This window comes from Pipistrellus hanaki, assembly GCF_964339955.1.
Source record: "Pipistrellus hanaki genome assembly, chromosome: 4".
Taxonomy (NCBI): domain Eukaryota; kingdom Metazoa; phylum Chordata; class Mammalia; order Chiroptera; family Vespertilionidae; genus Pipistrellus; species Pipistrellus hanaki.
This window is the reverse complement of record NC_140506.1, coordinates 22,629,582-22,701,670: the sequence shown is the minus strand read 5'-3', so window position 1 is coordinate 22,701,670 and position 72,089 is coordinate 22,629,582. Positions and strand designations below refer to the sequence as shown.

The 72,089-nt window shown below is 44.7% G+C and overlaps 1 protein-coding gene across 2 annotated transcripts; it reads left to right on the top strand.

Moving 5' to 3' along the window:
• The first annotated feature begins 36,746 nt into the window (after window positions 1–36,746).
• Window positions 36,747–69,367, top strand: UBE2QL1 (ubiquitin conjugating enzyme E2 QL1). Of its 2 annotated transcripts, XR_014794846.1 has the most exons (3): window positions 36,747–37,654; window positions 64,334–64,387; window positions 68,016–68,127. XR_014794846.1 is itself a non-coding variant. In XM_084881660.1 (2 exons), exons 1-2 carry the CDS (start codon window positions 36,884–36,886, stop codon window positions 68,145–68,147), a joined length of 903 nt encoding a protein of 300 aa, XP_084737786.1. In that variant the 5' UTR covers window positions 36,747–36,883; the 3' UTR covers window positions 68,148–69,367. The 2 variants fall into 2 exon arrangements, 1 of the variants encoding a protein (XP_084737786.1); XM_084881660.1 differs by lacking the exon at window positions 64,334–64,387 and having other exon boundaries at window positions 68,016–69,367.
• The last annotated feature ends 2,722 nt before the right edge of the window (window positions 69,368–72,089 follow it).

The following is a 72,089-nucleotide window of genomic DNA, read 5'->3' as shown; positions in this document are numbered from 1 at the left end:
AAAGAGTACTATGTTAATTAGACTGGGAGACCTTCTGTAGACCTTCCAGACATCCTTCTGGACAAAGCCGGGGGGTTGGCCAGCCTGCAAACTGCCCCCAAATGGCTCTCACCCAGGCTGGCCACACTCCCCAGTGGGGACCCTCAACCTGATGGGGGCATGGCCAGCCTGCAAACAGCCATCAGCACCTCGCCCATGCCAGCCATGCCCCCCAGCAGGGACCCTTTCCCAAAGGGGGTGTGGTCAGACTGCAAACTGCCCCAGGCCCCTCACCCAGGCTGGCCCCACTCTCAAGGAAACTTCCACTCTGTTCTGGACCCGCTTCAGGGCAAACCAGCTGGCTCCCACCTGTGTACCAGGCTTCTATCTATACTAATAAAAGGTAATTAGACTGGGAGACCTTCCTGGACATCCTTCCAGACAAAGCCATGGTGGTGGGGCTGAGGCAGAGGTGGTTAGGGGCAATCAGGACAAGAGGGGAGGGCAGTTGGGGGTGATCAGGCTGGCAAGAGGGAAAGTTGGCAAGAAGGTTGGTGGGGGCAGGGGGGCAGTTGGAGGTGAGAAGGATGACAGGCAGAATGGTTAGGGGCAATCAGGCAGGCAAGTAGTTAGGAGCCAGCTGTCCCAGATTGCAAGAGAGTACAGGCCAGGTTGAGGTACATTCACCCCATCTGCACCCCCATGCACCAATTTTGTGCACCGGCCATTAGTATATATTATATATAAAAAGTTTATATGCAAATTGTCCCCACAAAAGTTCAACTGGGATACTGGGAGTTTGATCACTCGCTATGACATGCACTGACCACCAGGGTGTGATGTGGAACAAAGGAAGGCCCCAATCAGCCATGATCACCCACCAGGCCTAGGGACCCTATCCATGCATAATTTTGTGTACTGGGCCTCTAGTTTTTGATAAGTCCACAAAACTAGTGAAATTCAAACCCACACTGAAAACTCATCTGGCCATCTCTGGTCATGATAAAGCTGAAATTTCTATGACATCCCTGATGAATATAAAACTACAGTGCTTTTTGACTTATAAAGTTTGAACCGAAATGAAAAAGAACTCTTAAGTCTTATCAAGATGGGAGTATGGTCCGCATGTTTCTACTACCCATGGCTTTCTTTGGGCTCTTTATATCAACTCCTCCAATTACATATGAAACCAGATACTTCACTTTCTAGTGTGCAATGTTAAAAGTAAACTGCCTTAGTAATCACCTGGGTTGTGTTCTAATTTTAGAGATGAAGAAACTGAAGCCTAAGGAATTTTTAAAAGTGTAACATCAAAGGTCACACAACCAGCTGGTGAGATAATAAAAGAAGGAACATGGCATTGGGGTGAGAAGGTCTGGGTCTCGCAACAATTTTACTGTTTGGATTGGCCAACATATTGGCTGGGATATGTTTCTGGTAGATTAATATGTGAACATGAGTTCTGCTTGCAGAAATACAGGGTGTTCTAAATCCCAACAGATCCTGCAAGATAGCAAAATTATGAGAAATGTAAGCTTAGGGTTGTGGTCGGCACAGAAAACACTCCTGAACATATTTGCCTAAATCCATTCTAACTATCATTGCCTGAACATATACGAGGAGGTGAGTTTGGGGAAGCCAGGTGGTTCTCTCACACCCCCCACAAGGCTCTCAGAACCAATAGCAAAGGACCTAAAGAGGGTCAGAGAGTTAAAAACTAATTAAGCTTTTAGGATTCCTAAAAGGCTTTGAGATAATCCATTCTGATGCCTTCATTTTACAGAACACATAAGTAGCTTGACCAAATAGATACAGCAAGTTAAATGACAGAGGTCACAAGGACCATGTACAGTCTGGTACTTTTCCACTAACTGCTGTGTCACCAGCAGAACTCTATCCACAAGCCAGTCTTGTGGGTTTCAAACCATGAGAAACAAGATGTGTGAACAATTACTGGCTGACACATTTTCCAAGACTATTTATTCCAGGTGCACATGGACCATTTAAAAAAAATAGAACCATTAATGGCAAGAATATCTCTGTGTGATTAACATGCTTTGTAAAACATGTGGCTATATCCTAATTAATGATTTTTAGTAGAATTCTGGAGTGATAAGCTTCTTCAAGTACATCTTAAGGTCTTAAAGATGACAATTTCTTCAAATAGCTGTTTTGAGAAATTATTTTCAAAAAATTTTCTCAGAAATCTCCAGACTCCAAAGCTTTACCTGTTCTTAAAAAAATATTTCCATTCTGCTATTAACTTTCCTCAATTTGGTTTGCTTTTAACTTTGGTCTGCTATTAACTTTTCTCTACTTCAGTAGGGAAAGAAAAGAGGTGTTTCCAAGCTTTAACTTAATTTTGGGAGAACATCTTTTCTTTAAAGAGTTTTTTGTGTTTTTGTTTGTTGGTTTGTTTTTAAATATATTTTTATTGATTTGTGTGTGTGTGTGTGTGAGAGAGAGAGAGAGAGAGAGAGAGAGAGAGAGAGAGAGAGAGAGAAATAGAAATACCAATGATGAGAGAGAATCACTGATCAGCTTCTTCCTGCATATCCCATACTGGGAATCGAGCCCACAACTTGGGCATGTGCCCTGACCAAGAATTGAACCGTGACCTTCTGGTTCATCGGTCAATGCTCAACTACTGAGCCACGCTGGCTGGACAAGAATTTTAATTGAATGATTTACATGGGGCATTTTTGTCACTGATAACTTTAAAATTTTGTTAGGCCCTAACCGGTTTGGCTCAGTGGATAGAGTGTCAGCCTGCGGACTGAAGGGTCCCGGGTTCAATTCTGGTCAAGGGCATGTTCCTTGGTTGTGGACATATTCCCAGTAGCAGGTGTGCAGGAGGCAGCTGATCAATGTTTCTCTTTCATTGATGTTTCTAACTCTCTATCCCTCTCCCTTCCTCTTTGTTAAAAATCAGTAAAATATATTTTTAGAAAATAAAAAATAAAATTTTGTTAGATTTTAATAAGTGCTCCTCAAGAGACAGAAACTCAATGGTAAATATTTGTTTACCAGACCAACTGAACAAATAAGTTCCTGTTTCCATGGACCTGGCACCTTCCTGTTGTCCTGTTTGATACAGGTGGTTTCGGACAGGACAGTACTAACTGGCTGTCATGACAAAAGCTGCTCATGATAACAGATCTTTTGACTATCCTGTCTGAATTATTTCTGCCCAGCATTCTTAGGCAGTAACTGGATATTGATAAATTATGGAAATTTCAAGATCTAAAAGAGGATCTTTGAGAATAACAAGGTTTTGGGGTATAGGTGGAGCGTCCGGACCATCCAGATGTTATTTCTGAGGCCAACAAAGGCCTGAATCCTCACCACAGTTAGTGACAGCCTCAGTGGCCACTTGCCCTCCTCTGGCTTCCAGATAACTCATTTTTGAGATGAGGAATTCGGGCCGAGACTCCTGGGGATTGTTCCAGTAAATAAAAAATGTATTTTCTATAGAATGTGATTCAAGAACAAGCCACTTAAAATCCGCTCTCTGACTCTCGCAGCAGAGTTCTTAACTGAAAACCACAGTTCTGATGCATTTCGGGTCACACAAAAATTGAAAATGCAACACTCCTGGTGGGAGTCTTTCTATGGCCCAGAATCATATTTTATCTTGAGTTATGATGTTGACATTGAATTGAAAATACTAGAAGCGCAAATAGATATGTCCAGTTACATAATACAGACAGACAATCTTGCTTCAATAAGTTTAATTAAAACCTCATGTGCGACCCATGGACATTCATATCAGCACTTTGAAATTGATACGGTGACTTATTTTTGCGTCACAAGCAGTGTGAGTGAAAAATTTTTATAATAAACCCAATTCCTCCTTCACCAAGACCCAGTCAATAGATGGTCCATCTGTCTTCCTTATTAGAGTTGGTCATGTGGCAGCTGACTTACAGAAATGCAGGATATAACTTGTAGACCAAGTTCAGCTCCCTGGGGGCTCGGAGCCATTCCTCAAGGTCACATAGCTGTGGTCACCTCAGAGACATTCTGGCCCCTGGCCTCCTGCCCCTCACAATTCCAGCAACTCTAGGAATGTCCATTCTATGCCAAAAGCTTCCCTGGAAAAACACAGGTTAAACCAAAGCCAGCTGCTATGTGGGCAGTGACCTGCTTCACCATGACAACACAGGCACAGTCAGGCAAGAGCTGGTGCTGAGGACAGAAAGAGCGATGGTCTCTGTTCCTTCTTTACCTTTTTTAAGATTCCCTGGGCCCTAGTTTACTTGTGTTCATAGGGTTCTGTTTTAAAGAAGAATGTGAGGTCTAAAATGAGAAGCATATTTACTTGAACACCAGTCCAGAAAACTCTAGGGCATGAGCCAGTGGGCATTAGGAAGAAGGTGTGTGTTTTCAGGTAAAGAAAGAAATAAAATTCCAAGCATAGATTTCTGAGCCTCATGGCCCTGTACCCTCCAACCTCACAGCTCCCACAGGGTCCAGGACCATTTTGCTTAACCAGCTCCTAGGACAAAGCGGTAACGCTGGTGGGGAGGGGGACAGGGGAACACATCAACTCACTGATGAAACTGGACAAGAGAGTGATGAAGAGACCATGGAGATGAAATAAATAACTCCTCAGACTCCGGAACTTCAGATATTTGGCAGGGCTTACCAAAAACTTAATTTCTTATCTCCCATCAGAGTGACCCCTTTGAGAATTTCACATACTCCTATCTAAGATGAATTCTCAATATTCTAAGTCCAGAGCCACCCGACTTGAGAAAAAGAAATTGGCCTAGACCCTCAGTACTAACCAGGCAGGACTGAATGGAGTCACCACACTGGTTTCTTGATGATCATGAGTGACGGTGCTCCTCTGGCCCACAGGTAGCTCGTTTTCAAGATGAGGAGTTGGGGCCAAGACTCCTAGGGATTGTGCCAGCAAATACAATAAAAAAGTATTTTCTGTAGAATATGGGCAAGTGCCCCCAATGCCGTCAGCCCTGAGCATATCAAGACAGATCCTGCCTCTTACCTTTGGGACAGCACCATCTTACTGTGAGAGGAAATGCCAGCTCAGTCCTGGGCTGACCCTTCCAAGTGAGAACAGGCCTTGTTTCCTTTTGCCTTCAAGATTCATGGGCCCAGATCTGGCCACATGGATCCCATAGAGATGAAAAGTACTGCCTCTCCTATGAGATTCAACAAAAAACAAGTACTATGAATAATGCTGCTGCATCAGAGATTTTAAATTAGAGAAACAAAATCCTAGGCTTCCTGGTCAGAGCTCACTGAATAATTTCCAGACTCCAGTCCATTTTTCTGATAACAGTGTTGATTATTCCCATTTTAAAAAAAAAAATCTAATGGAAAAAAAATCCATCCAAAAAGGTTAGGTTTTCAATGAGATGGTCCCCAGCTTGGTAACTGAAATAATTGTTAAAGACATACAGTGGATTTGCTTTTTGTTGAACTATCAGACTCCATCCCATCTTCCCAGATCTAGATAGCCCTTTAAAGATGTAAACTCTGCTAGCAAAAGCACTCCAGGTAAAGGCATAAGAAATTATCTGTGCAAGCAGGTGTCTGAAAGTGACAACCGAGACCTAAGGGGGAGTTTAACAATATGTTTGTGACAGATAAGTTTGCACATGCAGAATGAGAAAGATAACATTTCTCAACTGCTTCTTTAATTATAGCTTTGGAAGAGGAGGTTGTCAGTTCCACCTCCATTCAAGAAACTGACTTGTGATGTCTCTGCTAATTATTGCTATCTATGTATTCTCGAGAAAGTTCCCAGTTCCCTGGCCTTGTGGTAGGTCTCAGTTGGGGCAGAAAATTACCCACGGGTGGTCAGTGCAGTTCTCCAAAGGGGGCAAGATCAATGGACCATCCACTCAGACTCAGCTGCAAGCCCCAACTGCCTTTGACAAAAAGCCCATCAGCACAAGTGCCACACCACCTATATAACATTGGTCCCTGGACTCCAGACACCAACATCATTCATGGTCATTATCATTACTGACCAGAGCGGTCTGAGTCACTGATTGTTTCTGGCATCTGTCGCTTGCAAAGAGTTAAGTTCAGGGAACACCTGGACCCACCTCTCAAAGCAGCTCACTTCCAAATTATACATGCAAATACTTAGCACCACCGCTGACCCCTTGAGTATGGATTACACTGTGCGACTTGCTTCCAAAGGATAGAGTACAGAAAGGGGAGAGGGAAGTGTTATGGTGGGGAAATCTGGCAGACTCCACCAGAACCAAATAGTCAAGTTTATTCATGCCCAGCAATGTCACATCACATTATGTGCCCTAATATGATGAGATGCAAACGGACCTTCACCTTCGCAGTATTCTTTCCAAAAAGTCCCAGGACTACAGAATAAATATAAGAAAGACATCAGAGAAGCCCAATTGGGGGACATTCTTCAAAATACTGGATCAGCATTCCTCGAACTGTCAAGGTCATCAAAAACAACAATGATAGACCAGAGGAGCCTAAGGACACACCAATTGCAAAGTGTGACCTGGCACCAAAGCATAACATGAGTGAGAAAACTAGAAAAATCCAAACAAAGACCAAGGAAGCTCCTGTGTGGTTAACAGTATTGCAGCAAAATAGTAATGCAGCAAAATTAATCTCTTAGCCTGACAATTGCACTACAGTAATGGCGGAAGTTGGCATCTAGGGAAACTAGGTGGGAGGTACATGGGAATGGGACTAAGACTAGATGTATGTGAATAAGGCACCTAGGATACAAATTTACAGAGTTTCTCATTCTCATCACCATGTGTGGGAGCTCTGTGCTATCTTTGCAATTTTTCTGTAAATCTAAAATTATTCCAAAACAAAAATTTTGGAATTTTTATAAAAGAAAAAAGTATTGGTTGAAATCTTGCCATATGCTCATTAGGATATTCCTGGAATAGTGATATTAATGGCAAGGAAGAGGGAGAATTTGGAACAATGACGAGATGAGACAGGGCCCACTCTGTTCCAAGCTTGTGACTGCTGAAGTCAGCAGGTAGACCGGCAACATAATGAGAGACAGTGACATCAGACAGTCCCAGCAGCCCAACTTGGGCATAATACCCAAGCAGGAGGTCCCCAAGTGAGGTATTCATGTTTAACAATACCCAAAGAGACTCCTTAACTTGGAGCTTTATAAATGAAATCAAAGTATCTATTGAGTATATGTTGACCCACATGCCATTGAAAGTATATTAATAGACTATACTTTTGTTCTCAGGGATGATAAAGTGTGGATTCTGATAAGAATCCTTAAAGTACCAACTATAGACCCAAATAAAGATAAACCACATCCAATTGGGTCCTGACTTGTGAGGCTCATGTTATTCTGGTCACATATGGTCTGGATTGGTTGAAATGGAGCTGTTGTCCAGAGGCCCCATGGCCTTCACTTATGAACCATGATAAGGAACCACAGTGTTACAACTCTTTTCTCTTACCCTGGACATTCCATGTCATTGGTAGCATCTGAAGGATCAACGTTTCATTGTATTTGTCCTTGATACAGGGCAATCAGGCATGAGACAGGATGAAGGAAGTGGGTAGGAGATTTAAAATTTGGGGAGAAGAGTCACCTCCTACTTGAATTGAGAGCTAAAAAACGGTTTTCCCATTTGTGCAGAGCCACATAACTTCCGCTGTCATGCCACAAAACACCCACTGAGAGAACACTGGTGCCAGATCTTCCTCCTCCACTGCCTGCTGCCAGGGGAGTTCTAAAGGGCCAACCACAGCTGGAAGCAGCTGATGTTGGTGTGGCTACAACGATTAACAAATAAGCATTGTTTAAAATTGACATAGTGAAGGGGGAGGGGGAAGATTTAGGATTGGAGAATCTTGCCTGAGGAATATAGAAATGTCATTGAGGAGAAAGAGCACTGAATTAAACCCCAAAATATGTTTTAAGGGATCCTAAAAATGCATAATATTATCTCCCTCTGCTAGAACTGCCAATTTTTAGTTTCTCACTATTTTTATTTTCTTGTGAAATAATCACTTTTATAAATAGCTTTTTAAATGTCAAACTAACTGGTTGAAAAATGTATCTCTACTTCTAATCCTGAATAACTTAACCCTTGCTTAGCTTTCTTGGTTATATCTAAAGGGTTAAGAGAAAGGGGTTAGCTGGAAAGTGGTCATCTTCTTAATGTCCCATTGGCTCTGGCCACTCAACAGTCACAACCAAGGTCAGTTAAGACAGGTTGAAACCCCTGAGAAGCCACTAACCAGAGGTCATGGGAGAGCTTCCCTGTAGCCACAGCAAGACTTTGAGGACAAGCAGCAGGAGGCACTGCCTATACATCCCCCCAGGCTTGGGCACTGTGGACACCTGTTCTCTAGGATAGCTCTGGGCTATTTTGTTGGGGCCAGCCAATCTGAAAAGACCAGGAGGTTTCTCTTGGCCTAGAATATTGTTCTCCAATGCCATGCCAGCAGTATTGGGGTCATCTAGGAATATGTTAGAAATGCACAGGGTAAAGAATCAGGAGCTAGGGGTGAGGAGGGGGTAATGACCTGTGATTTAACATGCCCATTGGGTCACTCTGATGCACTCGAAACTGTTAGGACTCGTAATCTACAACCCTGGTTCTCAAGCCTAGCTGTACATTAAACAAAAACCTGACAGCAGATCACCAGAGCTTATCATTCTATTGATTTGTTGTGTGGTATGGATTTGGGATTCTCAAAACTCCTCAGATGATTGTGATGGGCAGCAAAGTTGGAGAAATGCTGGTCAGGAACCACTCAGAAGTTGAGCCTAGGTCCTTCCCGGACTTGGTGCACTACAGGAGCCCTGCTCTGTCTAAAAAATCTATTTCTTTGCTGGAAGTCAGTCTAGAACAGGGTCCACTGATCTGGCTATACATTAGAATCTGGAAAGATCTCAGAAATTCCTATTTTATTATTTTTAAATTTATTTCATTATTATTTCTCAAGCAATTCTAATGTCCAACCAGGGTAAAGAATCAGGGGCTAAGAACCCATGCCCCATTTTAATCTGGGCAGAATTTCTTCTCTCCCAACAAAACCTAGAATAATTGCAGAGATGTGATTAGGCTGCTGTGATATTGCAAGTTATAAGAAGAAATGTATATTTTGGTTTTGCCCATTGCTGACACAGACCACCCAAAATCCTTCAAATTTTCTGTGATTTGAGCTATAAAGGTATCTTTTAAGAACAAAAGGTTATTGAAATGACTTTCAGAAAGCAACTAAGGATGGGGGCCTGTTACCAGGATTAACCAACCATGTAATGAGAGAATTGAAACTTTCCCACCCCCTGATTTCTGGGGAGGGGGGGAGCTGGAGGTTGAATCAATCACCAATGGCCATGATTTAATCAATCATGCCTACATAATTAGGTCTCCATTTAAAAAAAAATGGAACAGGTTCATAGAGCTTCTGGGTTGGTGAACAAGTAGAGATTCGGGGGAGTAGTGCTCCTGGAGAGGGCATGGAAACTCCACACTCCATCCCATTTACCTTGCCCTGTGCACCCTTCCATTTGGGTTATAGCCTTTTATAATAAACCTGTAACCTAGTAAGTGAAATGTTTCTCTAAGTTATGTGAGAGGCTCCAGAAAATTAATTGAACCCAAATAGGGGCCTGTTGGAACCGCCCATTTATAGTCAGTGGGTCAGAAGCACAGGTGACAACTCAGACTTGTGACTGAGGTCTGAAACTGAGGGGAGGAGCAGTCTTCTGGGACTGAGTCCATAAACTGTAAGATCTGATGCTATCCCCAGGTAGACAATTTCACAGTTGAGCTGAATTGTAGACACCCAGCTGGTGTTGGAGAATTGTTTGATGTGGGAAAACCACCCATTGGAATTGGGTGTCAGAATACTCAAGGGGGAACACCCTTCAAAAGTGCCGTTTACTCTTGGTAGTAGTTTGAGACAGTTTGGGTCTTAGTTGTTCACAGACCACCACTCCTGAGTGACATTTAAGACAAGCCTCAGGTTCCTGCACCTGTCTTGGGTCCTTGGGTCACAGCAAACCTAGGACCCCCGTGAAAACAACTTCCTGGCAGGGCCTCTCCTGAAAGCATCCTCACATCTATAAGGAGAAGAAAATGATTCATCTCTTCCCCTTTAAGGTTCCTGCTTGTATTCAGGGGCATCCATAATCAGGGAAATTGTATTTAAATCCTTAAAATAAATCATCTCAAATTTATCGTTAATTTATCTCAAATATCGTTAATGTCCCTGTAATTAAAGTGTCCTGGTGGATGTGAATCATCCAGAAGAAATCAAGGCCTCTGTTTAAATTCTTAAAACAAGCACGAAAATGAGTACTACTACTTCTTAAAAGCATCTCGGCCCAACTGTCACTTCTTCCAGGAAGCCCTCTCTGACCTTCCCCAAAGGAAATGAAACCCCTGGTCAAGGGTTTTCCTAGCTCTATAGACCTTTTCTTCCTGTCACTCGAGAGTCTGCAGCCATTGAGGTCAGGTTGATTTGATTCCTCTCTGTCCAGCGAGGACATGGCTTGCTGAGGGATCCCTAGGAGTTGACCCAATGGCTGTCGCAGTCGTCGAGTACACAGAGGGATGTTCCTCCTATTGCAAAGAGCTTGTGTCCTTTCTCCCATCTTGGCAGCCTCCCCCCAAAATGTGACTGCACTGCACATGGAATCAAGAGGGACATGGAAAGTTTGCCACTTGACAGGGAAGCTTAAAAGCAGGACGGAAATGAAAGCTGCCATTTCAGGGGGGTGGGGGGTGGGCAGCTACACAGCCTGATGGCAGGGGCTGCTTGATTTTGCTCTCCTCCATTTTGGGTTGCTTTTGCTGAAGATGATAAAAACAGAAACCAGGAAAAATGCCACAATTTTGGGGTCCAGAGAACTCCCAATAAGACCTTACTTTAAAAGGATGGGCATTCTTTCTCTTAATTTCTTGTCACTGATTGTACCTTGGAAATTCCTACAACAGATTATAATTTTAGCATTTGTCATGGACTGAATTTTGTTCTCCAAAAACTCATAAATTGAAGCCCTAACCCTCATGTGTCTGTATTTGGAGATGTGGCCTATGGGGAGATAAGTAAAGATAAATGTGTTCATAAGAGGTCTTAATCTACTAGGATTAGCATCCTTATAAGAAGAGAAAAATATTCTCTCTCTCTCTCTCTCTCTCTCTCTCTCTCTCTCTCTCTCTCTCTCTCTCTCTCTCTTCCTCCCTGCCCCCTCCGTCCACAGACAAGGTGAAAAGACCATGTGAGGACATAGCCAGACAGTGTCATCTATCTGCAAGCTCAGTTAAAAGGTCACCAAAAGCCAACTCTGATCTCAGACTTCCAGGCTCCAGAACTGTGAGAAAATAAATTCTGTTGTTTAAGCTGTCCTTATCTGTGCTTTGTTGTTGTTGCTATGGCAGCCCTAGCATACTAATGCAGCATTATCTATTCCTACTTTATCAATAACTTGGTGTTTGCTTTCATCATGTAAACTGGAAAAAATAAACAAATGACTGGCTTCAGAATACGAAGCAGCCATAAAACAAAGACTTGATTATGTCAGCACTCCAGCACTGGGGATTATGTATTAGCAGATAAGAGGTCACTCAATTGTCCTTGACTATTTTCTCCTTGCATAACTTTTGCCCCCCTTCCTATGACCCAGTGGTGCTCAACGGGAGGCAACGTTGCTCTCATTAAGGGTCACTTGGCAGTGTCCAGAGACACTTTTGTTATTATAACCAAGCGGGGTTGCTGCTGGCATCTAGTGGATCGGGCAAGGGATGCTGCTAAACATCCTGCAATGCACAGGACAGGGATGACCCTGTCCCAATGTTGATAGTGCCAAGGCTGAGAAACCCACTTTAGTCCCCACAGACTCGTGTTCTAATTTGTTACACTCTTTTCAAGCTCCAGGTTCGGTCAAATCTAGTCAACCATTATTAGCTGAAGTATGTAAATAGTCACATTATAGAGACCTAAAGAAAGTCATACCACAGGGGGAATGAGGGCATGAGTGGGGGAGATGGGAGGATAATAGGGGATTAGGGCACATATGTATTGCCTTAATCAATAAAGAAATTTTTAAAAAGAAAGTCATGGATGAAAGTACAAAGGAGGGAAATAGGTAGTCATTAACATTCCTGTTGGAGTCTATCAAAATGGAGCAGTCGAACTTATCACATCATAGTGCAAATGAAACATCCGTACTGCATAAGATGAGTGCTCCTTTTGATGTCAACTTTGTCACCTTGGCGTGTTTTCATACACGTCTCACATTAATGACAATGGCAACAGGCCAGGTGACATGGCCCTGGAACTACAATGTCAACTAAAGGAAAGGCACATAAGTAGACCCACAGGAGACCTCATCCACCTTTGCATTTCACAATGTAGTAACGTCTCATAAAATTGCATATGGTTGCAGCCTGTGATGTCCCAGGTGCACTCAAACTCTTTTTCTGGGGGATTTTTCAGTCCCTGTGCTGCACCCAAATGCTTCCCAATCTTCAAGATGCTCTAATCTTTTTATAGCTCTAAGGAATAAAAATAGAGAACGAGTAGCAAGGCAACTGCTAACATGGCATCTTTATGTTGAGTGACAGTGTCCTCACTGCACCCAGTGTCCTGGCATTTAAGGAGGTGGCGCTTACCTTGCTCTCAGCATCCATTGTGTAAATCATAGAGTGAAAACAGTCCCCAACTTGTATAACATCAATTCAATCTGTGCATTAAACCCTGCTTTTGTCACACCCCAACCCCTGCACATGAGTTTCCTGGGACCAATGGACCCGAGTACTAGAAACTGGGTGGCTTACCCAGCATCACTGTACCACTCAAGGGGTTAGAGGCCAGAAGTCTGAGGGTGAGGGCTGGGCAGGCCTGTGCTTTCTCTAAAGGTGCTATTCCAGGCTCCTCCCCAACCTTTAGAGATGGCCATCTTCCCCTTCTATACCTGCCTGTCTCAATATCTAAATTTCCCCTTTTTATAAGGACAGCAGTCAGATCAGATTAGAACCCACCCTAATGACCTCATGCCTTGAACTGCATGTTTGTGTTGCCACAATCCCTATACAGAAGCTTAAATCCTTAGGGTGATGGCTTTGGGAGGTGCTTAGGTCAGGAAGGTGGGGCCCTCGTGATGGGGTTAGTGCCCTTCTAAGGAGAGGTATGAGAGAGTTTGGCTCCCTCTCTGCTCCAAACTATGTGAGGGCACAGCAAGAAGGTAGCCACTTGTAAGCAGGTCCCAAACAGATACCGGGTCTGCCAGCACCTCGCTCTTGGACTCCCAGCCTTGAGCACTGTGAGAAGTAAAGGCTGGTAGCATAAGCCGCCCAGTCTGTGATGATATTTTATAGTAGCCCATGCTGACAGGGATACCTCACTTTGACTTCATTACCTCTATATAGACCTGTCTCCAAATTAGGTCACATTGTGAGGTACAGGAGGTTAGCACTTGAACATATCTTTTGGGGAATGCAATTCAACCCATAACACATTGTTTTTTATTATTTTGTTCCTTGATAAATGTGCTGGGGGGGGGGGGGAGGAAGAGGGGGGAAGGAGGGCATTTGCTGGGGGCCTACTCAGCACCATCGCACCAAATTCTCTGTACTTATTCCCAAATTCAATCCCTCCACAAATTCCTCCCACTTGTATGAAGTACCTGAAAGGACTTGGAATGATCTGTTCACCCAGTGGGTGTCTTAGACTCAGGCTTAACAACTGGTCTGACCAATTCTACACGCTGTGCCCTTGGCCAGTCCAACCTGCCACTTGCGATTGCTTCTCTTTATCCTTGTCATTAAAGGTGATTTGCTCTAATGGAGCTCTTATTAGTGTCTAAGAGCTCTGCAACTGCCCTAGAACACCCGAAACCCCTGTGTGTCACACACGACGGGTCAGCGGGAAACTTGCTTCTACTTTCAGCTTTGCAGTGATTTTTTTTTTTTTTTTTAAGTCTTGTTATTATTGGCACTGGAGATCCTGTGTCTGATTATTTGTTTTCTTTATTTCTTTTTTTTTTTTTTCCTTTTCTTTTCTCAATACAGAATGTCTTGCCTTTGAAACAGGAAGTAGAATGCACAGCTCCAAACTCCAGAGGGAAATCAAGCTGGGATCATGGGGAGGGCAGTTTCCAGGGCAGTACCATCCTCACAGCACCGAAGATGAATAGAGTCCCATAGGACCTGACTTTGAAGCAAGTGGCTAAAGTCAGAACTCCAGATGATGTCATTGCCTTCTTTACTGTCTCTGCTCACCTTGACCCAGTTCCTCCTCCCAGTGCTATCAAAATAGGAAGACAGACTGTGTACTTTGCCATTTAAGACATTCAAATTCTGTCCATTTAAAATGATACTCATGACATAATCCCCTATTGGCAGATGGAAAACCCCTCTCATGGGAATTGGACGTATTTTATAGGAGAGCAGTAGCATGTGGAGAGCTTGCGATGTTCAGTATGCATATACATATGCAAGACAAAGGGGCCCTCCTGGTCCCCATATTGGGTTTACCACCAACTATTTTTACTGCTCCATTCACTGTTTCCCACCTTCTATTTTCTCTCACCTGCCATGGGTTGAATTATGTCCTTAGAATCTGACTTTATTTGTGTTATTGAGTTAAGAGGAAGTCCTTGGGATGGGTCCTAACCAAAGACTAGCATCCACATGAGAAAAGGAAATGCCATATAAAGACAGAGACACACAGGGGGGTCACGATGTGGTGACAGAGGCCATTGGAGCCACACAGCAGCAAATCTAGGAAGCCAAGGGCTATGAGCACCACCAGAAGCCAGGAGGAAACACACAGGGATTCTACCAGGAGTTTCATTCCGGTGAATAAAGACCCCCTGCCCACATGGGGCTGCATGTTTCTGCCCTCCAGGACTGGGAGAGGATGCTCTGAGCTCCCAGCTTGAGGAGCTGCCGCAGCATCCCTGGGAGAGTTCACCTCCTTTCAGTCCATCACCTTCTGCGACAGGAGTCAGCAGGTCCACAGCTGAAGCACAGACCAGTTAATTAAAATTAATCCAGATAAATTTTGCTGGTAGTAAAAAAGCTGAATTCATTTTAGAAGGAAAAAATCTCCTTTGAAAAGTGTTGCTAGTTGTACTGGTACCTCTTCCCACCCACCTGCTTTGTCCAGAGCTGGGTCTTTGTCCAGAGCTGACGTGAGCACACTGAGTCTTGAGGGACATAGTGACAATAATACAGATGCAGGCCATGGGGGAGAGGGCAGTGCAGGCAATGGGTGGTGGGCACTTTTATCACTCCTTAACACCGGATGTAATAGTCACAGACAAAACCTTTACCCTTGGGTGTCTATGGTCCCTACCAGAAAGTCACCAGGTTGGAAAGCCCTGGGTGTCTAATCACAGACAATCAATGGAGGGTGGGACCTTGCCCCCAGGGTGACTTTCCTCCCCTAGCATATCGCTGGTCATGCAGTTGGACCCCCTGACCTTTCTTCTCTAGAGATAACATCTAGGCCTCAAGTTGTGTTTCAGCCCTAGACCCAGATAAGCAACACAACCAGCCACAGCTGACATTAGGACTGGCTGCGTGGAATAATAACCCCCTGCCCTGGTGCCTGCCAATCAATCCGTGGAAACTACAATCCTGAAAGGACACACCAGGAAAACTGCTGACACACCCAGGACCTCCCCTAATGTCTACTACAACCTTAAAACCCTTAAAACAGAGGACCCGGGGTGATCTTCCTCCAGGAAGCACACTAGAGCCTTTCTCTCCTTTCCCCTGCCCTCCTGCCCCCCCCCCCCACACACACACCTCCCCAGCCCCACAGGTTACCATTCGCTTCCTCACTTCCAAGCTCCAAAGGCCCTTCCTTTATTTCTATAACTTGTTTCCTAAGGCCATTTCTTTTAGAAATTACTTTTTCTACCTTTACGATTTACACAATACATGTTTTCTTACAGTTTGGGTCTAATAGAGGCCATGCACAAATGGTGTTGAAGGGTTGCAGCTCACAAGGTCGGAGTCTATGCAAGCCTGTGGGAGCCATGCCCTCTAAACTGACAAGCAGAACCATGCTTCCTCCTCCAGGGCTGGCACTGCGTTAGAGCACTCAGCACAGCGGAGGTTTGTTCACCAACTGTCTAACCAAGCTAGTGATTCCAAGCTTGCTACACATCACACCTGGGGAGACTTTCAAAGTACTGGTGCCTGAGCCTTACCCAAGAGGTTCTATTTAATTGGCCTTCAGGGAGCAAGCATCAGTTTTTCCTTAAGACAGCTCTACACCCCCGCCCAGGTGAGTGAATGTAGCTAGGATGAGACAGCTGAACAAAATATAAAGCCCGGAAGTCCTTGGTATTGCATTCTATTTTTTTTTTCTTTCTTTCTTTTAATTACTAAAGCCTAACATGGTCTATCACGTGTAGCAAATGTTTTAGGAATGAATGATCGAACAAATGAAACCTATGTGTGTCTTCCTCAGGTTAAGAGGAAGAGTTTCTGGTTCTGACTATGGTAAAGATGAAGGTTATTTTTCTGTTATATTTCGAGTCACTAGAATTTGTCATTTGATACAACAAAGAAAATGCTGATGAAAAGTGAACAACATATTTTTCACACCTGCAAAATTGACTAACAGCAGACCTCATTTGACTCAAATAAACAAGAGTAATTTGACTTTGGAAATAGATTAAAAATGATGAGTTGCAAACAAAAGCCACAGCCTACAACAATGGGAAGCAAATGAACCTTGGTGAGTAAAAGGGGACCTCTAATATGGCTATTGTGAGCATAGCTGTGACATGGTTGTGCTTTTGTAGTGCCAGTACTTATTAAACTTCTTCATTCTTTGTACAGTAAAAAAAAGCCCGAGGAAATAAACATCTTACTTATCAAACTTCAAACAATGTCTCATTAAATTCAACCCACTGGACTCAAACATTTACACAGTAGGGAAAAAATAAACCTTCAGACAATCAAGAGATTAAAAAATAATTTTTTTTGGGGGGGGGGAATTGCATATTACCTATCTCTCTATATATATATACAACAAAGGAAAAAAAAATATATATATATATATATATATAGAGAGAGAGAGAGAGAGAGAGGGGTAATATGCAAATTGTCTGGGACGCCATAATGTCACAACCACTCAGGAGGAGGCTGCACGCACAGGTGGGTGGGAGGGGACTGCATGCGTGGTGAGGCAAGGCATGGATGGCACAGCCTCGCAGAGAACAGGGCCTTCCAGCTGTGGAGCACCTGCAGCACCACCTCTACATGTGAGCTGCAAAGGAAACACCTTTTCTGACCATTCATTGGCTAAGCTCCCCACTCTCAGTGTTCTTGGTAACTTGGGTAATAAGAATCCAAGATGATCTAGGAGGAAAAAAACAAAGGTCCGCTGCTGGAGGTGCTAGGAAATGTCATACCCTGCCCTAGCCGGTTTGCCTCCGTGGATAGAGCCTTAGCCTGTCGACCACAGGGTCCAGGTTAGATTCTGGTCAAAGGCATGTACCTATGTTGCAGGCTCCTCCATGGCCAAGGCCCATGTCAGGGATCATGCAGGAGGCAACCAATCAAAATTTCCCTCTCACATTGATGTTTCTCTATGTCTTTCCCTCTCTCTTCTATGCTCTCTAAAAATCAATGGAAAAATATCCTCAGGTGAGGATTAAAAAAAAATAAGAAAGAAAGAAATGTCATATCCTATGAAAGAGACATCTTGAAAATGCCTAAAGAAAGTTTTTTTGGGGTTTTTTTGTTTGTTTTTGTTTTTGTTTTTTTGGTGTTTTTTTTTTGTGGTAAAGGGTCTGGAGTCTGTGTTAATGAAAATACCTTGGCGGCTGAGGTGGCCAGCAGTGGCAGCAGCAGTGTCTGGGTGATAGGGGTGGCCCCATCCCCTGATCAGCCCAGAGGGATGCCAGACTGCAGCCTAAGCCATCCCCTGAGGGCTCCCAGATTGGAAAGTGTTCAGGTTGGGCTGAGGGACCACCCCATGCACAAATTTTACACACCAGGCCTCTAGTGTAAGTAATAAAGGAAAGTAGGAACAAGTTAGGTAATAACAATCAATGTAGGAGTCCCAGATTCTTCATGGAATGAGATCAAGCAAATACTAATAATAGGAAGAAATGCAAGCATTTATAAGTGGGTAAACAGAGGCTCTACGCATCAATGAAAAAGCTTCACCAAAGAATGAAAGATGCAAGTTTAAGACTAAAAGAAGGTGGGCTGCACATGGTTATGAGTAAACTTATGAAATTCAATACTCACATAAGTTAGTACAAGCTATCTAAGTGTATTTATAACATTATGGATAGCATTCTTATGGGAAAGTAGGCTGTCCAGGGCACATTTCTGAAACTAACATCAGAAAAGACAATCATCTGCTTTGGAACTTACCTTGACATTAAGCTTAATCCTGTATTTCTTTCTCAATAGTCAACCAACAATTGCTTGTTGAATTAAACTGAAATTCTTGGTGCTCTGGTCAAAGGCAAAATTCAAATGAATGGATCACAAATTTGGGGGGGGGGGGGCTTGGTTATTTCTATGCTTAGAAGTTCTAAGCTGAGAGAAGGGAAGGAAGGAAAGAAGGGAGGGAGGGAGGGAGGGAGGGAGGGAGGGAGGGAGGGAGGAAGGGAGGGAGGAAGAAAGGGAGGAAGGGAGGGAGGGAGGGAGGGAGGGAGGGACGAAGATAAACTTATAGCCAATGAGTTCAACTTAGGAAGTGACAGGCCATCTAGAAACATATATACAAGTCTCAGACACCAATTTAAGGACGTGTCTTTGAAGATAGGGCAGTATTTTCTGGCATGGTTTCAAAACTTTCTCCATTTACATATCTTTAGTCCAACACTATTTTCAAATCTGGATATTGTAATACTATTCTCAAATATGAACATTTAAAAAAATAACTACTTCATAAAATTCAGCAAATCTAGGCCTTTTAAAAAAGGAGTTTTCACATGCCTTCATGACCTCAGACATGGTGACATTTGCAAATTGTCATGAGATGGATCCCATTTGCTGCTCTGAGCGAAGATTCATTCTGTGTCACAGGCACAGCTTTTGCGTATTGCTTTTTTAAAATAGCCCCTTTGGTTCCATGCCCGAGCTGGCTCATCGCTTGCATCTGCATTCGCTTGGAGAGGTTCCCAGGCAAGAGGCCTGCAGAGCTGTGTGGGAGCCTGCGGATCCCAGCCAAACCTGCCACAGCAGAGGCTCAGAGACACCACAGGCAACCAGGGGCTCAAGGGACTGCTTGGGTTCCTGCCTCCGAAAACTTTCCACCACAATGCCACTTAGAAGCCTGATATCTGCGAGTTGGAGGACATCTCTTTTCCGGGCTCAAGCAGCTGGGAGCAGGGGAGCTTCTGGCCCAGGAAGCCGGCTTTCTACACCCACAGGTGCCAGTTTTACCTCAGCTGGGCAATTCCTCTTTCCTTCACTTGTCCTACCTCCTTGCTTCCCTTATAGAGTCCTTGGGGACAGGGAAGAAGAGATATTTTAGCTCTCTGGGTAAGGTTTCCCAAGGAAGGACGGGAAGGGAAGGAGGGACACTCATACCCTCTACTGAGGACACAGCATCCATCAGCACAGTCAGGCACTTAGTGAGCACCTGCAGGCGCCAGGTGCTCTGCTGGGCATCAAGGACTACAGAAAAGAAGGTGAGGTCCGAGGTCCCTGCTCACAGGCAGCTCATAACCCAGGTGGAGGATAAACAAGCAAAGCCATTTGTTAAAATAGTGTGATTTCAAGTAGAGGGATAAAGACTGTCCTGTAGGAATCAGCTCCCCTCCCCTCCTCCACCCCACATATGTCCCAGGTTCCATCTGGGGTCTCACTAGCACACCAGCCCCACACCCTGGGATGAGCCCTAGAAGAAGCTGTCAGTGGTACCAGCAAAACAGAAAGCAAGTGCGCCCTCTGGGGGCTAGGGTTAAATGTGTGTGTGTGTGTGTGTGTGTGTGTGTGTGTGTGTGTGTGTGTGTGTGTGTCTAAGGGGTTGTGAGAAAAGGCACAGAATGACTAAGAATGACATGTATTAAGGTTTAAAAGATCATTGTGGACTGGGCCCCTTATCACTGAACATAATGGTGTTTTTAAGACAAATACAATTTGTTATCTAGCCAACTTAAAAGTGAGCTTGGGGACACAGTACTTCCCAAAGTAGCTGGAGAAGAAGGTTGAAAATAGACTGGACCAGGAATCCATGCTCAAAGCTTTCTCCCCTAAGTTTTGCATAGGTGTAGGCTCATTTCAGTCAACAAACTTCTTCAGGGCAGGTGTATTGGTTTACTAGGGCTGCCATAGCAAAGTGCTGTTATCTCACAGTTCTGGAGATTAAGGTGTCAGCACAGTTGGTTTCTTCTGAGGTCTATCTCCTTGGCTTGTAAATGGCTGTCTTCTTCCTGTGTCTCCATATGGTCTTCCCTCTGGGGGGTGTTTGTGTCTAAATCACCTCTTCAAAGAACACCAGTCCTGTTGGAGTAGGGCCCCATCCATACAATCTCATTTTACCCTAATCACCTCTGTAAGGGTTCTATCTCCAAATACAGTCACATTCAGAGGTATTAGGGGTTAGGACTTCAACTTGTGAATTGGGAGAGTGGACACAATTCAGGCCCAAACAGGAGAAAATTGTGGATGTGTGTTTGGGAAGAGGAGAGATATAGAGCATTCTCCTCAGCCCCTACCTGTGTTTATGTATATATGTGGTTGAATAATCTGGATAACTGAGGAAAGTGAGCAGAGTTGTCTCAGCAGCAGTGAGACAAAGGTGGGTCACTTTCAAGTACAGAGAACATAATTGGGGGTAGAGAACAGGCTGAACAGAGTGTGTGGAGGACTGTGCAGGAGGGAGGGGACAGCTGGGCCTCAGGGCAGAAATTAAAGCTGGAATCCACCTGTTTTACCAGTTAGCCAAGAACTGGCCCTGGTGGTGGGATTAGGCACCTCATTCAAAGTACACATTTGATGTGAGTAAAGTAACCAATATCAGTCAAAAAGGACCCACAATTACCCAACCAATGTGGCTCAGTGGTTGAGCTTTGACCTATGAGCCAGGAAGTCACAATTCAATTGGGACACGGCACATGGGGGCTTTATACCCAGTAGGGGGCATGCAGGAGGCAACCAATCAATGATTATCTCTCATGATTGATGTTTCTCTCTCTCTCCCTTCATCTCTGAAATATATATGCTGTATATATATATATAAATATAAATATATACATATATAATTTCATATATATATATATATATATATATATATATATAATGAATATATATTCCACAAATCCCAAAATCAACTTGAGAGGCTTTTCCACCTCTCAAAAAATATAATATATTTCCAAAAATTCTGTTTTGCAAGGCAACATTCTACATTTTGAATTTCTCTATCCAAAAACCAAAACAAAGTTTATAAAGTGAGTTTGAAAAGAAAAGAAAAAATATTAGAAGATGTTATTCATGAATTTTGATGAGGATATTATTCTGTTCGAAGGCATCCTAATTATAAACAACACAATAAACCTCAATTCCAGCAGAGTTACTCTTCTCTATCAGGCAGATGGTAATTGCTTTTAAAAAAAAAAAATACATATGTATACTCGTGGCTTATCTGTTTATCTGTTTTGAGGAAGTAATAGCTATCTTGTTATATGGCCTAATTTTTTATTCTGCAGAGGCTAACGCTGAATAAAATCTCTTCTCAAGAAAAATATCACTGCCTAGATGAAAAACCAGCACTAAAAACTGGAAGATTTTTGCAGAGAAGATGAGATTGCAGAGTGTTTGATTTAAAGGGAGGTCTTATACGCCTTTGCTTTCAAGTTACTTGTGAAGGAAAAAAACAGCAGGGCTGTGCTTGGTGTCTGGCTGTTCTGCACCCAGGCACTCAGGGCAGGTTGGGGTGAGGACTTGACCACACTCAGGGCAGGCGGGCGGGAGAGAGAAAAAGGGTGTGTTCCTGCCATTTTGGAATAACCTAGTGTTGATTATTCCCACGGCCTTAGAGGACCATTCCTTTTCTTTAACAGATGCCTTTTATATGGAGTATTCCAGCCATAGCCCAGGATTCCTACCTATAAAATGCTTCACAGAAACACATGTTTTGAGGTGTGTGGGAAGAAGAGGGAATTACGTTTTTGTGGATTTTTTTTTAGTGGAAGATGATGTAAGCCAGAGTTGTAATTCTGCAGGTCATAGCCTATTTTCTAAGAAATGAAATAGTAGAATAGACTAGACCGGATTGTAATAGGACAAATAAGAAAATATCACAGTACCTTCCTTGCACAGAGGAAGGGTAAGCGTCGCTGTGTAGACCTTTAACCCTTGCAGGGCTACACAACTATTTATTCTAGATGCTCACTCCTCAATTGCTCACCCACTGGGCAGAGGTGGTTAACGCTGCCCCTGAGACATTTACGCTAAGACAAAAGGCCCTGGAAGTCTTAGAAGGCTACTTAGATAGCAGGTGTCACCGCTGCACTATCTCTGCCTGCACGCTGCAGAACAACAAACAGGCCAACCAGCTCTGTGTGTTGACTCGAGCTGGTTTTAATAGATGCAAGCCTGAGGCAAAGAGGAAAGGATTATCACCACGTTCATGTGCTAAAACACGCCACCTTTCCAAACAGGAGAACGGACATTTAGACATTTTCCAAAAGGGTCCATTCACTTTTATATATATATATATATATATATATATATATATATATATATATATATATATATAAGCTTTTCTCATCATGGTGCATGTGTGTATTAGAACCCACCCACATAACCCATGTGTCCAAAACACATACATTTCCTGCACAAATGTTTATAATTAAAATTTACATTTTTAACCAGGTAAAAGATAAAATGAAACCCAAACATGGGTTTAGCGGTATAGAGGCAACTCAGAGTCAGCAGCAACAATCCGAAACTGTCATTGCTGTAATAAGTGTTTGATGCCTAGTACCACCAGCATCATCCCCCAAATATGTTGCTTTCATCCAGGTAAGCTAACACTCCTGTACTCTGGGGTTCTTGGGGATTCTGAAAATCATGAAGGAACAGTAGCAGCTATACACTGTGATTACAGCCTCTGTGTTCCATCAAAATCGTCATTATGTGTTACCTGGCTTTTCCCAATTTTTTCCTTAGTTAACACTCACTTTAAATTAAGCAAGAATTAAGTGTGCTGCTCTCCACCCCAGCCCTATCTGTGTATTTGAAAAAAAATCCTATGCCAGGACTCTCTTGTCCTCTGATTTTCTGTTGAAGGAGTTCTTGTCACACATTAAGGATAAAACCCATGTCATAGATTTTGAGAAAACATCTGAGCTCAGTGACTCCGGTCATGGTTGAGATTTGTTCCAGTGCAGGGTTATCCTGGTGTCTCCTCCATATGGTATTTGTGCAGTCACATCCCACAGTCAATGTAGGATTTCTCAGGGACCGGCTGCCCAAGCTGAGAGGCATTGAGAATCAGGCCTCTGTTTAAAAAGTCAATATGGCCCAGCTGGTGTTGCTCAGTGGTTGAGCATTGACCTATGAACCATGAGGTCACAGTTCAATTCCCCATCAGAGCACGTGCCCGGATTGCAAGCTCAATCCACAGTGTGGGATATGCAGGAAGCAGCCAATCAATGGTTTTCTCTCATCATTGATATTCTCTCTCTCTCTCTCTCTCTCTCTCTCTCTCTCTCTCTCTCTATATATATATATATATATATATATATATATATATATATATATATATATATATATATATATATATATATCTTCCTCTCTGGAAAAAATAAAAATAAATTATTTTTAAAAAGCAAATATGTGTAGGACAGTGGGAGCCATGTATCATTACAATCAGAACACCAAAATGAGGGCACACATGAGACTCATCCCTCTCTGACTGCAGTACCTGCTTTTCTACACAAGGAAAGCAGCCCAAATTGTTTCTGGCGAGGCAGCATCACCTGTGGGGATTGCTTTGATCAGGACGCAGGCCTTTCTATTTCAATACTCATTCCTGGATTAATTCATTTATGCACATATTCCATCACTCAGTAAGAATGCATTCACAAATGCTATCCACTGACAGAGAGCAGACTCAATTGTAGCTTGCATTGCTTTTGAAGATATTTGTTGCATGTGTTAAAAACCTCCTTTTTTGTTCTTCTAGCTTTGTTTCCTCAAATGTTAGTTCTTTAGTTAGGGTTGCTTTTTCTCAAATGTTTGGTGGAGACTTATTCCCTGTGAATATGTGATTGTTCAGGAGGCCCAGCTCACCCCCTAAAAAGGTAATTCTGAATTTCTGGTGCTCCGTGATTGAGGATGAGGGACATGCTTCCACAATGAATGAAGTGGAGCTGGTCATCCGGGTGAGTGGCTTCCAGCTCATCCTGAGGTCTCCAGCTACACCCATGATCTCTCCTAAATTTGGGTGCATCTTCCAATGGAGACTATCTGGAGTTCCCATCCTGTTGTTTATCTCCCTTTCTCTGAAATAGCCCCCATCTCTGTGGCAGAGCTTGCACGCTGTGGCTTCTCTTAACAATCCACTCAAATCTGCTCTTGTGTTTGGGGGATCCTCCAAATTTCACAGCCACTGATGATTCTCTTCCTTGTTTTCTAGTAGTTATGCCAAGGCAATGCAAAAGGATCCAACTTGGAAAATAGTCTAGAAGTTTCTTGTGAAATTAAACAGATGCCCACCCTTTGATGCAGTCATTGGACTCCTTGTCATAACCCAGAGAAGTGAAAACATGTCCAAAAAGACTCGTATATGAGTGTTCATCGAAGCTACGTATATCACAATATTTACAACTGGAAACAACATAAATGTCCTTGGATGGGAAGATGGATAAACAGAATGTGATATATTTATGCAATGAAAACTACTGATCCATAAATGCAGAACACTGACACACATAAGATCTGACAAATCTCTCCATGAAATCATATATTGATTATATATTGATTGATAGAAACCAGATATAAAAAAGTACATACTGCACAAGTTCATTTATACAAAGTTCAAAAACAAGCATAAAAATGTCTTTATGGTAACAGAAATCAGAACGGAGGGTGCATCTGGTGGTGGGTTGAGGTGGGCTTGACTGGAAGGAACATGGAGAAACTTTCTAGAGTGATGGAAATATTCCATATATTGATTGGGGTGTAAGTTACATAGGTATATTTATTTTCAAAACTCACTGAGTTGTGCAAGTGAGACCTATGCACTCCATTGTACATAAATTAATCCTTTATTTTAAATAATTGTGAAAATAAGATACTATGTTTGGATGCCAAATTTGCAAGGTTCATTTTAATTATATATTTTTAAGCTGGCATAAGAGCAATAATATATTTACGATTCTATATTGCTGGTAAGATAAATAACAAAAAGGTTCAAAAGATTCCATTATGCTTTAATGCTTTGAAAATGCATAAGATAAATATAACACACAGTCTCACTTTCAACTAATTATAATATCTCACTCACCACCCCTCAGCTGTGTCAGGAAGCAGAGCTGACTTTCCTTTCGCAGAATACTATACTTGGGCCTATATTTAGAACTAATGTTTAAGGCAGCATTGAATAGAGATGCCACCTTGACACGCAATATCAACTGTCATTTCACACTTCCACACAACCAGAAAGTAACTGTCTTTGCCTCAAGCAAAGATGAAAAGGACAGGGGAAATGAGATTATTATCTCTGGAAATGTCTTTAGGACCAGGCAGTTTCTTCTTCTGAAAAGAAAGCATGAGTCATCTCATCACTCAAGCATTGCTTCAACTGCCAGAGAAAATCTATATTCTGTAATTACAAAAGGCATCTCAGGTCCTTTCTTCTCTGCTCATAAAGCTAAGGAGAGCCCAAGAGGAACCCTTCAGAAATTGCCACGGTGATGGTTCATGCAGGTAGTCCACATGCTGACCTTAGGTTGGACTGGAGCACTTGACTTTGGAGGTTATAAATTAACAAAGGAGTTATGATGGTATGCTAGCTCCTGGAAGTGGCAGCAGTGGCAGCAGAGGAGCATCAGCTACGGACAGAGGCAGCTCCTGGGGATGGTACCTCTGCAGCCATCCCAACACCGACAGCAGCTTCAGATATAGGTCCCTGCACTCAAGCTTTGGGAGGTGACGTCATAATCATCTTTTGATTCTTTCGCACCTTTATTCCTTCTTTTATTTCTCAAATAATACTTCAGTACCAAATCTCTTCTGTTTAAACATTTAGCATATCTGTGTGTTCCTCACTAGACCCTGGCTAGTACAGGGCTTGGGATCAGGAGTGGATTTGAAGACTGGAATGACCATCTAACATCTCTGACCTTGAGCACATAATGGCCTCAAAGTATGTGCAAAATGGAAAATTGGTAGTTGGTATAAAGCGAGGCATCACAATTTCCTTATGCTTCCCTGAGATGAAGGGTATGCCTAGAGAAAAGCTTTGGGACAGCAAGTAGCTGCTTCCCCTGAACCTTACAGTGGGGATGATGATGATGACAGAGGCAATGCGCAGAATGGCCGCTTTTGACTGCAGTGGTCAGCTTGCAAAGAAAACTGGAAAGCTCAGAGATTGGAATTCTCAGCGCCAAGAGGAGTCAGAGCAGGCAAAACACTCCATGATGGCCCTAAAGACTGTCATAACTCTTAAAACTGCAGAACCGGTAAAACTGAAAATCAGTTCCAAAGTGTGGTGCTTGAGGTTGCAGAATTATAAAATACATTAAATTGACAGCTATGCAAATGCTCTAGGAAGTTAGGGCATCAATCATAAAGAGGTAGCACCCTGACAATTGAAACGAGTCATTTGGGTTGACTCAGAAAGCTTTGAGGAAACTACCACCTAAAACCTCTGAGCATCCTTGCCAGCAGAAGTAGTTTCTCCTTACCTGGATAATAACACTAGCCTTCCTTTGCCTGAAGACTCCATACTTTCCAACTCAAGGAAATTGTCTTTAAGAGAAGGCTTGCTCTCCTCAGCACTCCTCATTGCCACCAAACCAGAGCCTAGTTCACCTCAAGGGGACAAATGGTGTGTCTTTCCCCAATAGAAGAGAGTTTATATTCCAAAGGAATTGCAAGATTGTGTTATTATGCTGGTAGAAACCTGGGTCTCAAACTGAAGGGCAGAGTGGAGGATTGCTTGGGTACAGACTAGAAGGAATCTATATATCTAAAAGGCTAAGCGACAGTCTGACAGGCCAACTGGCCAATAGGCCCGATTCCTCTTGGGGCTGCGCAATTCCACCTGCAGCCGTGGGTTATGTTGTTGCTGAGGCACTGTCGCCCCAAATCAGGCTTACTGCACATTTGTGTTTGCATTCCACACCCTGTATGACAGCAGCTTTGCAGAATTCCCTCTCGCCCTCCTGGACCCCTCAGGGGATATTGGAGAGCCGGTTTTGAACTGATCCCTGCAGGCCAGGCCAAGAGACCCCACCTGCTAAAGGGACCCCACTCACTCCACAGACACCCTTCAAGCTGCAGCACTGCCCCAGTTGAGGCTGGCCTGGGAGAGACCATGGGAGGTTGCCTCCAGACCATGTCTGGCCCGTCTTGCCCCACCAGCCACCTTCTGAGTAATTTCCTTTCAATGTCCACGAATCCTTGCACCTGTTCACCAGTGTCTAATAAAGATTTTGCATTTGTGCATGATTTTATTTTTTATTTTTTATTTTTTATTTTTTTTAAATATACTTTATTGATTTTATACAGAGAGGAAGGGGGAGAGATAGAGAGTTAGAAACATCGATGAGAGAGAATCATCGATCAGCTGCCTCTTGCACACCCCCTACTGGGGATATGCCCGCAACCAAGGTACATGCCCTTGACCGGAATCGAACCCGGGACCTTTCAGTCCCCAAGCCAACGCTCTATCCATTGAGCCAAACCGGTCCCAGCTGTGCATGGGTTTAAATCCTTCATTTTACATGAACTACTTAGTGAATTAAAGATCCACTAAGGAAAGTACATGTGGCAAAGATTTCTAACTGACCCCCAGTGTCCATACTCCCTGTTTCTTCCTAGTGAGTTTAAGCCAATGCCTGCTTTCCAGCAAAAGCTACATTTCCCATACTGCTTTGGAGCTGGGTATGGGATGGGGTATGAGTAAGGTTGGTATATATAACTTCAAGGGCATTTAATTATAGTCACTTCCAGAATCAGCAGAAGGCAGCAACTAAAGCCTCCATGGAAGCCATGTGGTAAGTGCCCTGTCCCATTACATACAAGAGAAATATACTTCTTAGTTGAGCCTCTAGATTACTTTTTAAAAACAACTGCATCAGTGCTGTAACTAATACAAGGTATATTATTTTTAAATATTTTCATTGATTTCAGAGAGGAAGGGAGAGGGAGAGAGAGAGAGAAAACCTCCAATGATGAGAATCATTGATCGGCTGCCTCCTGCATGCCTACACTGGGGATCAAGCTCTCAACCTGGGCATGTGCCTTGACTGGGAATTGAACCATGACCTCTAGGTTTTTAGGTCAATGCTCAACCACTGAACCACTATGGTTGGGCAAGATGTATTATTTTTAAATATAAATACTCCTAGGGAACTATGCATCACTTAAAATTTCATATGAATAAGTTTAACCAAATTGTGTTTTTCCTGAATCCTTGAAGTTAAGTCAGAGACAGCCTGGTATATAGGATGCTGCTCATCCAGCACTTTACAGCAGACATTCTTAAATCAATGGCCACATTCTTTTCTCAGCCCACTTATCCTTCTGAACACCACTGGCAGCTTCCACTACTTGATCCAAGTTGGCAAGGAGCTAAAACCTACTTGCCATCCTGAGTTAGGTTTGTATGGAAAACAGCAAACTGAAGTGAAGGCTTTGAGAAGTAAGAGCAGCATGAAGGCCCTGTGAATTAGGGCGATGGATAGTACATGTGAAAAGTGCTATAGAGCCTGTGCTCTGTGCAGGCTATTTCTAGCAGGCAGTCTCAATGGGACAGAAGTTGTATAAATCAGAGTTGTTGCTTACAAACAGTAGCATTCATCAAAGGAAAGTGTAGATGTCATTTGAATAATCTCCAGGATGGAAAAATTTTATTTGGAGGCTAAACAACCTAAATAACAAGATTATATTACTGAATCACCTGAAAGGATACCTTACTATTCCACCCAGGGCACAGCATATAGGTGGGACCATCCATTCTGCACTTCAAAGCCACAGGAGGAATGGCTGCTGCCTCCAAAAGTTGGATCACCAGGTCCACTCACCAGGACCAATGCTCATTGGGCCTCCATTTGTAATCTAAAATTCCACTCTGGTGCATTGGATTGGCTGGACCAAATCACATGATTGTGCCTGGCTGCAAGGGAAAGCAAACTTCTGGCTTCAAGGAGGCAAGAATTATCAGGAGCTGTATTGGTTACCTATTTTGGCATAGTAAATTGTCCAAAACATGATGGACTACATGCATAATGTTCTTTTTTATCTCTCAGTTTCTTTGGGTGGAGGACTCAGTTAAGACATAGTGTGGATGGCCTATTTTTGCTCCCCAATGTCTTGGGCCTTAGCTGGAAGCCTCAAAGACTGAAGACAGAACAGTCTAAATCACCACACATATGTCTAGTGGATGCTACTGGCTGTCTGCAAAGACCTTAGTTGGGCTGTAGGCTAGACACGCTTCACCTGGCCTCTTAATGCAGCCTGGGCTTCCATATACCATGGTGACTGGATTCCCCAGACAAGCATTCTAAGAGAAAGCAGTAAGAAGAACATGTGGGATGAGACCAACAAATCAGCATTGCCAGCTTTAGAAAATCCATCTGCCACAGGAGGGGAATTCTCCTAACATAGGAATGCGGGAAAAGTGCTGGTAGACATAAAGCATGATAGAAGCTCTTCATCACCTATTTCAGATTGAGAGTGCTTGCCTCATGCTCCATCCTTCTTCCCTTCTGTCTTCTCTGGCCTTCTTCTCCTTCCTCTCTTTCTTCCCTCCTGCTCTTCACCTGTGAAATATGGCACCGGGAGGATAAGATAGCCTTAGACAAGGCATCAAGATTGGCCTCCTTCTCTCACCAACTTTTGTGTGACTTTGGGCAAGATCCTGACTGATGTGAATTAGAATGTCTGTGCTATAAAATGAAAGACTGATTATTCTATTAAACAACAAAAAATGGTGTGTCCATTGTATGTCTTGAACAAACACAGGGTAAGTATGAAATGCTTCCTTGTGTCCTCAAGCCCTTTCCTTTAGTAACTGCCAGAACATCTTTCTATGGAGGGCTCGGAGAGTGATCAGGATGTCCTCCCGAGAACCTCAGCTCCAGGAGGGTGAGATTTTTCTCCACAGTGACTGCATGCAGTCAGTGCTCATGTGCAATGGCTATAGCGCCATCTGGAACCAAAGATGTCCGGGTTGGAATCAGGCTCTGTTGACTCTGTGCCTTGGTTCACTCATATAGAGAATGGAGATAAGCATGGCACCTACTTAATTAGAGTTCTTATGAAGATTGCTTGGGAAGGCATTTGAGATACGGCAAGTGCCCTCTAAGAACTAGCTTTGATGATCAATAAATGAATAACATAATAGGTCATGTGATCTGGTAATATCAAAGATCCACATTATGCTGATTTGCAGTGAATTCTTTTTGGCAGAAAACGTTTTGTTTTTATAATTTTGACAGTGATGTTACCAACTTCATTCAAAAGGATAAACTCACAGACACAGAGAATAATGTGATGAAGGCCTGGGGGGCAGTAGAGACTGGGTGGAGGGGAGCAAAGGGGAAGGAAATGGGGACATCTGTAATACTGTCAACAATATAAATAAATAAGTATATAAATAATAAAAATTAAAGTGGTAAAACATTCCCAATAGGTTAAAAAAAAAAAAAAAGAACCTGTCAGTTACATTCAGTCACCATTCCTGGTTTAATAAAAATATTGTAGAAATAAAAGATACTTTAAAAAAGAAAGAAAGAAAAGAGGGAGGCAGGAGTCAGAGCCAGAGAAGGGAATGTGATGAATGAAACAGAGGTCAGAGTGATGCAATGGCTGGAGGGAGCAATAAGCCAAGGAATGTGGCAGCTTCTAGAAACTGGAAAAGGTCAGGAATAGATTCTTCCTTATGCCCTTCAGAAGGTACACACTCTGCTGACACCTTAATTTTAGCCTAGTGAGATCAAGTCTGAACTTTTGGCTTCCAGAACTGTAAGATATTAAACTTGTGTTGTTCTCAGCCAAGGAGAATAGCCCTGGCAAGTGTGGCTCAGTTGGTTGAGCACATTCCATACATTAAAAGATCACCAATTTGATTCCTGTCAGGGGAACCCAAGTTACAGGTTTGAACCCTAGTTGGCGTGTGTATGAGGCAACCAGTCAGTACTAAACAATGTGTGTGAATTGGACACAGGTCTTTTGAAGTGGTCTGGTTGATGCTTTGGAGATCCTATGAGATTGGGGATCATGAGAAAATAGGATCAATTGGAATAATAGGGTTTCAGTCCTTTGAGGCAGAGAATAAATGAGAAAACCCAAGTTCTGCATATTTTTGCAAAAACTGCCACTGGAGACAACTAGCCCTGGAACCATTGATTCAAATGCTCATGGGAGAGTCATTGGCAGGTACAGTGCAATTAATTCCCTGACCGACCATCCCACATCCTTCCTTTCTCCCGTTCATGATAGGTTAGCCCAGAATCTCTCTGAAGACATTTCCTAACCATCCTGCTCCCCCCCTCATCACTACTTGTGAACAGAGGAAGAGTTAGAGATCACAGTGATCTTTAGAGATTCTTTTATTTGACTAAATGTCCTCAATTCAACTGTCCTAATACTGTAAACTTAATTTCAGAAGGCTAATATTTAGAGATTGTTAACAATTTTTTTCATTATAACTATAATATATTCCTTTTCAAAATAATTGAATATCAAGAAGAAGAGAATAACTACAGCAACAAAATAGAACCTCTATATCAAGCATGTCACACAGGCCCCTTGCCTTGTTTATAGAAGTGGGACATTCTAGAATTTTTTGGGATAGGAAAAGGAGGGGTCGTTAACAAACTGCACAGGCCTTCTTGTCACTGAAGCAAAGGTTTGGATGAATGGACTAGGGCCGTGGTCGGCAAACTGCGGATTGCGAGCCACATGCGGCTCTTTAACCCCTTGGGTGTGGCTCTTCCACAAAATACTATGGCCTGAACCAGTCTATTTTGAAGAAGTGGCATTAGAAGAAGTCTAAGTTTAAAAAATTTGGCTCTCAAAAGAAATTTCAATCGTTGTATTGTTGATATTTGACTATGTTGACTAATGAGTTTGCCGACCACTGGATTGGGGCATCAATTTTTAATCTTTTCCATCTTATGAGATACATAAGATGCAGCTACAGTGTGAATATAATTTTGCCCTCTGCCTTCTCACTTAACATTATTATGTAATCATAAATATTTTCATTTGCTATATAATTGTTATTACTATAAAGTTACTGCTGTATACTGTAGGTCATCGGGTTACGATGGAGATCCATTCCTATGGTGACGTAAGGTGATTTTTGCCATAAGTCAGAACCCACCTACATAAGCACCTACATCACTCAACAGAGCACATACACAGCAGTAATAATGAAGTGAAACAGTAAAAAAAAAAAAAAAAAAAAAAAATTAAAAGAAAGATAACAATTCCTGAGCTTTATTTGTGGTAAATAGATAATAAAAAACATAAAGCACATATGTACAATACATTGAAATAACGGAACTTTTTTTTTTAATAAATAGATGGGAGATGGCGATGCAACCATGAAACAACGTATGTTGAGTCCAACGTAACTCGAAGACTGTCTGTAATATATCCTCACGTGGAGTAGCTATAATTTACTTAATGCTTCCCCTTTGTTGTAACTTTAGGTCGTTCCCAATCTCTAACTAACATATGGCTTTAGCCCTTCCAGAGTTGATGAGATGCTGTGTGATAGATCGATAATAAATAAGATGACCACCATCTCATGTCGGTCAGTCCTGCTTTGGCCTCTTATAGTAACAGTATTAATTGTGATCCTTCCATTCTCAAAAAAAAAAATTTAAAAAAATCTACATTCAGACAATAAATTTTATTATCACCCTAGTAATGATTTCATTAAAAAATAAAGGCCTTACAGACCAGCTCCTTTGGATTTCAGTTAAACCTTTCCCAAACCACAGCAGATAACATCCCTGAGCTTCATCCAAGGTCAGCTGGTTCTGTGACAGTGAGCACTACACCTGTGGAGGCTTCTGGGTCATAGACCTGGTACAGTGGTGCCTCGCATAAAGAACGCATCGCACAGCGAACGCTGCACACAACGAACTTCATTTCATGATTCATACAACGAACTTCGTTTCACACAACGAAGTCGCCCGAGCTTCCACGACCGCTTTGCCCGAGCTTCCACGACTGCTTCGCCGGAGCTTCCACGATCGCTGCCGATGTATTGCATCCTTCCGCGCAGGCACTGCAGGCAGTCGTTAGTCACTGCGCTTAACTTAAGCACGTATCGCGGCAATCGTTCTTCATTACGAATTAAATCACGCACGTATCACGGCAGTCGTCCTTTTAAGTTAAACTCAATACACTGTATCCAGATTCAGCTGAAGCAAACAGGATCAACGATCTTTACTCCGATACTCTTGTCCGTTATTTCCGGCAGATGTTGGAGAAAAGAGAAAAACAAACGACTTTGGACAGGTTTTTCATGAAACCATCGGCCAAAAAGCAGAAAATGGATGAAGATGTGCAAGATTCGGTAGGCTCTACTTAGTCTGTCTTAAAATTAAAAAAATGTGTGTGTGTTTTTTTTTTTAATTATGTTTTTACATGTATCTAAATAAAAATAACAAAAAATTTATCTTTTTTTATGTCATCTTAGCATATTTTATGCTACAGAACAAATTATTTTTTTTAACATGTATTGTTATGGGAAAACGCGTTTCACATAATGAACTTTTCGCATAACAAACTTGCTCCTGGAACGAATTAAGTTCGTTGTGTGAGGCACCACTGTATGTAGTGTGCTCTTTGAGGCAGCTGGCCAACCTCAGCACAGGGCCTGGAGGCACAAGGACCAGGCCATAGGAGGAAGCACGTGGCTGAGCCTCTTCAAAACTCAGTTTCTGCCGAAACCGGTTTGGCTCAGTGGATAGAGCGTCGGCCTTTGGACTGGAAGGGCCCAGGTTTGATTCTGGTCAAGGGCATGTACCTTGGTTGCGGGCACATCCCCAATAGGGGGTGTGCAAGAGGCAGCTGATCAATGATTCTCTCTCATCGATGTTTCTAACTATCTCTCTCTCTTCCTCTATGTAAAAAAATCAATAAAATATATATAAAAAAAAACACTCAGTTTCTTCACCATTAAAATGGGACTTTTTCACATCCTTTCTCCCTCCAGGTTAAATGAACTCACAGTACTTAAGAGACAGGCTATATTTCATAGGTGATCTCTGCCTCTCACTATCACACGGCTTGACCAGTCTAGACCATGCATGGCAGCACACTTTCTGCAAACATCGAAGCTTCACCAGTTCCTACGTTGCTACAGCTTCTGAGACTTTGAAGAAGCATTTTATGTGAAATGTTTACAGATAAAAATTTCATCTTCCTTCTCAACCTATCTTTAAAAATTAGAACTGGATAAAGCAGAGCCACCAAAAAAGCGCATGAGACCCAAACAAATAGACTTCTTCAGGCGGTGGCAGCTGAGACTCCATCACCAATCCCTGGTCTTGCCTGGGCCACTGCACTACCGAGTTCCACCCACGAGAAAACAGCATCTGCAGAAATGCATCTTTGTGTATAGTCAGTCACCTCTCCAGGGAACAGCAAGCCAGGGTGCAGGCAACCCCTGCTCACCTGGCCCAGCTTGTGAGGATTCTGCTGACATCTGGTAGACAACCCCAGAAAACCAAATCCCAGACCCTTACTAGTGTCCGTCCACAGTGGCCTAAAGAGTTATTTTTCACAGTGGAATTTTTTAATAATTTGGAAAAGTGAAAAGAATAAAAGCGGATTTTAAAAATCACGGTGGCAAAGGACTTGTGTGCATGCATATGAGCCTAACCAGTGGTCAAGGACAACAGGGGGGTTGGGGCATGCGTGGGGAGGGGTTTGGGATGGGAATGGGGGGATGAGGACAAATATATGATACCTTAATCAATAAAAAAAATTAAACAAAAATAAAAAGTAAAAAAAAAAAATCATGGTGGCATCAGAATGAATACACTGGGCTGATGAACTTCGAGGCTCCCCAGGAACTCTAACCAGGAACAGTAGTGAAGGTAGAGTCCTCAACCATTTAGCTTTTCCGGGTAATGTTTTCCTATTTTCATAGGTGATCTCTAGACCATACATGGCATCGCACTTCCTGCAAACATTGACGCTTCACCAGTTCCCAAGGTTGTTCCAGCTCCTGAGGCTCTGACCATGCATTTTATCCGAAATTTTCACAGACAAAAATAAGCTTCAGGGGTTAAAGACAGAAAAGGAGGGGAGGAAGGAAAGCCTCCAGGCTGAAGGAGGCTCCCCTCCTTTTCCGCGGATGTTCTGGATGTCAGCGGTGGATACCCAGGACTCTGGGATCACAGAGGGTCCTGTCCCCCGGGCTGCGCACCCACAGGCGCTAATGTTGGACGCCTTTCCCCGCATCCTTTCGGAAAGGAGTGAAAAACCAGTGTTTGACTATTCCCTCCTCTGGGGACCTCTTTCCAGAACTCAGGAGCCCGCTGGGGCAGAGGATTAATTCCGCATTACATTAACCCTTTAAGGTTATCTCTAGGAATTTCAAGAGGTTTGGGGTGGGAGGGGTTCGGGCGGGATTCCCGGGCGGGATTCCCACCCCTTCTTCCCCCATCATGATTCTTAGATCAGTCTTTATGAAAGCGTCCCGCCACTGATCCTCTAGTCCAGGTCCCTGCAGGCTCAGGACAGCTGTGCGGGACCTCGGGCTCCATCTGGTCCAAGGGAATTAGTAATCAGGCTGCTTTCCGTGCTGCCCACACCGCTTCCCCTTCGGGTTGTTCTAAGGAGGTTAAGTGAGGTCGGGGGCTGGGGCCGGGGGGCGCAGCGAGCCCGGCAAGATTGGAAGGACCGGAGTCTGAGACAGTCCCATTGGGGCGCTCACTCGCCCCTTCCCCTGCCAACCACCCTTCCCCCCACCCTCGCCCAGGCTCCTGCCCGCAGGCTGGCCTCGCGCGCCCGGACCCCGCAGCCCGCAGCTCGCCGCCCTGGCGCGCCGCTGTCTCCCCCCAGCGGCGGAGCGCGTGTCGCCGCGGGAGACGGGCGGCGGGAGAGTGGCGGGCGGCTCGGCGCAGGCAAGCCCGCGGCTCCGCCCCGCGCCCCGCGCCCCCCCTTTCCCGGCCGGCAGGGCCGCCCCCTCCGCGCCGCGCCGCGCTCGGCTCAGACGGAGCAGCCGCCTCTGCAATGTCAGCAGCCGCAGCGGCGGCGGCGGCGACGCGAGCGGCAGCGGCCGGGGCCCCGCGGTAGCCGCCAGCGCGGCACAGCCAGGCGGGCGCCCAGGACGCCAGCCCGCTGCCCCCTCGCTGCCTCCGGGGCGCCGCGAGCCACACTCTGCGCGCGCCCCGGCGCGGAGCCCCGACCTCGGGCCAGCCCGGCTGCGGCCACGCACAAAGGACCACGGACCCGGGCTCCGGGGGTCTGCGCCCAGGGACCAGCCCGGGGACCGCCAGCTCCGCCGCGCCTGCTCCTCCCTCCGCTCCCCGGGCGGCCGGAGCCCGAGCCAGAGCGGGCCCCGTCCTATGACAGCGGCGATCCGGCGGCCGAAGAGCCAGCCCGCTGCTGCCCGCTCCGCTGCGCCACGGCAGCCCGTGCCCGGAGTGGCCCGCGCCGCGCCCCGCTGAGCGGTCGGCCCGCCGCCGCGCCCCGAGCCCCGGCCCTCGGGCTCCGGCAGCAGGAGCCGAGGAAAGCCTCCAGCCGGCGCCGAGCCTAAGATGGCCACGCTGCTCCGCAAGATCGGGCTCATCCGCCTGCACAACCGGGACACCGAGGACCCCAAGCACCACCACAACCACCGCGGCGGCGGCGGCGGCCAGCAGAGCGCGTCGCTGCGGGGCAAGGGCGGCGGCAAGAGCAGCGGCCACAAGCAGCAGCACCCCCCCGGGGGCTCGGGCGACGCCAGCCCCGGGCCGGGCAAGGGCAAGGGCAAGCGCGCGCCGGAGCTGGCCCCGCGCGACAAGCCTCCGCAGCCGGCGGCCGGGGCGGCGGGGGCGGCGGGCGCTGGGGGGCCCCGGGAGCCGGCGCCGGGCGCCAGGGCGGGGCCGGGCCCGGCGGGGGCGGCGGCGGCGGGCGGCAGCCTGATGCCCGCGGCGCGCCAGCAGCACTGCACGCAGGTGCGCAGCCGGCGGCTCATGAAGGAGCTGCAGGACATCGCGCGCCTCAGCGACCGCTTCATCTCCGTGGAGCTGGTGGACGAGAGCCTGTTCGACTGGAACGTGAAGCTGCACCAGGTGGACAAGGACTCGGTGCTGTGGCAGGACATGAAGGAGACCAACACCGAGTTCATCCTGCTCAACCTCACCTTCCCCGACAACTTCCCCTTCTCGCCGCCCTTCATGCGGGTGCTCAGCCCGCGCCTGGAGAACGGCTACGTGCTGGACGGCGGCGCCATCTGCATGGAGCTGCTCACGCCGCGCGGCTGGTCCAGCGCCTACACGGTGGAGGCCGTCATGCGCCAGTTCGCTGCCAGCCTGGTCAAGGGCCAGGTAAGCCGGGAAAGGCTGGGGCGCGCGGCCCGCGGTCCTACCCAGGGAGCTGGCACCCTTCTGCCATCTCGCTGCGGGACCTGACTGTTATGGTGAGCGGGCCTCCAACCTGGAGACTCCCGGAGACTTCCTGGAGCCTCCACTTCTTTCCCCATGCGTATCATCCTTCCCTACTTATCCATCCCGTCCTCCTGATCCCCCCCACACCCTGTCTCCGCCGCCGGTCTCCTCACTTCTTGTCTCTCCAGAATGCACTCTCCTGTTTTCTCGCTTCCTGCCTTCTCCTTTTTCTCCTCTCCCTCTTACCTCCTTCCCCCGGTGTCCCTCAGGTCTACCCCTCTCTCCTCCGTCCTTCATCCTCTTCCCCACTCCTCCATCTACTCCTCTTTCCAGACCTCCACCCCCTCCCCCATCACCGCCTCCCTCTCTGCCTTTTCTCCTCGCCAGCCATAGTCTCCCCCACTCTCCTCTCTCCTCCCTCTCCTGTCCCCATAATGTCCTTAAAGGTGAAACTTTATGTGTAACGCAGGATCCAGATGTCCAACCTAGTTTACCACCCCTCCCCCCCCCCCCACACACACACACACACACACGCAGAGGGTTTCCTCCCCAACTTCTCAGGTGGGTGCCCTGCAGGTGGGGCTCTGTGGTGGGACGCTCTGCCAGAGGCCCAGGTGCCCTCTGCTGAACCTGCCTCCTGGCTCTGCTTGCTTTTCCTGAGCAGCAGCTAGCATAAAGCTGAAAGTTTTGCTCTTGAGCAATTTCACGGGAGAGGCAGAAGTGTGGTGTGAGTGTCTGTAAGTAACAAGGAAATGCCTGGTACCTGCCCCTTCGAGGACCTTCACCTCTCAGGTAGAGGTTCAAGGCCTTGGCTTCTCAGACCTGTTTCTTTGGTTTCCTCAGTAGTTAAATCTTTCATCAGGGCTAGAGATTTTTCCCTAAATATTGAAATAAGGGACAAGTTTGATGCCTGAGTCTTCTCATCCATTGCACCCGATGGCAGCTTTACCGAAAAGAAACCCCGGAGGACTTGAGAGCGGAGAATGAAAGACTCTCCTGATGTATGTTCCCACCTGGCTACAGGCAGGTGCAGGCGGGTTTTATCTTCCCACGTTAGGTGCTCTTCGTCATATTCAAGTTGGTTGATGTTTTCCTGAATCAGTATTAAACGTTACTTAATAAAATCGTATTTTTACATGGGCTTCTTCTGGATTTATGAAGAATAATTGTTGTGTTTAGAAGACTCGAATGACCTCTATGTGGTCTTTTTACAGCCAGTGTGTCAGAAGCGATCAGTCCCCTGTCACCTGCCTCTGTGTCTTTCACTGCAGGATCTTTCACACTAATCAAATAATGCTTGTTCCGCCAATTTCACTAGAGCCAGAGCCCCTGAGATACGCAAGCAAATAGCATCCTAACTCTAGTGGAGAAGGGCACTTAATTCTTGACTGAGGTCTGTTGTTACCAAGTAACTATCCCACTGGTGCCTCTTTTCTGGGGCTTAGGTGCCACTTCTTGAGTTAGGAATAGGATGGATGTGGCAGGTCTGGAAAGACATCTCCAAGTGAGTGGGATTTAACACGTTAATGTCAGAGGTTCATTCTGAACCAATGCTGGCTCTGATGTAAGGTGCCTATGACTTGAGCCAAGCCCCAGGGGTTGCTTGAGGGTGCGGGGTGTGTGTGTGTGTGTGTGTGTGTGTGTGTGTGTGTGTGTCTCAGTTTATTTTTCAAATAGAATTTATACAAATTATGTGGGAGAATATTTTGTAGAAATGCCTTTGTTATTTTATTGGTAATCAGAACTCTCTGGAGCAGTCTCTTATCTTTTTTTTTTTTTTTTTCATTCTTCACAGTGAAGATGACTTTGGGGATCAGGGGGAAAGGAATATCATTTTGTTTTATAGAATCACATGTTAGATTTGGAAGACATCGTAGAGGTCACCTGGACTACAGCCCACATTTTAAAAGATGCAGGAAAGTAGAGATCTCAAGTGAAAACTAAGGAAATCTTTTTAAAAAGAACCATGTCTTAGTTAAGTGCTTTCCACGTTTATGTTAATGCTATGAATAATAGTTCTGTTGGTGCCCATATACTTCTTTTAAAGTAGGCACACCCTTTTTGTTGTAATCAAAATTGAAAGTCTTGCATACAATTTGCAAGTCAGAGACCTCAGTATAGTTATCAATAATATTTTATGTATCGATTTCAAAGATCTTACCTAATTGAACTCAGGGTCCTTCACCTAGAACCGTGGTTGGCAAACTGCGGCTCATGAGCCACATGCGGCTCTTTGGCCCCTTGAGTGTGGCTCTTCCACAAAATACCACGGCCTGGGCAAGTCTTTTTTGAAGAAGTGGCCTTAGAAGAAGTTTAAGTTTAAAAATTTGGCTCTCAAAAGAAATTTCAATTGTTGTACTGCTGATATTTGGCTCTGTTGATTAATGAGTTTGCCGACCACTGACCTAGAATATTGTGTTATATTACCTACGTATTCTAGTGCATTCAATATCTGAAATGAAGGTGAGAACTCAGCAAAGTTATTAAAATTCCAATCAGTTTCTTTGCTTTTTCCATGCTGACTTCAATATCCAAAAGGCTTTGGATATTCAATATCTACAATAGTAGAAGGTAGAATATACATAAACTATTTGAAGTGCAATATAAGAACGGGAGAAATGAAGTTATTAATATTTCAGGATTCTGTGCATGAAAGTGTTTCGGGAATCTGAGCATTACTGTGCTTTTCCTACCTTTTTGAATTCCCTGTCTACAGGTTGCTCATTGCAGTGCCGTAGCTACCAAATTATTTCCATAGTAAAAGGTAATAGGCTTTGGGGGAAATGCCTGATTAGACATTCCAAGAGAACCAGGACTGCTACCAAACCAGTAATTACTTTAAAAGAACGAATCACTCATTCTAGTACATTCCTCCATCTCTTGGCCTTTCTTTTCAGGGTTCATTTTTTTCTTAAGTGACAAAGTCAGAAAAGTCTCCTTTTTCTCTTTCACAATTGCTCAGCTTACCTTTCTGAATTGAGGCTATATCAAGGCAATTTTGTCTCATACCTTTAGAGAAATCTTAAAATAATATTAAAGGTTTCATTGGTAATATGAAAAGATCAACCTAACCTTTTTGTGGACAAAATAAAAGTTGGGGTTTAACACACGATATGATCAATTCAGTCATTTCACAAGGCCTTTACCTGACTCTTTTGCTCATGTTATCAAAATTTCTGGTGTGCTGCTGTATGGGTTGCGGCTCTTTCAATGACATCAGCATGAATTTCTTGTGTGCTGTATTCTGTGTGGAGGCAGTGACATGCTTGCAGGCCTATTTGTCTGCTGTCCAGCAAGCCTCTTTTGACTAATAGAAACATTTTAGGTAACTCTTGCTTTTCTATAATTGCATGAAAAGCCCTGTATTTTTAAAATGAACTGCTGACAGTGTTCAAACTTTAGACAATTATTTATACCCTTTACCACTTACTGAACCCAAAGAAGACAGTCCACAGCTCCTATATATGATTTTTAATGTTCAAAGCTGTAAGAAGTTGGTCTTGAAGCCAAAGTCAGATGCAACCAAAGGTAGAAACGACAGTGGACAAACTCTGGGAACCTGACATTGAAGGATCTTGCCCGGAAGTGCCCCAGAGCTCGCTGGCTTGTCCTCCAGGTGTGAAGTCTGGGATAATCGGAGGACTGGACAGAGACCTTCTTCTTGCAGTTATGTGAGCATAAGGTTTCGCAAAAGCCACTTGAGGGAACACTAACTTAGAATTCTGTTTTCACATCTGCTCACATCCTGAGTGTCCCCTTTTTAATTTAGCTAGCTATAGTTAGGGGCAGGGGACCAGATGGCACTTGAAAGACAGATTCCTCAGTCCTCTATTCCCTCAGGGCCAACCACAGGACTGGACTTGCTATGAAGATGATATTGATCAGGATAATAGCAGCAGCCACTAACATGTGCTGCATGCTCTCAGCCTGCTTCTGGACCAGCTAAGTAAGCAATTAGGCTGTTTCACCTCACTTGGTTCTACTGTTTCGATGGTCAGCGTGCAGGTGAGGAAACCGCTGCTCCGTGCAGTCAGGTAACATTAATACACCTTCATGTTCTAATACCAACAATGAGTGGCAAGGCCGTGAACATCAACCCACACCAGCAAAAGCTTCAGGTATGACAGAGTCAAGCCCACCCACCTGGCACTCTCCAGGCAGCCTCTGAATTGTGACCCGTAGGATGAGCCTTTTGGTCCACAGAAAACAGATCTGCAGCCAGCTGTCAGCAGAAGACTGAGAACAACAGGACTGAAACATCCTCAGAACTCAGTGTTTGAATTTAAAAAAAAAAAAAAAATGGTAAGTGGTGCCAGGATAGTTATGTTTGCCTGAGACCACCAGTTCCTGAGGCTTTTGAGTAAAGTAAACTGGCAGTTGTGGCCACTTGCCAGAATGTGAGGAGGAGGTAAAGGGCTCTTCAGATCACCTTTGTCATAATATGTATCACTGATGTAGGCCTTAAAGGGACCTGTACCGTGTGTGTCACTGGGAATCGTGCATGCATGCACGCACACAGCCATCTTCACGCACACACACAACCACCTTCAAGACTTCTTCCAATGTACGAGGCCTAGAAACAGCATTTTCCTTGTGACTGCAACATCTCCAGGTCTTATCAGAAAATATGATGAAGATGAACAGTGCTTTGGCTTCTAAACTGTTATAATTGATGTATGTGTGAAAACCCTGTATTAGTTTCCTAGGGCTGCTGTAACAAAATTCCACAGAGAGGGGTCCTTCACCAAAAGAAACTTACTGTGTCACATTTCTGGACGGCAAAAGTCTGAGCTCAAGGTGCCTGCAGGCTGGTTTCTCCCCAGGGTGTGAGAGAGAATCTCCAGGCCTCTTCTTGGCGTGTAGGACTTCTCCTTGTATCTTTTCACATCTTCTTTCTCCTATTCTAATCTCTTCTCATAAGGACCCTGATCATATTGATTAGGACCTACTCTCATCAATACGTTTAACTTGATAGCCTCTATATTCAGTCACGTTCTAGATAGGACTCCAAACATGAGTTTTGTTAGGACCCAATGCAGCCCCTAAAGAGCCCAAACAGGAACTCCTTAACCAGCTGAATTCCTTGTTTCTCTAGAGCAGGAGTGGGAACCTTTTTTCTGCCAAGGGTCATTTGGGTATTTATAACATCATTCTCGGGCCATACAGAATTATCTGCTTAAAAATTAGCCTGCTGTATTTGGTCAAACATTTCATTAACTCACCCCTAATGCCTTGGCAGGGCCAGATTAAATGATTTCGTGGCCTGAATGTTCTCCACCTCTGCTTTAGAGGCTGTGCTGGTTTGCAGAGTAATGACAATGAAGGCAGTCGTGTGGACACAGGGCCACACTGAGGAAGGTCAGGAGGCCAACCTGGAGTGCAGCTTGGAACAGACAGATGGATTCCCCTTTAGAGGGCGGTTGGAGAACCTAGAGCACAAACGGGGATAATCCCAGGTGAGTGACACGTGTGTTCACTCAGAGTGGACGTGAGGGGGTTCTGTGAGTCACTGTGTGGTTTGTTCTGTGCCGCGAGGAGGTAGTGGAGAGATTTACCCACCATGATGACTCTGCAGCTTGAGGTATCCAGGTGCTTGGCTGTTCGGAAGAAAAAATAGCTTGTTCTGCTATCAAGTAGGACAGGCAGGAGGACACAGACAGGACTCTGCATCCTAAAATAGTCCCACGCCAACCTGGCGGCCAGCAGCTCTGCTCTCTGGCGCTGCTCCTCCCCAGGCTGGTGGGACAGTTACTAATAGCAGGGCCTTGCTTTGCCCTGAGTTGCCGACTTCTGAGAATCTAAACTTGCCAGAAGAGAATGTAAAAATGCATTTCTGTTTGCTCTTATGATTTATATTAGGGGTGTGGGAGGATTTTTTTTTGTTTGTTTGTTTGCTTTTTGTTTTTAAGGAACAGCACAGTTTGTTTCATGGAAAGTGCCACTATGAACAGAGTTAAAATTCAATTTAAAGTCTGAGAGCCACAACCCATTGTGTTCCTTCTCAGCCCCGGGAACAGGTGTGTGTGGATTCAGAAAGGCAGCCTCGGACATCATTTGGGGATGGCTGATTTTATTTATTTATTAAAGCAGCCACTAACAGTGGTCTCTTTGAGCCATATTTCAAAACTGAGGCCTAGTTTTCCACTGTGTTGATAAGGTAGGGAGAAGGAGGATGGGTGACAGGTGTAACTCCTTTCCCCTCAGTCAGTGGTTCTCGCCTGGTGCTAAGCCAGGTGCCCTGGGGAGTGTTTAAATGATCCAATACCTGGGCCCTACTCTCAGAGAGTCAGACTCCTGGGTCTAGGATCAGGCCTGGGAGAGGCTTGTTGGAAAAGCTCCTCTGTGATTCTATGGGGAGATAAGGATGGAAAAAGCCACACTGGACCAGTAATTCTTCATCATTTCCAGTTCCACCATCTGGGATGTGGCCTCCCACAGCAGCTGTGGCAGGGAGCCTCAGGTGGTGGTGGGTATAATCAACACCCCTACCTTCCCCTCTCCACCTTAATTAGACTCGCTGTCCTCTGTCAACCCTGATGGAGCCCCCTTGAAGTCCTGCCATCATAAAACCAAGTCCTTCCTCCCTGGACAGTATGCATAGATCAAAACAGGTGCGAACCCTGCAAAAGGACATGTGCTCAAGACAGATCACTGGCTCTTCGTTAGACACAGCTGGGAAGACTGGAGTACAGACCACCCAGAACTATGGATAGTCAGCTCATTCACATGGCAAGGAATGGGGTGCCTGCCATGTGTCAGGCACTTGCTAGGCACACAGGGGTGAATAGACTCACGTAAAGTGCCTGACACAGAGAACTGACTACCCTGTGGGGATAACACAAACCCATTCCTATGTCTTTGACACAGCAGGCAGCTTCACAGTTACAGTTTGCTCGGTATCCGGGTAAGTGCCCATTCGTTGAATATATGTGGGTGTGTGTACACGGGCTTTGGGAGAGGTGGGAACCTGGGGTCAGCAGCATCTTCAAACTTTTGTATGACTCTCCCAGAGGGAAACCTCTACTGACAGGTGGGTGGGACTTGACTCTACCATTGAGGGCTAGCCTATTTTCTCAACATTGTTTCATGCTAATAAATGGAAAGAACAGGCATTTCTCAAAATACGCGAAGCTCTCATAATAGCAGAAATGTTTCTAATAATGTCTACATTTTCCTACCAGAAAATCAGCAAACTAAGATAAGGTTTGTTTGTTTTTTCCTCATTGTCACACATTTCATTCATTCATTCCGCACCCATTTGCTGAGGGTCTGCCATGACTTGGGTACTATATCCACATAAGTGGCATTTCCAGGGTGTTCCTTCCCCATTCTGTGTGATATTTCATCCTCCTTTTGGCCATCTCCCTGGCTGGGTAAATTGCCAGGAGAAAGCAAGCGGAGATGAGCAGGAGGACCAACGACTGAGAAAGTCAGGGGACAAAGCAGATCTGAGACCAATCATGTGGCAAAGAACTAAAAGAGGAGGATAGGACCTGAGAACCAAAAAAGGTTGTTTCCCCCCCGGCAGGCCTAGATGTGGTCAGGGAGAGGATTAACGGATGCTTCCTTCCATGTTTGTCAAGTCCAGCTTTTCCTGCCCACCCTTTACTCTGACTCAGTGGATACTTGTGACCTGCTGCTTGGATTCCTGCACTGCCCCTATCCAGTCACCCTTCCCACCCTCCCTGCTGCCACCTTTCTGGTTCCTCTAAAATGCAGACATGGCATTCTTATACCCTTGATAGTGACACTTAGAGCATAGAGCTCAAGTCTCTGATGATGCCCACCCATAGGGGCACTCTTCTATTCCGTGGCCCCACGAAGGTCCCTCTGCCACCAGCCCCTTTCAGCCATAGAATACCCACACTAGCTGGTTCTCTCCACCCCTGCTTAACTCACAGATGTGCCCCCACCAGAAAGCACTTTCTCCCCATACACCAGGGGCGTCCTTGGTCATTCTTCAAAACCCTGCTGAGATGCTCAAATCCCTCTGCAAACAGCCCCTCACCACTCATGCAATAGAGCAATGGCTCCCTCCTCTGAACCACCTCTGCATTTTCTGGAAGGCTTTCATTTCTAGGCTTATCCTGGTAGTTAATATTTACATATTTAAATGGTACTTCCCCTTCCCCTCAAATAATGCCTGACATGCCCTGTGTGCCGAATAAACGTCTGTCTCAAGATGGCTAGTCTGAGCAGATGCCCCATCCCTTAGCTTTGACCCCTCTAACCATGCAGCATCAGATTGTGAACGTGAATCAGATCCCATGCAAAATGCTTTATGGATCACTTGGTTAAATCCTTGCAACAGCCTATGAGAGGGGCGCTGTCGTTATTCCCATCTTACAGAGGAGGAAACTGAGGCATGTCCGAAGCACATGGCTAGTTAAGAGCAGAGCTGAGTCTCCATGAGACAGTCCAGTGCCGGAGCCACCTGGTGCTATGAGCCGAGGGAATGACAAGTGGAAGCCACCCCACCAAGTAGCATGTGCAGCTTGGCTGTTCCCAGGGGTCCCAATGCCCTTAGGGGAGATTTGGCAACGATATTGTTCTTGGTTTTGCCACAGCACCCACAGAGAAAGAGATAATGTATCCATCAAATCTAACACACAGTACTGAATTATCAGCAAAGTAGGACAACTAGAATAGTCCAAACTCACCATAAATTATTATACCTATTATGTGAAATGCAAGAATGTTTTAATTCTTTCAAGCTGTAGGAGAAAGATAATTATTGCTGCTTTATTTCTTTGATACACAAAAGGGAAAGGCATTTTAAAGGTTCTGAAAATAACTCGAGAAAAATGCTTTTTGAACACAATGGCTACATTGGTAAAAATCACTCTGAAGAAATTACTTCTTTAAAAATAATTTCTGTAAAATGAATACTAATTCTCTGTCACAATATTTGGCAAGCATTCTCAATATTTTTTAAAGAGTTCTTTGATGAGAGAGATAAGGAAAAACTGTTACAATGGATTAGATTACACTTAAAGTTGCAATGTATTCAATTCACTTAGAAATTGGAGGACAAAAGTCCCAGACAAATATTGTTAAGAGGGTGCTTGCCGTTTTTTATCTTGAAATTTAGATATTTTCAAATATCAGAATTGATTATACATCCTATATAATAAAAGCATAATATGCTAAGTGGCAGGTCATCTGGTTGACATAAACTGACCACTAGGGGGTAGATGCTCCAACTGGTTGGTTAGCTTGTTGCTGGGTCTGGTGGATCAGGACTGAGTGAGATGGGCCAGACATGCCCTGGAGTCCTCCCGGTGTCCCTCCCTGACTTGCCAACCCCTTGGATCCCTCCCTGGCCCCAATCATGCACCAGTGAGGTCGCTTAGCCTAACCTGTGCCCTCACACAATTCGGGACCCCTCAGGGGATGTCAGAGAGCCAGTTTTGGCCCAATCCTGCAGACCAGGCTGAGGGACCCCATTGGTGCACAAATTCATGCACCAGGCCTCTAGTTGGTTATAATAACAATTATTACTATTATGTAAAGTTGGACATAATTATTAGAACAATTATTTTTGCCTTACCAATACATATGAATTAGGGTGATTTTTGTGTGTCAAGCTGGGCACCCACTTTGCTTCCACCAGTCAGGAATGGAATGTCCTTTTACAAAATAAATATGAACTGCTGCAAGGATTTATCTGTGCCGAGGTCTTTCACCGTTAATGACACACCCTACTCCACTCTGTTTCCAGCCAGGGAAAAGATTTTTTATTGATGTCAGAGAGAAGGGAGAGGGAGAGAAAGATAAAAACATCAATGATGAGAGAGAATTATTGATTTGCTGCCTCCTGTATGCCCCTTCCTAGGGATCAAACCTGCAATCATGTGCCCTGACCAGAAATTGAACCATGACCTCCTGGTTCACAGGTTCCACCCTCAACCATTGAGCCGTGCCAGCTGGGATCATCATAATTTCTTTAATCTCACTTTGTGACAAGGGGACTGTTTCTCAGGGAAGCTTCTTCTGCAGCCCATGTGTGAGGGAGAACTTGTCCCTGGGGTCAAAGACACCCTCCAGCCTGGCCTTGGAAGGAAGAGCTGCGTGTAGGGCCCTCTGAGGAAAGAAAGACCTGTTTCCAATCTGAAAATGGCCTAAATCTAACGCAGATGAGCTGCTCAGGGTGGTCGCTGCCATCCCAACCCTCACAGACCTGCTTGTTTTGCCTTTGATCAGTTTTATAATGTAGATTTTGGAAAATCTTAGCTCATAAAAGACAATTTCTCTAACTGTAGGCTCAACCAATGAAATTACATAAAGCTTAAAGGAAATAATTCTAATTCGTAAATAAAGCTAATCTAATAAAAGGTGACTTTGAACACTGCTGGATTGGATTAGGGTGATTTATTTTTAGTAATTTTACTTAAAAGAGGATCCTGGCATCTGCCTTTTCATAGATAAGAGAGAAGGAGGCCTCTTGTCGGTTATTCTCGAAGATCAGTCAGAAAGGAGCAGGAGACCCCAGAACCCCTCCTGCCATGTCTGGCCCCCACAAGGTCAAGTGGAGGCCTGCATAGCTTCTAAGCATCTGGATACCTGTGGGCTTCTCCTCAGAATAATGTTTTTAAATGCATAAGATAAAATCCACAGGATTTCAAAGGAAATGTAGTTATAGTAGTTCTCTCTTATTCACGGTTGTAGTCAACCTCAGTCTAAAATATCACATGGAAAATTCCAGGAACGCACAATGCGTAAGTTTTAAATTGTACGCCATTTTGAGTAGCACGATGCAATCTTACTCCATCCCACTCCGTCACACCTGGAACGTGAACCATCTCTTCGTCTTCAGTCTCCACACTAGGGATGCTCCTGCCTGTTAGTCACTTACTACCCGTCTTGATTATCAGTTAGATAGGCTGTTCCAGTACCACAGTGCTTGCCTCCCTTCTCGTAATAGCTAATTAGGGTCTTGGACATGGGCCCCTCATCTAGGGTAAGGCGAGCAACTAGATGTCTCCAGCATTTTTTCTACATCTTAGGACTCAAATGGGTGGAATGACATTCTCACAACCAGAGGAAACGGTATACTGCTCATTGATCCTCTAAGATTTTTGTGCTGTTTTTGTTGTATTCACAGTGATTTTTCCATAGTTTAGCAATATTAAAATCTGAAATTCAGCATCTGAGATCATTGAGGCGTGAACAAACTGTCCCCATTGTTTCTCAGCCTGCTGTGCAGATCATTCTAAGAAGGGATGTTATCATCTATGTAGAAGAGAGTCTATAACAGTATCTAAATCCATGGGTGGTGTTGCCATAACTACTGCTTTAGGCCTGTAATGTTTTTAGCATCATAGTCACCAAATAGAAACAGATCTAAGCGGCATTGCTCAGGTTGTTTTTCACAGTTATTTGTGTCTCTTTCCTGCAGGCTAATTACTTAGCTGTCATCGAATCTTATGGTTGAGATCATTTCAGTTGCCCAATCCAAAGAGAAATATTACAGGCCCTCAAGTCACAACTATGCCTCAACCATATACCACTTGGAGTCTCCAGCTGGATCTCCCTTTTGATAACTGAGTGGGCTTAGTTGGAAAGGATGAACCCAGCAGGCTGTGTTAGTTAGCACCTCACTCTATTGCCTTTGAGGGGCCAGTGGACTGCACAAGAGCAGGTGACTATAATTTAACCCTTTCAGGCCTGTTAAAAGGTGATAGATGGTCCCACCAAGACTCTGGCCAGAAAACCCTCAGGGAGTTCAGAATGTGGTCTTGGTCCACACCCAACCAGGAAAGACACCCGAGGCCCAGGACTGAAAACCCAAATGTGGGAGGAAGCTTATGAAGGACACAGCCAGCAAGCAAATCTAAGAGGCTTGGGTCTGGGTGGAGAAAGGAGTGAGGATTCTGCCAGCAGGTGCCAGCCAAGGGCCTGGGACTGAGACAGGCTGGTGAGAACAAGTCAGACCCCCATCCCAGAGCAAAGCTTGCATTCACAAAGCACTTGCACATGCATGGCTTTCTGGAGGCCCAAGACAGGGAAGCATGCCGGCATGCCGAGCAAGGCGGCTTGCACACGGGGGATGAGGCAACTGTCTGCTTCGTGAGTTCCTGCCAGTAATATTATTGAACCCGTCCACGACATCACTAGTAGGAATGAGAGGCTGAGATAATCTCCAAGGGGCATCTTCTTCCCTCTGTATAGTCTCATATTGTAGCATCAGCAAGCAGTTGCCAAGTCTGAGAGACCATTGAGTAGAGTGTCTGCCACGAAGGGCTGGGTGAGCATGTTACAGGATTCAGGATGTAAGAGATGGCCCTTGCTCAGCTTGCATTCAGGACAGGATACATCTTATCCATATTCCTGTGGATGGTCTCCATAAATTCGATGGAAACTTCCACACTGTACCATTAAGTTAAGTTGCCCCCAGAACATTGAGGGAAATGTTAAGAAGGCCACCCAACTGAAGAGGGTCCGACCACACAACGTGCAGCAGCGGCAAACACTGGACACCAAGTTTTGTGGTGTAGAAACTAAAGCAGTTTATCGGCAAGGCACCAAGCCAGGCGAATAGGAAGCTATCCCTTAAAACCTGAACTCCTGCTGATTTTTAATAAAAGATGTTCAAATGCAAAGATTGAGGGTTAAGGATTAGGGTCTCAGGTGATGCTGACTGGTTAGTTCTTGTGTAAGCTTCAGTGGTTTTCCTTAGTCCGATTAATTCAGTTCCTGACATCATCTTGTCTAGAGCCCTCATCACTGGTCGGTGATCTAACTGGACTTAGGAACCGGGATTCTGCAAAACATCTCATGATCATGTGTCAGTGATGTTATCTTTAAAGCCGAAGGCAGAGACTAAACATCTGGTGACCACTGTTATTGTTTAAGCTATTGTTGCTTTGTGCTTAAGTAGCTACATTTTTTTTTCTTCTATTATCTCAAGCAAAGTATACTTTTAAACATTTTTGGAATGTGGGTTATAGACAGGCCTTCAGGACACGACCAACATACTTTCTTAGTCCTTCACTATAAGCTATTTGACAACCAAAGCAATTAAAACATTTAATTGAAGCCTATACCTACATTTCTAGATCTAATGCCTACACATGTTTACTGCTGATTGTCAGTTTCAAGATCTTTGCTACAAGGAAATGCTTCTGACATTTTTGGCTTCTAAACCTACAGTGAAAAACTGCTATTTTGCCGAAACCGGTTTGGCTCAGTGGATAGAGCATCGGCCTGGGAACTGAAAGGTCCCGGGTTCGATTCCGGTCAAGGGCATGTACCTTGGTTGCGGGCACATCTCCAGTAGGGGGTGTGCAAGAGGCAGCTGATTGATGATTCTCTCTCATCGATGTTTCTAACTCTCTATCCCTCTCTCTTCCTCTCTGTAAAAAATCAATAAAATATATTTTTTTAAAAAGAAAAGAAAAACTGCTATTTTGTCATTTGTTTGGTCTTAAGAAGAATTATGCAGTGATATTAATTGGCCTTATAAGTCAAGTATAATTTGAGTGAGTGATAAAAGAATATTTCATAGGTAATCTTACCTTTTGAAACCATGAATCTCTAAATCATCCATTATTTGCAACTTAACATTTTCTATGTTATGTTATTTTTCTCTACATAATTACAGTGACTATTGGTCCCTTATACAATACACATTCCTCATTTTTTTCATCTCCTGCCATTCTCGTTCATTTCACTACTTTCAAGTAGTCTTCTAAGTCAGTAAGTCACACTATTGACCAGTAACTGGCATTTTTAAAATACTTCAGAATATCCTAGGTTTCACTCTGAGGTAGGGTGAGTAAATCTTTTAAAACTTTTATTCTTGAAAACCTTGAACATACAGAATATGCTAAGTTTATAATATAGTGATCCTAGAGAAAGTCTGGGGAGAGAACAGGGGTTTGATAGTGACTGGAAGGGAGAAGAAAGAGCCCCTTGAATAGATGGAGAGAAGCTTCGCATTTCCTCAGTAGAGGGCTTGGATAGGACACCCTCCATTTTTTCATGCTGCTATCGACTACAAATGTTGTCTTGTGTGTGGCTGATACCTCCTCCCACACTCTATGGACCTGGGACTATAGTCAGGCCACCAGGGACCAGGAGCCGGATATTGATCTGAATCCCTCGAAACCCAATCAGGCTTAATATTTGTGTTGTGATTTATTTATTTATTTATTTTTTACTGAGAGGAAGAGAGAGGGATAGAAAGTTAGAAACATCGATCAGCTGCCTCCTGCACACCCCCTACTGGGATGTGCCTGCAACCAAGGTACATGCCCTTGATCGGAATCGAACCTGGGACCTTTCAGTCCACAGGCCGACGCTCTATCCACTGAGCCAAACCGGTTTCGGCTTGTGTTGTGATTTTAAAGTTGAATTTATGTTCCAGAATATTCTAAACTTTTCATTTTTGTACAATCAAATATTAAGCAGAGTTGGGAAAAGCAGACAAACTGCACACATTTGCCAGTAAACCCAGGTTTTCGTGTGCTTTATTGAGCCACAATAACATTTGGCATTCCCTTGCCATTCAGAGTAAATTCTCTTCCCAATATACTGTGGTTTTAAGTTCTGCAATAGGAACAAGGAAGCTACAAAAGGTCTAAAATCCTGCAGGAGACAAAAATTCCAAAGTCAGGGTGGTGAGATCATAGCTGTCATCGAATGTTCTGGTGGAGATCGTTTCAGTTGTCACATTCTCTTGTAGCCTCTACTCCTTGGAACTTTATGTTTTCCATCTCATCAATGGAAAAGAACGGGAAACAAGATCCCAGTCAGTCCCCATGGACCTTTTCGGCACACACATTCCATTGGTTTGTTTGCTTGTAAGGTATTGAAGGTCTCTATCAGAAGTAGCTGATTTTAGTGTTACATGGGTGAGGGTTCTTGGCCACTTCTGGCTGCCCTTCTAAGTTAGAATTGGACTGGGACAGTTATGAGGCCAGAGAGCAAATAGGGAGGCTCAGACAGAACTGGTGCAGGCAGATCCGGAAAGGTGCCCTTTATCCTGATGTCACCTGTGGGCACACTGCCCTAAGTACACACACACCACCTCAGGCAACCCCCAGTCAGATTTTAAATACTCTGACAATGTTTAGTAAATAGAGATTCCTTCTGACTTTGGTGCAAGCTGTTTTCTGCTCTGGGATTTTAAGCAGGTGCAGTCAGAGGGATTCAGAGTTCTGAAGGGCCACCAGTCCTGTGCCCTGAGGACGTCTCACCTCAAGTAGATTAATAATATCAACCTCATGTGCCACTTATGGGGGAGGGGGTCACAGAATCAGGCACTCTCTAAATGTAACTGCCTTTCTAGTTTTCTTAGATACAGTGAAGTGGCAGACAATAATTTGTGTCTGCATAGAGTGAATACTTTAATGTAACAGGAAACCAGAAAATTGGCAAAATATAACTCTCTAAGTTGCTAACTCACAACCTGCTTCCAGTGTCCTGGGGCTGAACAGGGGAGCCCATGGGAGATGCTGCACTGCCCCTTTAACAAGCACTTTGTGAGGTACGCTGGGATGCCTCTTATGCCCCTCATGACCCAGGACACAGCAGCTCCATGTCAGGGAGGCCACACCTGGAGGACTCCCAGCTTAATTCCTGCTTGAGAATCACTGCAGGAACCTAACACCAGTTCTGACACTACCGCATGAATCATGCTTGCACTTTAACCTGTATTTAACTTCAGTGAATGTGGAACCTTGAATCTTTTCCCCATTTTCAAATCTTTCTTTTTTTTCCCCTGTGCAGAGGATTTACCTAATACACCTTTGTCTTTTCTATGTATGTGTTTATCACCTTCCTGCTCACTACCAGCTGCCTCCCTCTGCTGTTCAGGGCCTGAAGTAGCCTTCCTCCCCATCCTCCCCTCTGCCCTCCATCCTCCCCTCTTCCCCCCATCCTCCTCTCAGCTACGCATCCACACCTCTACTCCCAATCCTCTTCTCTTTCCCCCTTCTTCACCTCTGCTCCCCATCCTCCCCTCTTTTCCCTGTCATCCCCTCTAATCCTGATTCTTGTTCTTGATCATCCTCTCTGCCCCCCCCCATTCTCTCCTCTTCTCCCTGTCCTCCCCTCTGCTCTTCCATCCTCAACTATGCCCCATTCTTTTTTCTACTCCCTGTTAGCCCCTCTGCTCCTCTTATTAACTCCCCCTTCTGGTCCCTGGACAGTAGGGAGGCAGAAGGTAGTGAGTGCTCTGACTATGACTAGGGAGATCAGCTCTCAGGATCTTGGCAGCAGGTCTGCCATTTCCCTCTCTTCCCCAATTATTCTTCTGTAAACTGAAACAAGAGTCCCTCTGCCTGGTATCCTGGTGAGAATTTAGTGAGCTGCTGTGGGGAGATTTTAGCTGCCCCTTTAGCACCCCAAGACCAAGCCCCCAATTGGAATCCCACCCACCAGATCTATCTCCAGGTCACATTCTACTTGTAGCCTCTGTTCCTCCCTCTGCCCAGGCTCCCTGTGCAATCCCAGAGCACTCTGCTTTCAGCTTGCTCTGGCATGTGCTTCCTCTTGGAAGCTGTGCTGTGTCTCTGCACCCAGCTGGGCTAGATGTTCCTCACAGGGGGAACAACTCCCTGTAACGGAAATCAAGGTCCAACTGCCTGCCACCAAGAAACCCAACTCGTGAGACAGGTGCTGGTTAAAAGGAAAGAGGTTTATTCAAGTGCAGGTGACCCGAGAAGATGGGGGACTCTTGTTGCAAAGCCCATCTAGCATCTCTGTACAGGCAGAGGTTTTTATAGGGAGGGAAAGGTAAAGCAGAACAAAAAGATGACAGGAAGGGGCTAGGGACACACAAGACAGTGTCGTTGCTGGTCCCAATATAATATTTAATGTCTGCATACAGGAATTGGTCAGTGCTAGCCAAATCCCTGCAGTTGGGTGATCCTCAAGCCCATTTCCTGTATCAGCTGGAAACTGGGACTTCTGATGCCTGCAATATGTTAATAAGGAAGCCATTAGTGTGTGAGTGCCTTTTAATGGTTAGTCAAATCAGAGTAGTATAGAGTTTTTATCCCCTGTCACAAACCCAGAGGAGGAGCAATTTGTTGGGACTCTGGGTAGGCAAGCATTTGGGGCTTGCAGGAACTAGCCCCGACCAAGCACTCCACAGATATTATAGAGTAAAATTGAGTTGATGACTTTCAGGTACCGCAAGGTCATGAATCATCAAAGAAAAATTATGGGTGTTGAATGCACTGTAATTGCAGTGTCGAGAAAGTGGACATTTTTAGCAACAAAATGACACTGGGTCAAAAAGTCAGGCATTGTCTAGTTGTCACTGAGTGCCAAAATAATTTCACCTCTGGCACCATGTGCATCCCATGTGACTTGAATTTATCTAAACACTGAATTCATTGATCATATTTTAGTAAATATGAGAATTGGTGTTATGAGTTTTTGTTTTAAATCATGTGCCCTGAAAATGTTCTGTTACTATTTTCCAGAAAATAAATGAGGTGGACCCTGGGTGGAAGCTTGTGTTCAGAGTCCAAGAGATAGTGAGTTCGGGTCCCTGCTCCCTGCGCCCAGCTCACCAATCAACATGTTAGGATTTGGCACTTATTTTGTCATTTCAGCATGAAGGGTGTTTTTTTTAAAGAATTTGTCTATAAGCATCTTCTTTTTGGTTTCTTGGTGGTCTTATATTAATTGGAGGTTTCTATGCTACTGTGTTCTCCTCTCAGTCTTCCTCTCTCCCTTCCCCACATTTCTTCTCTCTCTCCCCTTCCTTCCTTCCCCTCCCCCCTCCCTCTCTCTCATCTCCTTCCTTCCATCAGTCATCTGTGGCTTTTCTTATTGGAGCCTGAATTTGCCTGTACTACTATTGGAAGGCTGCTGGGATCACAAGGTTATACAGACTGGTACTTTAAGCAACAGAAATTCATTTTCTCACAGTTCTGGAGGCTGGAATTCCAGGATTTAAGGTGTTCGCAGGGTTGGTTCCTTCTGAGGCATTTCTCCTTGGATTGTAGACAGTCATCTGTCCTCACAAAGTCTTCCCTATGCTTGTCTGTGTCCTGATCTCTTCTTATAAGGACAACCAGTCAATTCAGATTAGGACCCCAATGACTTCATTTTTCTTAAATGATATTTGTAAAGACACGTATCTTCAAATACAGTCAAATTTGGAGGTGCTGGAGATTAGGATATCATCATATAAAAACTAGGAAACACTATTCAACCAAAAATAGTACCCTTTTCCCCCAAAACACATCTTAATTTAGATTATTTTCTTTTCCTCTTGTGACTTTGATCTTAGAATTCACATCTTCCCGTCATTGTCCTGAGGCCTGGTCCCTTGACTCCTGTTGCCTCCAGATCCCTGAGAAACTGAACTTCTCTCCATCTCCTCAGCCCCCTTTCCCTCCTGCAGCCTTCCTCTTCGTGAGCTTTAAGTTTTTCAGAATTGTTGTTTCTTATGGTACCTTTGTTTTTCTTAGCTTTCCCAGAATTTCCTATTTATTTTTTCCCAGTAATAATAATTACCTTTCTTTTTCGCTCTCCCTTTTTTATTTCCACTAAAGGATTTCTCCTGGTTTTGTTTGCTGTGGGCTTTTCCCGTTGCTTTAAGCAAAACTTTTGAGAAGGGCTCCCTTCATCTTTTCTGGCATTCGCTTTTGTGTACCTGGTGACATTTTTTTTTCTCGTGGTATTTATACTCTGTGCTCTACTCCAAGCCACACCCCTGAATTTGGCCAAGGTTGCCGAAAATACGCTTTTCTCCTTTCTTTCCAGCCTTTACTGTCTCAAATATCCCTGTCCACACAGGATTAGTCACTTGTCCTGTTGTTTCTCTCTGGTTCAGTATTTTTCTCTCCTCTGCTTCGACCAGGATTCTGTGTCTGCTTTTTCCTCTCAGAGTCATCTCAGCCCTTGGAGCATGTGGCTGAGAAAATGGACACTGTCATTGATCTGGTGGCCTGCAGAGAAAGAAGACTTTGAGCAAAACCAGGGTGCAAAGGAAGTGGACTGGGGTAGGCAGGGTAGACATTCCAGGTGAACTAAAAGGGAGAAAGGATGTTTGGTTGATGATTATTTAAAACAAAACAGTTTGAGGTTTGGTGATCCCAGAAACCTTCACTTGTGGACTGACTGAGATCAAAATTATTGTGAATATGTTTTAATCTAATTGGTTTTTTATCCAAAGTTATTTTTATCAATTTCATGCCCTTCCCAAATTCAGATGTAGGATGCTTTCTGAAAGCCCTTAATTCCATTTGTATGCTAATTTTACTCATTAATTTATATTACATCAGAAAACAATTCTTATTTGGTAATTTTACTGATCAAACTGTTTAAACCAAGCACTTAAGAGTTTGGTGATAGATCAGATTCATCACAAGGTTTATTGAAAACAATTTTGTTCACCTATTTGCATTTTGCATGCATTATTACTTTACTCAGGAGTAGAGGAACTCATTAAAATATCCCCAAATATCTCAACCATATTTCAACCTAGACCTGAGAACAGGCTAGCACAGTCCTGCATGATGGTTCCTGGAGGAACCTAACATAATGTGTAAGCACCTCCATCCCCCTCCTCCCAGCTCCGTGGACTCCTCTTCAGAATTTAAGCTCACTTTAATCTATTTTTTCTCTGTGCATCTTAAACTGTAGTCCATCTTAAACCCTCCCTCCTGTCTCCTGTCTTCTTGGAACCTTGAACTAGAGCAAGGACTTGGTTTTACCACCAGCACTAACAGAGGACAGCAGTGCTGTTTGAGCCCTCCATGCCTCGCCTGTAGACGAAAGCTTAGCAGATGACATTCAGCATCTTATTTGTTGTTACTCTTCCTATTATAGCACAGTTATGAGCAGGGGCTCTGGAGCCAACTTTGTGAGTCAGATTCCAGCTCCACCACCCATCTGCTGTGTGAACTTGGGCACTTTAACTCCGTGCCTCTGGTTCCTCATCAGGAGTGAGGTTATGCCAGTTCCTCCCTGGTGAGGATTGAGCGCACTTACTAGTAAAGTCCCCTGAACATTGACTGGGACACACTTGATCTGTATTCTATTGTAAAGTATGTATTGTTTGAAGATTCCCAGTGATGTTTATAAAAATCATTGACTGAATTCATTTCTCTACTTATTAAAATTCTTAGTCAAAAAGAAAAAGTACTGTAGGAGCACCCTTATACAAATAATAGAGTTGAAATCAGAGCATCCCCAAAGTAATTACCTAAAAGTAATAATAGCCATCCCAGTTGCCTATAGAAAATCACTTTTTAATTTTTATTAGGTCAGTCAAAATCAGTCCCTCAGTTTGCTAAGCTTTTCAGTCAGAGACGAGAAACTTGAATTTAGAACCAACTTTTTTCCTTGATTACTATCATAAGATGGTTTTATGGTAACAGAACACCACCTTTTCCAGACACTTCCTCACCTCCTTGCTTTCTCAACACCGAGTAAGCTATTTCATGCCCTGCATCATCTTGTAAACAGGAAAAGCACATACTGGTTTCCCCCTGCACCAGAACCATCACCTGTGTGACACCAGCAAACGGCAAATTTGGGAGCAGGGGGTGATGCTGGGTAGCCCTGCAATGGTTGGAATCCTTCACTTTTATCCAGTTATTCATGGCATATGGCCAGATGGATTCCCCATGCTCAGAGTTCTTTATTTAACAAGAAACTAATGTAAGGTAGGTTCAGGGTGGAGGAGATTGGAAGGCAGGGAGTGTGGGAGCAAGAGGAGAGTCAGAAGAGATGGGTGTGATACGAGAGCAGTAACTCCAGCCATGGACCCAGAATGCTGACATGCTGTGATACATGCCCATGGTGCAGAAATGAGCTGACTTTCCGAGCATGTTATGGGTGCCGAATTTCACCACAAGACCCTCCAGAACATTGTTTTAAATGACACACTTCATTTTTAATGTAAGGTCCACTAAAATTGGTTGAGTTAGGACAAGCCATCACACCCCTGAAATGGCCCAAAATGTGGGGTGCCACCTGCTCAGGTGTGGGTGAGTGTCTGGAAATCTCCAGGGGAAACGGGTGCTGTCGTGATCAAGCTCTTTAGCTTCCCAACAGGTGCAGTCTAATGGCCCGCAGTGACAGAGGTGAAGTTGCCTCCTATTTCTGTGCAGAGCGGAGCCGCCCCCAGCAGCCAGCACCCTGGCACCTCATTAGCGCCTCATTAGCAGCTGTTGCACAAAACCACCAAAAGTGTGTTCTCAAGCAAATGTAGCAGGCACTGTCAAGTTTACTACAAGGTGTTTGTTATTCAACGTTTTCAGCACGTAGAGGGCGAGTTTTCCCTCAGGGGGAGCATCCCTTTTGAAGACTGTCCTGCTGGGCTGGTTCTGCTGGGCTGGCATTGCTGCCCTGAGGAGCTTGTGGGAGGGTGACGGGGCATTGATTCCTTATCGGATGGTCCAATGAAGCCGAAACTCTCGAATTGGGGGGCGGGGGGGGGGGGGTGGTATTGAAAGTGTCACAGCATTCCTCAAGTGTGCCAAATCAGCCCCAAACTTAGGACAGTTTTTATGAACGTGACACAGGAAGCAGAGATGCTCAGTGAACGCATAACCTGTAGCAGGAGATCCTTTTAGGTTCTTTTCATCCTTGGAGTGACCTTCGGTCACATGCAATGTGCATTGCCCACTTGCTAATTAGATTCCTCAGCAGGAAAACATACTTTGGATTTGTAAAGCCAAGCCACCTTGTCTCTGCTGGACACTGGTTGCCACCAATAATGATTTGCTTTCACAGGGCAGAAGTGGCCCCTTCTTAGGGGAAAGAGAAGTGAAAACCAGTGCCCCGAACTCCAAGGACTCAGAAATCCCTGTCTCCACCCATCCTCACCCGAGTGCCCTAACCCATGAGCTCTGGGACCACCAGTTTACATCAGTGCTGAAGGGCCATGGTCACATGAGGGTGCCCCGTTCCCTGGGAGGACAGGGCCAGCGGGATAGACCCCCACACCTCTCACACACCTATTAGCCCCCCCACAGCCTTCTGCCTCAGACTAATTGGACATCTGCCCATCTCCTGTGCATCTTCACACGACCTCCGTGTACCCACCGAGCCTCACAAACAGAACTTGGCTCCAGTCTGTGGATCCTCCAGTCAGACTGATATAGGAGGATCTGCCATTTAGGCCAAGTTCATGGTTTCAGCCTGATGCATCCTGATGCATCACACTCACACCCTCACCATGGAGATGGCCTGCTAAGGTTTGCTGCAAGTGTAGTGGGCGTAGGTGGGGAATTTGTGAGAAGCTACCCACTTTCTGCCCCCCAATACAGGTGTGACTGGCATTCCTGATGACAACCACCTCCACCTTTGAAATCCAAAGAACTGGCTTCTGCCAGCAAGTCTCTGACTGAGGGGCTCTTGGTGAGGTTTCAGACTTTGAGGAAGTGGTAGGATAGAAAGTTGGGTGAGCTTTGTTCAAAATAGGGAGGTGAAAGGAAAACTCTTCAGGGGAGTCGGGGGAAAGGTGATGAGTTTTATCCTGACAGTCTCCACTCAGAAGCAACAGTGGCTGACCTAGAGCAAGTGACTAGCAGGATGGGGACTGACATTTGGGATTGAGGTGGAGGCTGATGGTGAGAATTTCAGACATATGTGAACCAAAGATGGAGTGGACTGGTAACCTAGATTGTGTGGTTCTTTGGAGACAAACTAAGTGTTCAGGGCTGTTCTAGGAGGCTGCATCCAATCCCTCATAACAGTGAGTCCCATCTTTACTCAGCATTTCAAGGAGGACTAAGCTGAAGGCAGACCCTAACCCCCTCCTCAGACCTGTCCTACGTGAAAGGCAGGAATGGGACATCACCAGTGGCCAGAGGTGAAATTTCACATCCCTATGAGCATTGCTCTTTTGTAATCCATGTAGAGTCTTTGTTATTGCTGTGTTTTTATAGCAAAACAGACTCTTCTCAAAAGTAATATATATTTTAAAACATTTTTGCCCAAATCATAACATTTTTACATTTGGATTTTTCCAGAAAATATACCTTAAGACATCCAACGATTCCAAAATCTCATCAACCTTATTTATTCGATGTTGTAGAATTTTCTTTCCCACTTTAAAGTTGCCTTGTTAACTGTTGTGGTGGCGACTTTCTCTGTCATTGCAAGTCACACTGCTTGAGGGAGATCGTGAAGCTGTGAAATGTCGCCATAAATCGCCCAGACAGACATGGCTCCTAAAACCAGAAACCATCCTGAGGGGGAAAACACGATGCTGATGTTACCCTGGTTCTCTGCAAAAATCTTGTGTTGCTTCTTGATGCAATTTTTCCACATCAACCCAGTTTGGGGTAATTTTGTCAAACTCATGAAGTCCCTGCTAGCAGAGGCAGAGGTGGACTTTTCCGAACCCAGGAGGAGACATCTGGAATTAGCTCATTAGTAGAAAACCCGGAAGGTGTGGCTGTTTTGCACTACAGAGGTGTCTTAGCTGTGGAAACGGAAGACGGTGTCCTTGGCTTGGCCTGTCACAAGAAGCTTCCTTTGCCTTCTGCATCTAGCAAAAATGGAACCATGGATTGCCGGTGGTCCGCAGGCTCAGGGACTGTGAGTGGAGGAGCATCTCATGAGGTAGGCCCCTCTGCTCCGACCACTCCGGAACCAGAGTCCAGGAGGAACCACTCAGGAACCACACCTGGGGCAGAGAGACCAGGCTCTCGGGGTAGAAGCAGATGCAATGCACGGATCAGCTCAGGGCTAAACAAGCTCTGTGGTGAATGTGGGATGGAGGCCTCCAGGTTGAAAAGAGGGTGCAGAGGGCTAGAGGGCATTCCGTGACCTTGACTCATCCTCCATCCAGGGCAGGGGGTAGAGTAGGGGAAGAAAGAAAAGCAAGGGCTGTCAGTATTTGTGAATGGTCAGTATCTCATTTTTCTTCTCTTTCTTCTGAGACCCTTGTCCATGTTTCTGAGAGCCAGCTGGGCCTTGGGTACGGAGTGTGGTCTTCCGCCCTGCGCTGGCATCCTGTGTGACTTAGGGCACGTCCTTGAGCTCTCTGTGTCTGTCTCTTCGTCCATAAATCAAAGTTGATGAAAGCACAGCCCACTTGGTGGGGTTTCAGGGATGTTTTAATGAGTGTGTTCGAGCCCCATCCTGGCACCCAGCAAGCGCTAGACAGAGCCACGAGCGCCTTTAATAAGTAGGTCTGGCTGTCACTTCCTGAGCTCCAGTGCCGCTAATGAAACCCACTGGGACCCAGCTGCCTCCGCAGAAGTATAAGTATCCGTGGAATCTCCAAAGAAATATTTTTGAAATGAGTATTGCTATTTAAATTTTTAGCAAAAACTTCCTTTTTCTCTGCTTGTTTCTTCCAAGGAAATACGATATATCTCAAAACAGAATTAATAATTGCTAGAACATTCTGCAAAATGTAGAGGGAAGAGATCCTTATCTTTCACAAGCATCAAAAATATCCATGAACTGTGTCTCTGGTGCTGTCAGTGGCTTGAGGGTTTTTTATGGTAATATTGAATATTATCCAAGTTCTTCTGAAGCTGATGCTGGCTTTGTCATCCTGAGAGTTTCACAAATTTAAGAGCAAATATCTGAAGACGTTTATTACCTAATACTTGGGAAAATGTTTTAGAGACTTTAATAGAGAGCCTGTGGTTACATAATATTTCTCAATGGATAATTCTAGAATGTTCCACTAAGGCAACATTTCTTCTTGAGTGAAATGGCTTTGCATCTTGGCATTTTTCTGATGAGAGTCATTGCCACTGGAGAGCTGGGCTATGGCCCTTCTAGTGCAAGGAGCTGGGAACTGGCCAGTTGCACTCATACATTCATTCATTCATTCATTCATTCACTTATAGCCACCACCCACCAGGCCCTGGCTAAGCCATGTGCATTTCACTCATCTGCTGTCACCTGGTGTCTCTAGCAATACACACAAGGTCTGCTGGGTGGCAGGCACTTAAACCTGTAGGAAATAGAGGTTACTGTCTTGGGACATCTTTATTATTAAGCTGCACTTTTCTAAAGGACCAAATTTTTCATTAATGTGCAGAGGTTGCTTAAAAAGATAAGGTCGAGAAGAGTTTATAAAGTTCTGATTTTATTATAAAGCAAGCAAGTATCACATTTCCTGCTAAGGGCTGGCACCAGTGATTTTCGGGCACTGACCTGGCACCCAGCACTCAGCCCCCCATCTGTATCCTCCCTGGCTCCCCTTGCCTGCCCAGCCCCTGTACCCATGGCTCTGCTTCTCCTCTTGCATGACCCACTCCCTTCTCCCCCTACCCCCACTTCTCCCCAGTTCCCTTTCTGGAGCATCTCCTCAGGCAGTATCACCTGAAAGCTGCCCTGTGTCACTGGTTGCACCACCACCTTGCCTGCTTGCCACCCTACACACCAGGTCAGTGATTGCTCCTTGTCCAAAGGCTCACCCCATACCCCAGTGGGTGCATGGTTCAGATGTGGAGACCAAGGTGCAGAGAGAGCTACTTGCTCTAAGCCCGTAGCTAGAGAGCAGAATGGAGGCACAATCCCTTGCCTCTCCCTTTGTGGGCCCTCAAGTCATGTCCATCTCGCATGATGTGAGAGTTCCAAGCACTGCACAGAACCATGAGAATATAAATTTCTATTGTTTGAAGTCACACACTATGACACTATTTCTACTGCCCCGGAAACTACTGTGCATCCTATTCCTGCTTCCTCCCTCTCTCTCCTCCCACGAGCACTGGACACAAATGCTTGGAGCTCCTCCTGGCTCCCTGCTTTCTGGCTGGATTATTCCACTTGACCTTTGAACCCAACTCCTGAACAGCCTCCTCCAGGTAGTCTGCCTAGCCTGAAAGGAGCCCAACATGCGTTTGCAACCCACATAACAGGGGTTAGAGTTTATGATTGCCATTAGACTAACAATTACACTTTCTAAGAGAGTGAAAACAAATAGCTATTCTGCATTTCAGCCCAGGAAATGAGTGAAGGAATTTCAAAACTTCACATGAATTGTCTGAAATTTTATTTTTAAAGGAGCAGAAGGCTGTAATTCATAGGTAATAACACACAAAAATGCCACTAAGGTGTTTGCTAAGAAAAAACAAACAGGAAGAAGAATCTAATCAAGGGAGAAATATAGAATGAATGCATTTGTTTAAATGGACATTATTTAAAAGGTTGAGAAATTAGCCACAAGATTCCAAACATTGGACTTGCCTAAAGACATTTTTGTGACCAAATAAACCAAGTCATAATATTTAAACAAAAAAAGAAATTTATTTATACCCTGATTGGTTTGTCTCAGTGGATAGATTGTCGGCCTGCAGACTCAAGGATCCCAGGTTTGATTCCAGTCAAGGGCATATACCTTGGTTGCAAGCGCATCCCCAGTGGGGAAGGGGTGTGCAGGAGGCAGCTGATTAATGTTTCTCTCTCATCAATGTTTCTAGCTCTCTCTCCTTCTCCCTTCCTCTCTGTAAAAACATCAATAATATGTATTTTTTAAAGAATTTTTTTGTATTTTTATCAAAAGGAAATAATGCTACTAACTTTTCCAAAAAAGAAGACCCTCTGATAGTTTTTTAAAATGCAGTATTTATTGTGTTTACCCTGTGTCTGGCACTGTGCCCAGCATATCATGTGCTTTAACTTAAGTCTTTATAAAAATCCAGTGTCATATAATACTATTATATGCTTATTTTACAGTAACTCGCCCAAGGTCACACCCCAGGAAGTATTGGAGCAGGGATTTGAAGCCAGGTCTGTTGAATTCTGCATCCCCCACACCCACACTCATACTCATACCGCGCGCACGCGCACACACACACACATACACACACATATACTCTGTGCCCTAGCTTTACCAAGTGTCTGCCCATCATTCTCTAAATATAGCTGGCTATTTCAACCTCTGCTTTGGGACCCCTTACCCACACCACTAGGGCCTGGTAAACATCTACCCACACATATTTCAAGACTCACCTCAAATGTCATTAGACATAGAAATCATTCTGGATGCACAGACAACTGACACTACCCTTCTCCCCACCTTTTCCTTTCTTTCTCCCCACGGTAGACTTTCTCTCCACACCCTTCCCCTCCCCTCAGCTGTATGAGAACCAGACTCATTCCCACCTTGGACAGTGCTACAGTCCCAGTAACCAACACAGTGCCTAATGGGGAAGACTTGTAGCAATTATTTGCTAAACAGAGAATGATCTGACTCCTCCTTGCTCTGGACCATCTGTTTTGTTTTTTAAATGTATTTGTATTGATTTCAGAGATAAAGGGAGAGGGAGTGAGAGATAGAAACATCAACGATGAGAGAGAATCACCAATCTGCTGACTCCTACACACCCCCCACTGGGGATCAAGCCTGCAACCCGGGCATGTGCTCCTGACCAGAATCGAACCCAGGACCCCGAGTCCACAGGCCAATAATCTATCCACTGGGCCAAACTGGCTAGGGCTGGCCCGTCTTTATTCTGTACATCAGTGGTTCTTATTCAGGGGTGATTTCAAGGGGACACTTGACAATGTTTAGACATTGTCATATCTCAAGGAGTGCTGTAGCATCTAGTGTGTGGAGGTCAGAGGTGCTGCTAAGCATCTTACAATGCACACCATAGCCTGCTCCCTCATCCACATGAAAGAATTCTCCAGCCTATAACAGACATCAACAATACTGAGGCTGAGCAGCTCTGATCTACCCTTCTGTCTCAGCACTTGTGACATACGCAATTCACTCACCATGATGGATCTAGGCTTTCAAGGGTAGGATCGCTTTGTCTTTTAAACCCCCAACATGATGGGTGGGTGGGTGGATGGTTGGATGGATGGATGGATGAATGAATGAATGAATGAATGAGAGAAATGCAGAAGGGACAGAGCCAGACAGAAATTCAGTGTGCACACTGGGGTAATGAAAACCCTGTAAGATAATGGCTGAACTGAGGGCCTGAGTTTGGGGAAACTTATTACCTGTGTAGAAATGTTTTCATGTTGACCATTGTGATCAGCCCCCAAAGAAGGTCAAACCAAAGCACCAACTTATGGCTTTGTTTGACAGATGCAACCCCAGAGAGCTGTATTCTCATTAGCACCGTTCTGCACCCATATTATGCTGAGATTCTTCAGATTTCTACGTTGTTCATAATTTTATGTTTACAGTCTGTGGCTCAGAAGAGTCTTTACTGATCTAACCTCCTAATGACAACAGGATCACAGTGGATTGAGTAATTGTAACATCCAGGTCTTTCAGCATTAAATACAAGTATGTTTTTTTTTTTAAATAAATTATTTTAACAAAAATGTGCAGAATAGACTCTGGTTATTACGGGTAGTTAAATGGAATCAGACAAGGGAGAAATATGTATGTTATGAGAATAAGGAAAATAGTTCTTAATTAACTGTATATACTTAAAAATTCTCAAAGTATTTCCAAGTTCAGTATCTTATCTGACATTCTGAGTGATACTGTGGAGTGTTGTCCCCACTTTATAGAGGAAAATACAAAGTGTCAGAGCAGTGAGGATGGGGGTTTCCTCAAAGTCCAGATTCCAGGAGACTGGACCCTGCCAGTAAGAATGGGAACCAGTTCAACAGCAGCATGGCCAGGGGACGTCAGGGGCCCTGGATGGATGGAGTGGTCCTCCCCTTCCTGGCTCAGTGGGCACCTCATGGGCATTTCAGCAAAAAGCTCAGCCACCCTGGCAGAGCCAGGAAATGCAAATGGTCATTTTCAAGTTCAGTGTTTCATTGGATGACACTCAAATAGCCAATCAGTGGAGGGCAGGCAATCTATGAAAACATATCTGTTAACTGTGATGGGGGGTGTAGGAAACGAGAGGAGAGCAGAGTTCTTTGTAACAGCTGAGTGCAGTGAAGGCGTGGAGACCTCCGACTAGCTGACAGCAGGCGCTGTCTCCTGTTTGCTGAATAGACTGGGCACTGACACTTGATGTTCATAATTCTTTCCAGGAAGACAAGGCCACAAAGAGTGGTCTGTTCATTGGGGTTTGTCTGTTGTTATTTGTGTAACAATTGGGACTTTCACAGACAATAGGCAGTGTATGTGTTCATCCAAAAGCCAACAGAACATTTCAAGATTATCATAAACCTGCATTTGACTGCTTTTAGTTCAGGATTCTCAAATTATACAATAAATTTTCAGTCTTATAGAAAAAATCCTAGAGGTGATTAGAATGTTAGTTTCATGGGGGGGAAAAATATTTGCTCTTACTCATGCAGAAATTTATGCTGATATTCCTAAAAGTTGCATTTGCATATGTTTAATGAAGTAACTTTGGACTTTGATCTCAGCCCATGATAATGACTACAAATGTATTAGCTTTGTCTGGTCCCCTTTTATCAAGTGTAAGTATACCACATAAGCAACAGAGGGAATCATAAAATTAAAACTAGGAGTCATGTCCTGGTGAGATATAAGGAAGTTTCTAGAAGTCCATACGTAGCAGTGTCCAGTCTTCCTTCACCCTTTTAGCAGCTCACTTGAAGTTAACCAACCAGCAAATTAGAAGAAGTTTATGGTAGTATGCATGGGGAATAGTATGCCTGCACTTGCCCGTGGAGGAAACTCAGCCAAGTCTTTCTAGAGTGTTTCCACCCTAGCAACAAATGCACGCATGAGACACTGAGAAAGGCCAGCAGGTCTTCAGGGGGGTGCTAAGGGAAGTCAAGTGCAAGGAAATGTGCCCAAGATAATACTCCCTGTGTCCCCACCCATCTCCCAAGTTTGTGTGAGGAATCACTGGCCCTTTACCCCTTCACTGGGGACTTGGGGACAGACCCCCACAACCACCACCAGCGGCTTCCCAGCGGCATGACATGAGAAATCCACTGAGTGCTCCCGAGCTTGAATTTCAAAAGTCAGATGTTTAAAATGTGTGTGTGAATATGTAAATATGTTCATGTATATATAAACATAGAAATCTCTACTCTTAGTGAAGAGGAACTGAAAGGTATCATTAAAGCTATCTTTGGTGGGAGAAAAGGAAGTTAGTGCGATATCTGCCTGGGAGAGGGCACGCTGGGTCCTGCAGGGGTGCACTTGGATAAAGCTGGCCCTCCGGCTCAGGAACTGGTGGAGGATACTTTCCGGTGTCTTGGGAGGAGCATCTGTGGAAGAAGCCAGTGCCCGGGCTTTTGAAGACAGCAGCCCCCTGCCTCTCCCCTGCCCCAGAAGCTTGCCAGCCGCTGGACCCCTCCATCCACCTTGTACCAAAGCTGTAATGCTCCATATCTCTCCTTGTATCTCACCAATTCAGGCATTAGGAAGGACCACAACTTGGCCGGTTTTAACAAAGATGGTGGTAAAAACAGGTTTCCTGCCGGGGTTCTAACCTGGTTTCTCTTCCCTCTCACACAGGGGCGCATCTGTAGAAAGGCGGGCAAGTCAAAAAAGTCCTTCAGTCGCAAGGAAGCAGAAGCCACCTTTAAGAGTTTGGTGAAGACACATGAAAAGTACGGCTGGGTCACCCCACCTGTCTCCGATGGCTGATGTTTGCAGCGAGGCCTCCCCACACTCAAGACACCCGCCATCTCCTCCTCCACGCTGAGCATCCTCCATCCTTTCTTACTCCAGCGGAACTGAATCCTGAATGCCAAGGAGACATTTAAGTTATTTATGAACAGATGTGTTTACAGAGAGAAAGAGGGAAGCGAAAGCTGTTCGGGATTAAGTTTCGATCATAAATGAATGATCATCTCGAAGTCACTTTAGAACAAATGTTGAGCTGGTGACATTTCCCGGCCCACCTGCCCCTCCACCTGGTCCCATTGCCCTTAGCTTCTTTCCATAACAGCAGCTCCAAAGAGCAGGCAGGAAACTCGACGCCCGCGGCTTGACCCATTTTCGTGTCCGTGGCGCTGCTCATATTCCCCAGGAGCGCCCTGCACCGCCGGTCCATGCTCGCTGTGCCCTCCATCTCTCTCTCTCTCCCTGGCAGGACAGCGTCACTTAAAGATGTGTCTTTCCATGGCCCCCTGTGACAACATGTAGACCTCATTCGTGCTATGACCTTTGGCTCATGAAAACAAAAGTTTAATATCGCCAGGTTCTAGTGATTTCACATAACTGCCCTCTTTCTTGGTTCAGATGTGCGCTCTGTGCTGGTGGGGTGGTGGCCACAGAGAAGCCAGCGCCCTTAGGTGACAGGCAGGGCTGTAGGGCCTAAACGGGGCACACAACCTTGCAGACGCCAGGTGTACACACCCTGGGGCGCAGAGCAAAGGGTGGGGGCGTGGGGACAGTCTCTTCCGATATCCTGAGACGCTCCTCCGACAGCCGGCTTCTGTTCCTGTCTTCTCTCTGCTGGTCAACCCACCACCAAAAAAGGAAAGACAGTTTTCCACCCACGGAAGTCATCAGACTCATTTTATCATGTGTGCTAGTGACAGGGAATGCCAGAACTGCCAAAGGATACCAAGTGATCATATGACGACTTGCATGACCGGGTTTAATTCTTCACCCTGTAGTCACTTGTGTGTCCCCCCCCCTGAGGCTGGGGTGCGTGAGCACCCCGCTGTGATATAAACTTCGTGTTATTTAATCTCCCCACAGTTTCATTTCTGTCCTCTGTTAAGTTACTTAGAACCTTCTAAGGAATTCCATGAGATGAAGAAATACTGTTTATAATCATACGCAGGAAGAGGAAAAATATTCACCCCAAGTGGAAAAATCTTACTGGACACATTTGAAATAAAATCATGCATACCTGACACACTGCCTCAGGAATCCAGTCATTGTGGGCCGCGCTTCTATTTCAAATATTTAATCTATCTGAACTATTTTAATATTTCAAAAACCGCACATAGCACAACAGCCATCTGCAGTGAGAGATAGGAGATGGGTTATAGGAACCCGGAGTCTTTGCAAAAGGATTAAAATGGTCCCCAGAAGCAACGAGGGAGATAGCTAGAAACTGGCACATAGAGGGATGATTTGGCCAAACTTGGATGTTGCCAATTATATTTAACCACTCTGAGGGAAGAAAAATCATTCTTCAGCCAGCCTTGGCTACTCTGGGAACTGCCTGCTTTGTCCAAAATTGTCAGAAATCTAACCTCGCTTCACAGGACAGGAATGGAGTCCTCTCAACACAATTGGCCACTCACCAAACCTTCCTTTTATTGTTGTTTGTTTTTGTTTTTGCTGTTTTGTGTGTGTTTTTTACCACATTTTTATGTGCCCCCTAAACACATGCAGCTCTGTTCGGCCAAAACAGCAGTGTATTGAGAATGCCTGACCTCCTGCTCAAGTTCCCTCCAAGTAACAATAGTCACGAAATTCGATGACAATGCACTTTAAGCATTCATTCATCTGATCCTCCACAGAGGAATTCTCCATTCTGGAAACCTGACATTTAGCGGGTGGTTTGGGACCCTTGGTTACTCATTGTAATCGAACCACACTGTGTAGACATTAAAGAGGACAGAAAAAGGTTTTCAGGGAAGCACCTGAGTTCATTTCTTTCCAGATAGTTTCCTCTTTAATGTGAAATTAAAGGTGACTTCCTTTAAGGAACCATATGCATTATTTGGAGATATTTCTATCTGTCCAAAGCTGGGTCACCTCAGTGCTATTAGCTTGTGGAAGAATTTGTGCATATTGTTTCAGGAGATGCCAACCTTGAGGAGATAGGAAATCAAATGGTCACTTTACTTGCTTGGCCTCAGTTCCCTCCACTGTAAACTCATGCAAAGTTGATGTGAGAATTGGCTACACAATGAGGGAAGGAGCTTGAGAAACCCAAAATTGTCATATATACTTTACACTGGTGTTGGGAAGTTTACATTACAACAGGCTTTCATTAGAACACACTTGGATAAAGGCTCAGATTGAACGATTACAACAATTCATTACAGTTACCTTGTCATCATATGCTGACTTTCTGTCTCCAAACCCCTACTTCAAGTCAATGAACCAAACTTCAGATATAGGGAATACAAAAGTGTAATACATGTCTCCTTCCAGGTATGTACTCATAAGACAAGAAAAACACAGGAACCAGCAACAAGTGAGTGGAGACTAAATGCTAACTGCAGGGCTGACACTGTGCAAGCAGAGGATATCTAATTGATAACCAGGGAAGCTTTCACAGAGTAAGTTAGGCTTCAGCTACAGCTAGGCAAGAGGGAAGGACTGGTGTAGAAATGAGGTGGGAGGGGCTGAAGTCATCTGTGTAGAGGGCTTGGTCTTTATCCTACTGGCCCTGGAGGGAGAACTGGGCAGCTCCTTGCCACTTCTCACCTGCAGGGACCCTATTTATAGATCTGCAGGATGCAGTCCAACCTCACAGCCCAAGACACCTAAGAATTCTATTCCAGTGTTTTATCTGAACCCTTCTAATAACATGCAAAGTTTAAATAAAATTTGCTTTCTGGAAAAGCAGAACTAGCATGCTAGTTCAGAGGAGGGTAGAGCCATCAAATTTGGGAGGCCAGTTAGTCTAACTTCATACATTCTCTCTAATGGAAGAAACAAGCTCAGAGTTATTGAGTGTGTTTTGTTTTTTTGTTTGTTTGTTTGTTTGTTTTTAATTCAAAGTCAACTGCAGAAATTAAGCCAACTGATGCTGTCTGATCCTCGGTGATGCCACCCATGAACCATTCGGCAATTCTCACAGTCCACATCTTTAGCCCATTGCTGGGTGGAGCCACAGGTCTTCCAAGCTGGCTGGAAAACACCCAAAGTGATCCACTATGTGTCAAAAACAAGTTGGTGCAAAGGGCCAACTTTCCATTCTTGACTGATTCAGAGAAGCTATAGTAAGGGACTTGGACGTCAGCCCATGTGATCACAATCAGTATTTGTTTTTCCCTCCAAAGTCATTAAAATAATATACAACTCTGTTACTTAGCTGTATGCTGGGCTCTACCTTTTTTTCTGATTTTGGCAGGCTCCAGTCTACATAGTATTGAATATCGCTCAATCCCAGGGCCTATCTGACCTGCAGGATGTGGTCAATGAACTAGAAAGGCCAAATAAACACAGTTGATATCCAGCAAGGCAATGAGCAATGTTAGCTTTGTTCCAGAGGAAACACAGGAGCAAAGTGTGTTGGCCAGAGACAGTCAAAGCAGAGTATTTGAACATAGTATAGATCCAAAGGGGAAGCAATATTTTATTTCAAGGTCAAAACAAGGCTAGACAAATAGAATAGACTGAGGGAGTCAACCTCTGGGGTCACCTGGTTGGGTCAGTAAGGCAGTGTGTGGTGAGGGAATAAATACCTGCCCTGATTCCCACTGCTGATGAACTCTGGCACTTCCCTGTTTCTCTACTGGAGCAAACTAAGTGGCTCTCCTGCTTTGTAGACACAACATCACTTTGCATCTATAGATCTCAGGTGACCACTGGTGATGACACTAAGTGAACTAAAATAGAACTACTGCAACCCGATGTGCTTGATTTCATTCCTGCTTGCCTCCCCAACTGATG

Bases quoted from the DNA above. Each gene is read 5' to 3' on its own strand.
- UBE2QL1 (XM_084881660.1), top strand. From the start codon at position 36,884: ATGGCCACGCTGCTCCGCAAGATCGGGCTCATCCGCCTGCACAACCGG. The intron at 37,655-68,015 runs GTAAGCCGGGAA...CCTCTCACACAG, and splicing joins CCAGCCTGGTCAAGGGCCAG to GGGCGCATCTGTAGAAAGGC.